Below are 72,089 nucleotides of genomic sequence, written 5' to 3' on the forward strand. Positions count from 1 at the left end.
TACCACCTGACTGATAAAATCGAAAATAAAATCTAAGGAATATTATGACAGACGGTTCAATAAAGAAAATTTCAAAATGATAGATTTGTTACATTTAACGAAAGAATTCAGTATGGGGAAATTTCAAACGAGTATACAGGAGCGCATAACGTTCCCAATATTTTCAAGTACCATAACGTTAAAATCAAAGGAAGGGAATGCCACGATCAGTGCATATAAATAAAATAAAATTAACGCGCGGTCGCAATAGATAGTGACGAGCCGACAAACGGGCGGCCCAAAGGCAACAAACAAAAGGAACACGTTAATAATGAAAATTTTTCTTATTATATACAGAATGGTCGTCGCTTTTTATGAACAAGAACAAGGAGAGAAATTCTACGGTCCTTGGGATGGAGAACTGTATGCTTATCATCCGGAGGTGTATGGAGAATTTTTCACTTATTGTTACTACCAATTACTTCAATCCACTTATCGAAATATCAATGTGTTACGACCGTTCGCAGAGAGACGCGGTCTTGAAGGAACGCGTCAGCGAGAGGCGTAAATTCTCGCTACGATTAGGCTAATCGACGCCGCGAACTGATCGCTCCCCGTGTTTCGTTTAGGATAAACGGGGTGATTCAATGAATGCACTTTATTCCACAGTTGTAGAATATAGATATATTTATATCTCAATAACACTATAACAACTTATACAGAACTTATAACAATAACTTATGCAGAAAGTATAGATTCTAATCGTGATTGAGGTTACGGATATTATGTTCTCGCGAGATCGTGTGAAATACGAATGAATTCTAAGACTATTCGAAATGCTACTGATGTGACTGATGTGTTTGATTGTCCGAATGCGACTGAAGAGTTTTACTGTTCTGGGGCGATTTCTTTGTCTTTCGAGGAGACAACCCCCACCACCCCAGGATCACGCCACCGCACGCGCCAACGAACACGTAAAATCAAACCGATCCGAATCGAAGTCTCCGGAACTCGCGGCCAGACGGCAACCGCACGCTCGTCGACGCCTTGTGTTGATATACGACACCGGATCACCTACCGCGGGCCGCCGGCGACGGTTAAAAACACGATATTAAAGGCGCGCCGCAACAATGTATAGACTTCTGCTTGCCAGCCTGCCCGCGACACGCGAGCCAGTGGAGGAGAGTGCTACTCGACGTAACACAATGACCGTATCATCTGTCAAAACTGTTATTACAATGTAGATGAAATGCCGAAAGCAAGAAGGATATTTTATTATCGAATCCACGATAAAAGTAAATATAATGTCCGGGCCCTTCTCGCGGGGTCATTCGATTGTTGCATATTCACTACCGTAATCCTCAGGTCGGAATATACATTGACAAATTTTGAACAGATGTTACGATAATAAAATGAGCCGCGACACTTTTACAATTGATGATTTTACAATCCGCGAAAAAATAACATACTCAATATTCTCATTTGTGACTCAACATAAATAAAAAACACAAATTTATACGTCCTTTGTACTGCACATCTCGTTGAACATGTGGAAAATCGCTAGTAGAACATAGATTATGAACATACATTTTACTTGTTATGATATATTAATTTTAGTTTTTCAGCTCTGTATCATATTTGGATCTAGGCTTGAACACTTCTTCTCTATTAGTATTGCTGTCTTTAAGATGTGTTTCTCGCAGTAGGCCTATAGCATTGTACTATATATTCAACGTCACTTCATGAATATATTATGAAAATTATGTAAGAAAATTTAAATAAAAGACAAATTTGAGGTAACAAATTGATGTAAAACGATTAAAGGAATGTTTTCATTTCGACGTACTCATTTTTGTATTATTTTTATGCAAAATTATGTTATTCTCGTAGAACATTATAATTTAATTCTCTCAAGTTAACTTACTGTTTGAAATTGACTTCGTTCTGCGCAAACATTTTTGACTAAATTTAGCCGAATATTTTTTGTATCCAACACTCCGATTCGATGAATATGCGGAGCAGTTCAAGGCTTGAATTTCGAAAGAGATCTCGTGTACCACTCTAGGCGTCAAGTAAACCATCGTGGGGTTTTAGTCGATAAGTCCGACATTACCCCGACACTGTCCTTGAGCATTTCCCCACGAAAGAAAAAGTTCAAGACTTGAATATTTTTAGAAAAGTAATAATATCACCGATCTTGGTATAAATTTCAATAATTTCAGTAAAGATAAAAGTAATTTTCAGCATTACTAACAATTCTATTCGCTGATAAAATTAACACGTTCTTCCGAAAATTGCACTTTGCTTTATCCTCTTCTTACCACATTTTGAAATACAAATTTTTAAATCTAAATTTCAATCTAACAACGAAGGTCATCATCCAGGTTGATACATGTTCCCGTTTCGAATACACGTCAAAAGAAGTGTCTCCTTTCAAAAGTTGGGATTACTGTAAGCATCTTCGATCAGCATTCTATTCTTCTGTCTTAAAATAATACAATATGCTCAAATATACTACAACCTGCTACAATATACTGCAAGAGCGATATAGGCAATTGTGACCGAACACAGAAGACCAGGAACGATAGCGTCATAAGCAGCTTGTTCCTTTTTGTTCCTTATTTGGATTTTTAGCTTTCCTCCTTTACATTAATCAGCTCTTTGTGTTCTATCTGTTTCATCTTCTTTTTCCACCTACTTAGGGCTCGTTAGGGCTCGTTAGCTCGTTTCTTGGAATCGGGAGACGAAGTACGTAATTGATCTTCATCGAGCAACCTTGCCAACACGCGTTTGCATCGTCGTTTGCCACTCGCTCATTTGAAGAGATTCGAGAGGCAACGATTCTGATTTATTTTCCTTTAAACGTCATCATCTTGATAGTATTCCTATTACAGCTGGTATATATTTCATGATATGGAGTAATATCATATGATGGTAATAAAAACATACATCGAGTTCAGCAGACGTTCATATAGATCAAATTTTTGATATCCAAATTTACTGCAGTGGTGCAGTGCGACATATGATTAAGTGATTTCACAAAACGACCTGAGTTAAAAATTTGGCAGCAGTCCCATTTCAGGAATAGGTTATCCAGAACAATGAATTCCATACATTTTAGGGCAGACCATATGAGACAGTTGTCCCAATAGACTCAAATGCCAACAAGAACATCTTACAGGATTTTCAGATTCAAGTCGACAATTAGCCGTTGCAATTTTCATACAGCGATGATGGATTAAAATCCATGTCTCGTGTGCAAGCACTAAATATGTTTTCGCTTGAAACCCTTGAAACTTCAGGTGTCCAGGTTTTTCTTTGCATATTATCTATCGACAGACTTGAATGCGGTGACGTTGGTTTGAAAATTTTGGGTGGGCTCGACACCTGTGCTTTGATGAGAAACGTAATCGTTGACAGTACGTCTGTTCGGTTGGAATGTACTACTACACTGATACATCGTATTGATTGTATTGTCACCTACACCGTGACTATAGTCAGTTTTCAATAATACGAGAAGTATTTTAACTCATACAAGGATGACTGCAACGACATAAAAGAAGAAATTACGGAGTACGTTGCCTGTAGCCAAAGCAGTGAAACTTTGTGCTCCTGTTTAGCAACTAGAGGTGCATATTTATATTTATATAATGTAATGCCGCATATTATCGAACAGTAGGTTGTTCGTAAGATTTTCGATTTTCAACTACTTTTTAGGTGTTCGTTAATTTTCTCCAAGAAGCTTTTGCATCTTACAAACTTTTCAACCGATTGCGATCTCACTGCATATAGTTTTGTTTGTAAGTATTACATAAGCAAACGTTTCATTTGTTCGTTTATCCAAATTGAAACTTGATATTATTTTATATTATTGTTGCTATATTTCATTGCACAATCCTTGTATTAAGAGAAACATTTTAAACTTTTGGATATAGTTTCCTTACAGATAAAGCATGATTCTACATTCCAAGTAAACAAATGTATTCGTTTGTGAAATAATGAAAATCTCGTCTTCGTCGATTAGAAAATTGACGCGTTGCATTGAGTAACGTATCCTTGAGTAACGTTGTTACAAAACTGCGCACTATTCACTCTATCATGTGATTTAAGTGCACAAACGAAAGATTGGAATCGTTATAGTTTTCTTCTTTTTATATATGTATCTGTACGTAATTTTGTACATTTTAAACGAATCACGTTCTTCATCTTCTTCCCGTTACTGTGTCAAACTTTAAAACGCAAATTTTTTTCTTTTATTTTTTGCTAATAATTATTTACAAATCTGCCAAATTATTGAAATTCCTCTTCACATAAATAGATATCACAAGTTCAAAACGTTGCCGTGTCATTGTCCAATCTGCATAATGTTTTCAACGATATGATGACCAATACTATATCTTTAGACTTGTTATAGATATCTCCAACATATGTTGTTATACGACAAATTACAATATAGTAGATAATACATTGTTGGCTAGGAATTTCCTGAATATTTTACAATTCCGTTCAACTAGACGGATTGCATTGGAGTCTGATTCTTTTTCATCGCCAAATACAACTTTTCTTTAATGTTTTCTACATTGTATACTGTACACGTATCTTTATGACATAAAAGATATAACTTAGAAAACACAAAGCTGGCACCCCGCTGGGAGCACCCACCCACATGCTATATTTATTTTATTTTTTTTTTTTTTTTATTTACCAATGAGATATAGCACTTTACCAAATGTCCTTCAGGACAAATTGTAAAAACCAAAATACACTAAAAATAAAAAGAACGTATCTTTATGAATTCTATACGTTTTTCTTTACACTGAGATGTGAAAGATATCTAACGTTGCAGTGTTGCACGTTGTAAATGCTAATATCGCTGCAAAATACATTGTACGGTTTATCGCAAGACCTACTATTTTAGCAAATCCATTTTTGCCAATGCGACTACTCTCTGCTCTTTTTTGTTTTATACTTTGCAGCACTTCTAAGCAATTATGTTGCTATCTTTCCATTTCTACTGACATATTTTCTAACTTCTATGACGGTGTAATTAATTGTTTACTGTAATAGCAGAATCCAGTCAATTTCATTATTATTTAAAATTTTCCCTTGAAGGGAGATTTACTTACTTCCAAAATTTAGTAAGAAATAAAAGAATGAAATTTTCGGTAGATTTGTACTCTATTAGTTTGTTTTCAAAATACCTCAACAGTAATTATTAAAAGATGTAATAAGATTTCTTCTATACCATTCATAATTTATTACAGCGATTCTCTGTATGCTTTCCGTGACATGCATAACTGGTAGAATATAAAATTTAGAAAATATAAACTTGTAACACATATAAATATTAAGTATGTTCTCGTTTCTCCTTGAATTCTGTATCAAATGTAGTGTCAGTTTATAACATAACCAATAAAAGTGTGTCAAAAATAGAAAGAAAAGAAAAAAAAGAAAAGAAAAAAGAATGGGAAATGCAAACGGATAATGGAAAAAGGTAGGATATCTCTTATAAAAACAGCACAACCCCTATACGTATTCTGCTGTTTCGGTGGTCGACGACAACACGATAATGCCAGTATTCGCCCTAAGTAACCCACCTCCTATCCAATCATAACAGAAAACGAAATAATTCGTCATTCGGCTTGCCGATATTTCTGACTCTGCGATTTATTTTCCGACTAGATTTAATACATTGTTACATTTCACTTTATAAAGTGTTCACGATCAAATACGAAATACAATCGAATAATTCCAACTGTTACGTCGCGTGGGATAGTCCGTGCGCCGTCCTTCATTGTCTGACTGTCAAAGGCCCACGCACCGTTATACAGACCCTCGATCAATGAACCTAAGGAACCACCATAACCAGAATCTTTTTAACGGAATCTTTAATCCTGCAAGTATTTCCGGTTTATGGTTGGTCCTTAGAACAGTCCTTATATTTATTATTCACTCTTAAAAATCACAGAGAAAGCGGATAGTTATCTAACGGGAAAAGCTAGCTTTTCCCATGAACAATGTCACCCACGAGCCACGTTGGTAGGAGGCTTCATCCTCCTGTTTTCATTCATTAACGTGGATCCTAACCAAGGGACATCGCGGATCGTTACCCTCACCTTTCTAACGAAAAGTGTGAGCAACGAATCCGCTTTCTTCGTATCTAAAACACACCCACACCGAGCTTTCCTCCGTAACGACATGAATAGTTAAAAAATAATTCGAGTAACATCAGGAGTAAGAAGTCAGCTCATCAGAGTCACCAAGTCGAAGACAGTCAGTCGACAGAGTAACAAACAGTCAATCGAGTCAAAATCATTTATAACAGTCGCCAACACGAAACGAGTCTCAGGCCGTACTCATTCGTAGTTTGGCATTCAACATACGCATTAATTGTACCAAATATTGAAGTTATTGGATTGTTGAAAAAAAAAAATATTTATTATAACCTATTAATATCAGCGCTATATTCATTAAACCATCCTTATTATCTTAATTGAAGTAGGGAATCGAAAAGTTCGTGGCGTCGATTATTTGAATCGTAACGAGAATTTGCGACTTCTGTTGAAGCGCTTCTTCGAGATCGCGTCTCTCCGCGAACGGTCGAAACATTTAATTCTTCGAGTCGGAGAAGACCACTCACCAGTGATCACACAGTGCCACGTAAACACATCAAACCCAGCAGCGGAAGTGTATCACTACAGCGAAGACAGTGACGTCAGGAGCGTCACCTTCGAAGAGGTATAACCCGTTGGTCGAAGAACGTAACCAGGCAGTGTACCGCCGTAGCTGGACAATCAACAACGACGAGTGCTACAGGGAAGCGCGACCGCAGGGGATTCGGACTCCGCGTTATTGCCCGGTAAGAAGAAGAAGGAAGGTGCGGGATGCGGGCTGGACACCGACACGGAGGCTGCCGCCACCGCCTCCGACACCGGTCTTGAGCCGCTGGAGACGGTGGTTGCGCTTTCTGGAAAGTAAGGTCAGTTGTCTCCAGGAGACGGTGGAACGGCTGACCAAGGAATGTACCAAGAGGGCAGGAACAGACGGAAGTAACAACGGTGAACGGCAAGCGGTGGGGATTAACACTACGAGGGGGACGAAAGGAAATGCTCCCGGGTACCCAAAGTGAGTGATGATGTCGCGTCGTCTCCGCTGTTCAGGTAGGACGGGGAGTAACAGAGCAAAATCGGGAAAGAAGTGAGGAGATTCGGTAGTCCTCGAGATCCGCTCGAGGATCGCAACACTCTGTTCCTTCGTAAGTTAGAGAAGTGGTGGCGGGATATAATGCCTAGAGGCGCGATCCCCCCCCCCCCCGGCCATGGACGCTGCCGCTGTTGCAAACACCGTGCAATCACGGTTGCTATTGGCGAGAGACACCTCGCGTTCACGTTATTTCGAAACTGCTAATCTTTGGGAGAGAGCTATTGTTCTAGAAGCTACCGTGACGGGTTACACCGTCTTTTTGATCGACTGGGGATAGAAACACACACAGCCTTCGGTTCGATTTTGTTACTGTTACGCAAGTTTGCAAAGTTATCATCATGGGCCAGAAAGATCCGCATGCCATGCATGCGCGACCAATCGGAGCAAACGTTAAGACTCTGTCTGACCCAGCTAACTCTGCTAAAATGGCGAGGATGCCTGTTAAGCATTGACCATGCATACCTCGAGGAGGTGGTGGCCGCTGTCGCCGAGACGGACGGTTGCCGCGCAGACAAGATGAGCGTCGGCGTGCCTCGAACCGCCCCGCGGAGCTTCGACTCGGTGTGTCTCCGTTGTCCGTTGTACGGCGGCGAGAATGACTACGAGCCTGTCCTATAAACAAACGACGAAAACGCTTCACGAAGCGTTCAAGATTCAGTGTATATACTATGAAGTTTGAGTATATTTTTATTAATCGAGCATATATCGTTTGTTGTGTATAAATTCTTGTATATAATATCGTAGAAGCTGAAATATGTCAAAGTAAGAGTCCCGACGTTTAACATTTGAAATAAAAGATAGTGGAGATACTAGACGTTGGTTTATACTGAAATTACAATCTTCTTCCGAAAAGTAGATACTTCGCAAATTATCAGGAAGAAATGATGCTGCTCTTCAATCCCCACGGACTTGCAACTTTCCGATGCAAAAAGAAATGAAAAATGCAAAAAGAAAACATTAAGAAGTTGCCATCACAAATGGCACCTAATTTGAAAATATACTAGGAAATAGTCACCGGTGTCAAAAATGTAAAAAACAGCTTTTTGTATAGTTTTATGAACAGCTTTTTCCTCGCGGCAGGCTGATCAATGAATAAATGTCACAAGAAATGCTGATAAAGGAAAAACACTTAACAATTGTGCCATTTGCGATAGGTAGAATTATTGTCGAAACGTGGTTATGTTTGTTCTCATCAACTGTTTATTGCCTACATTCCAGCTTCATTAGTTCTCGTCGAATTGTTGTCCAAGTTACCTGCGCGAATCAGTGTTCGTCGTAAAAGTATATACGATATATTCGTTTTAAAAGTATACACGTAATTATTTCTGTATCACATCGAAACCACACCAGACCCACTCGCCCACAGTAAACCCCGCCCCGCCTCGCACCAGATCGACTCAAACAGGTTAAGGCGGAGTCTGAAATGATGATCGAGCAAAGAGTGTTGCGGCCATCGAAAAGCCCATGGGCGTCCCCTCTGCACGTCGTATCAAAGAAGGACGGAGGCCTACGACCTTGCGGCCACTACTGTGCGTTGACCGCCCGCACCGTACCCGATAGATACTCATCGCGCAAGTCATATTGAAGACTTCGCGCAACAGCTGTGTGGTAAGCGCATTTTTCCTAAGATCGATCTCGTCCGCGTTTACCATCAAATACCAATCGCACCCGAGGACGTTAAAAAAACTGCGATGGCGACCACGTTTGGGTTATTCGAAGCAGTTATGACGTTTGGACCGCGGAATGCCGCGCAAACATGTCAGCGATTCGTGGACGAAATCACGAAAGGGCTCGATTTCGTCTACGCATATATCACAATAAAAAAAATCGAAGATGAAAATAAAAAAGAGAATTTATTGATTACAACAATGATAGTTTAGTTCCGAGCTCCAGCCGTGACTTTCCAAGACTGAAGCTCTAGCAACTCGACTTTCTATCGGATTCGATTCTTTTCCCTTTGTCGCCCCTCAATATTCCCGCTATTCACGTATGTGTTAGGCGTCCGCGACCGTTGCCACGCACGCCTTCTTTTCGAACATTCGGCGAAAGGATCGTTGGAATATCGATGGATCATTAGGCATTTCACTTCGGCCATATACATTGTTAACGAGTGCCGCCACATCTTTATCTCCGTCATCAGTCCATCGGTTTTCAAATGTGCCAGTCGTGACACATACATCGACGACTTTCTAATTGCTTCGAAATACGAGAAGCAACATCACGAACACTGGCGAACATTGTTTAATCGCCTAAACGACTATGGTGTCGTAATGAATCCCGCGAAATGCGAATAAGGCGCGCGCGAATCACTGATAGGGGGTGATGTAGCGGCACATACGTCATAGGACGTTCCGATTCGATGATGTCTCACGTAGTTGTTTTGCCACGCGATATTCAGCATAATTTCAGTAAAATTTGAAATACGAAGGTATTAAGGTCTAAACCTATCTATTTCACGGGAAGATTTAATACTGTAATTACTGTAAGTATTCATTAAGTGATCTATAAGTAATTGAACTCAATTTAACGTTATGTGTTCTTCTATGATTAACGTTAAATGTCAATTGGGAATCCAATCTTAACACAAAAAATTACAGAAGTGTGGTGTGAATCAGTGTCTTGCAGATGACATGCAGTCTTCAAATTCAAGGGATATAAGAGTTACCCAAAATCTTATTAGATTATTTTTTTTGTTGAAAGTTTTCGATACAAGTAATTATATAATGCGAGCAATATATGTTTCTTAACTTTTGTTGCAAAATTTCCCGATTCAGTATTAATCTTACACGAGTCTAATCGATAAAAAGACATATATGATTGTGATTTCATATACACACTGTTATCTTCTTACGCTATTTTTAATTTCGGCCAATGTATCTCAGAAAATAAAAAATACACAGCAATCTTTAAGCGATCGCAATGTTTCTCAACATTTGACAATAAGTGTATTTCATATTTATTTTTATTGCTCAGTTCTGGCCCATATATCAGTCTCTCAACAGTTTGAATTATCAAACAGATTTCGGATACGGGGAAAAATAATACATTTAAGTACTCCAGACACCGAACAGGAAAGATAAAGTTGCAGATTCCGCCGTTGCTATACCGTCGAACAAAAGGGGTCTACGAAAAGAGGGAAGTTCATCTACTTTTCATGACGTTGCAGGACCTGGACAGGCACCTTAACGAACATCATATAGAAACTTCCATTCAATGGGGATGTTTTAAACGCGGGAAAAGCTTTTCAAAGCTCCATGGGGTAAAACACCATATTCCAAAATGTAGCGACCCCACGCAATGCAGTGAGGGTCAATTTAAGTGCGATGCTTGCCCAAGGAGTTTCGTATCCCAAAGAGGTCTATCGACCCACGAACGACACGCGCATCCTGCCGTTAGAAATATAAAAAGAAGGGGAACGGACCCTCCTATAATTGTATCAAGTGGCAGAGTTTGTATAGCTGAACAGGTTATCCTCCAGAAGGAGCTTGGAAGTAGGAATAAAAAGAATAAAAGTACTACAAAAGTTAAGCCCCAATATAATCATAAATCAGCAAAGGACAATAAAAGGGAGGAAAGAAAAGAAAGAAAAGAGCAAGTAGACATAAGGGAAGAAGGTACTCCTACGCACGTTGTCAGGAGATATTTAAGGAACGCCGAAAGAAGTTGGCCGACGTAATATTATATAACGATATGGCCTACTTATAACCAGCCAGGCAACCGCCAGAGGCGAAGGAAGTGAAAAGTACTTTACAAAGTTCTGTGTGGTAGAACTGGACTCACAAATCTTATAATTCCAGGAAGCAGAACCTTAGAGTTGCCATTATGCGACTATTTTATGCCGATTACTGTCGAGGAAATAGATGGAGGGGGGGGGGGAGAGAAAGAAGAAAAAGAACAAAACAGCGGCAAGTCCAGATGGGCTTTTAAAGAAAAATCTTCAAATTCCTGGCCTGCCCATATATAATTATAAATAGCGAAGGTATTTAACATATTATGGTATAGCTCCTATTTTCCGACCGCATGGAAGGAAAATAGGACTACGTTAATACCCAAAGCCAATATGGATGGAAATAGAGTCGAGGATTGGCGGCCAGTCATAATTGGCCCAATTCTTGGCCGAATGTTCTCATTTATCCTCGCTGGACGACTAAGAAGAAATATCGTTCAAAACATCAGACAAAAGGGATTCACATCCGAAAGCAGATGTAAAGTTAATATTGAAATATTGAGTGCCACCTTGAACTACAGTAAGAGAAATCGGGAGGAAGTGTTCACAATTGTGGATCTACAGTGGATGCAATGGAACCATTAAAGAGACAAAAGACAATATAGGAGTCACCGCTGCCGTTCAATTTATGTCTCGAGCCGCTGCTAGGAGAAATGGGGAAAGAATCCCGGTGGCATTAATGTTAACGAAGGAAACAAGATTCCTGTGCTGGCCTTCGCGGATCATATCGTCTTGCTTGGTAAATACGAGAGGGAGGCACAAAGCCAGATAGACGAACTTCACAAATACCTGGAGAGCCTGGGCATGAACATGTCTGTTGAGAAAAGTCAAGCGTTCCAGGTGATAGCAAAGAAAGACACCTGGTTCATTAAAAACCCGGAAATAAAGATTAGAAACGTAAGAATACCGGGAATAGATCCGGATGAAGCCTTCAGGTATTTGGGCGCTAAAATTGAGCCTCGGAAAGGCGTCCATTGTGGCATAATAGCGCCTGAGATTCTGAGCATGGTAAACAGAGTAAGGAAGCTCTTCTTGATACCATGCCAGAAGATCGAATTATTGACAAAGTATATCTTCCCTCAATTCGTATACAATTTATTGATCAATTCACCAAGCGACGGTATCTTAAAGCTTACGGATAGTGAGGTCAGGCAGGAAATTAAAACAATTCTACACTTGGTACCATCTACAGCCACCGGGTTCTTGGCTGTAGATGTCGCTGCTGGGGGTCTATGGTATTTACTTCCTAATTATTGTATCGTGGAAGAAAAATATCGGATTACGGGCACCGGAGATTCAAACCTGGGTCCCGAATGTTCGTAACCAAAGGCGCTAACCACTGCGCTATCGTCGTCCGGTGCTAGATAATGTCTGGTGGCGGTATTTGTTGCCGAGTGCCGCCACATACGTCATAACGTATATAGTATGTCCATTTTAAGCGTATACGCGCTATTATTTCTATACGTATAAAAAAATAGGCAAAGAAGTTTCATATAGAAATTGAATGGTACCAAGGGGGCTTGTACTCCTGTTATTAAGTGCTCCAACCTATGAGCGGCAATCGGAATTTGAAATACATATATCGATAGGAAAGTAACAGCAAACACAAAGAAATTTGTTTCGAGAGCTTACTGTAGCGTTTTATTTCTTCGCTAGTAGTATACCACGTTATTTCCTAATGTAGCGCCACATGAGTCATAGGACGAGGCGAAGCGAGAGCGACTCATGTTGTTGTTATGCTTCGAAACACGGACACCGCCTCGACACACGAAATTATTCTGTTATAACTATTCTGTTCCGTTATAACATTCTGTATCGATACTTCGTCACTTTATACTAAATTTTGTAATAACTATCATAATTGGAGTAGGAATCTCTCACCTTACGTATGGATCGTGAAATAACCTCGAATCGACGCAACAAGGGCAACCGCCGTTCTAAGACAAATTCGAATCTTCCGACTCCCCCCGACCAATATAAATAAACGGACACGATCGCGAGGGGAATTATTATCCGAATTACACGAGCTACTTATCCGCGCTATTATCAGCGATTAACAGAGTATACGAGCTATCGAATTATCCGCGAGCGTTCCTAATCTATCTTTGCGAATACGTTGTACAAACAGCTATCGACGGTATTTATACACTTATATTTATTATATTTATTCTGAATATACTTGACGGTTGCAGCAGCAATCTCACTCGTTACTTCGTAATACGGATCCTCTCATCATCCGCCAAACTAACAAACCAACAAAGATAGAACACTAACGAAGATAGATCAATGAATGTATTAAAAAATATATGGTTCCATTTGCAAAAATGAAGTTGAGATGGGACCCTACTACTGGATTTACGAAAAAGTAATTTGCACCATATGTGATCTTCTTTTGAAGTAAATAATTTTTGTTAAAACTTTTGTTGATAACATCAATATCACGTGAGATATTCTACCGCTTATTATTTCGTCATTGGTTAAATATTGAGATAAGGTTTCTACGTATAATAAACTTCTGTGTGCAATAAGATATCTACATATAAAATATATAGAAAAATTGAAAGTTTCAGACGATTTTGTAGATACCAGACTCAGTATATTATTTAAATCATGCCCATATCTAATTGTAATGACTTGCAACATAATCTGAGATCTGAGATTTGCTTTTGTTTTCATTCATAATTTTTGGTTAATAAACAGGAAAGGTAACGAGTGAATATACTGTATCACGTTTCTTAAATGAAACAATGCATTTTGCGATTAAAATGCAGACATTATAGCAAATAATACAGTAATAGCAGATAATCAAAAAGAAGTAGGGAAAAGACTTACCATAACAGCATGGAAATGAATTTATGAAGAATTGTGTTACTGGAATAAGCTTCTTTGTGTGTCACGAGGTGGATCAAGGGAGGATTCTTAAACAAATTTCGTAGAAAATTATTAACTATTAAATAAATACAATACGAGATTCGAAAAATAATTAATATTAACAAAGACATAATTATTTTATAATAACGTAATATTCAATTGTACAAATAATTATACGTTAAGTTCTGTTATTAGTAACCATTATCGATGACCGACTTTATTTTTGGTTCTGAATAAGCATTATCTTTGACGAGAACATTTTTTAGCGGAGGAAAATAAAATAGGAAGAACGACTTAACTTTTATATAAAAAATATAATTACTATCTTTAATTAAAACTAGAACATAAATATGGTATAACATCACTCTTACATCAATATAAATATATAAATGCAAGTAGTACTTTAGAGACGAAAGATATAATAAAAATAAGAAAAAAGAAAAATAAATATGAGAACTGTATTGGTTTCTATGACTTACTTCCACATGTGGAATAATCTATTTGATTGCCGTATGACCCATCCTAGAGACAGAACAAAGTTATTAGATGAAAATAATTCACAGAAAGTTTTTAATTCATAAAATTTACAAGTATAAAGTATTTATCCTGAATAAATCCTTTTTATAGAAAATTGCAAATCAACTTTCGAATAACCAGATTTTATATTTTACCTAACATCTAGCACTTCTTACCAATCGCTCAAACAATTGCTAAACACAAAAATTGTAACGTTTAAATAGGTAACTATTCCGTAGCTCGTCCACACTATCGCCTTTCAAATAGGAAAGACTGTTGAACCACACCGTCCCTAATAAAGACTGATTCCTACTGCTTGTACATTGTCTACGCTTCTGGACTGTAAGCGAATCCTGTACGCTGCGCAAATGTCTCTGCGCCGTTTATATAAGGTTGTCCGAAAAGTGTCTTTCTTTTCCAGACACTTCTTTTACAACAACGCATCTTTATACAAACATGAAATCTAATGTCCCAAACGTTGTGATTTTTATCGTGATAAAACAAAACGGATCGTACGTAATTCGATAAAATAATATAAAACGAAAGATGTTGTGCATCCATTATTTCCTTATAAAACGAAACAAATTTTTCGGACGACCTAATATTTCAATTTTACTACAATACAATAACGATTTTACATCTCAAAAATTTTCACTATTACGCTGCTGATTTTTATATAGATATTCTATATCAAAATGGATAAAATATGTAAATGCAAAATATATTCAAGCTATGCAATAATTGTACAATATTTTACAGAAAATAGTTAATTTAATATTGTTATCCTCTGAAGCGTAAGTAATGCTAGAAATATTTGGCAAAAAATGGAGGCTATATCTGCAATCGCCACTGAAAATTGTGTAACTGCTATACACATACGTAAGTGTAATACATGGTATAAACCGCTGCAATGCTTATAGCTATATCGAAGAAGATACCCCATACGTAACAATTCTCTAACCTCCACATGACCAAACCATGACCCTAGGGAACAGTGTATACAAAGCCGTATTATACATGTACGACGTATATGTACATATTTTGCTCACTGTCAACAATATACAAGAAGAGTACGTTTACGTATCCCCACAACAATATTTTAAAAGCAATATTTGTATCTCGATACTTCAGATGGAGGAGGTAATACCAGAATTCTACGGAATATTTTGTTGTCCGTAACGAATATAGCAGGAACAGATTTAGCGAACAAGAAAAGAAGTTTATATAAATATACATATACGCGATGTGATCTTATTTTCGAGTTATTTATGGTTTATTTTCCTTTTATTCGTCTTTACCAAATGTAGAGCGATAAATTGAAATCAATTCATGAGAGAGAAGAATTTTGTATTGCATAAAGACGAGCAAAAAAAGGTTTCTTTATAATGTATAGAACATAATTATTTAGAAAAGAAACGGACGAATAAATTTTCTTTTTAAAGAAAAAATTAATGAATAATGAATAATAATTAGAATAGAATTTTATATAATAAATTATTTAAAAAGTTGCGAGCAGCTTGAACTTCCATGATATGCTGTAGAAATCAACGTTTTCAACAACTTCTTCACACTACATGTATGTCTTTAACAAAGTCGCAAGCATAGCTGATACGTTCGCTGCTTTGTTCGTCGTGTTGCTTGACGATTTGTTTATTTACAGCCATTAGATATTGATGTTTTTGTCTTCGAACTCTACTTTCCGAATCTAACAATAATTAATTATTTACAACTGCGTATTCGAGATCGTAAGAATCTGATATTGGCTGAAATGTATTTAACTTGAAAGATCATTAAAACACAAATGGTATTTAAAGAGGGCGACGCAATTCTTATACATAATGATCATAAAGCAAATGAATTGGACGATAAATGGTTAGGTCCTTACCACATCGAAAAAGCTATTATTACGAAATTTTATTTGCGGTATAAAATATTACGTTATAACGTATAACGATATATACTAGTACGTTACAACGTCTATCGTTACGTAGCATTACGTAATAACGTAGAAGGTTATATAGTGTTACCTTATAACGTATAACGTTATGTAGCATTACGAAATAACGTATAACATTATATAGTGTTACCTTAAAGCGTAGAAAGTTATGTAGCATTACGTAATAACGTATAACATTATATAGTGTTATCTTAAAGCGTATGACGTTATGTAGCATTACGTAATAACGTATAACGTTATGTAGTATTACGTTATAACGTATATCGTTATGTAGCATTACGTAATAACGTATATCGTTATGTAGCATTACGTAATAACTTATATCGTCATGTAGCATTACGCAATAACGTATAACGTTATATAGTATTGCCTTATAATGTATAACGTTATATACTATTTCGTTATTACGTATAACGTAACATTCCTACATTGCAAACATATATATATGTGTCGGAGATGAAAGGCTACCCCCCCCCCGTTGGAGTTACTTGGAAACCCCCAATAGTGTAGCATTTAGAAAGTATTCCAAACACAATCGTTCTAAACTTGAGATAATGATCTTAGGCTCGAGGGGACAACTGGTCGCCGAGCGTACCCGCGTTCACGGGATGAATTTTCCACCCAATAGAGTTATAGAGTTGCATAGCTCTCCTTTAAAGAATTAACCGTACCTACACTTAATAGTAAACATTCCAACGGCCCCGTGGCTCGCCACACACAGACCCCATTCTTTGGACAAGATGATTCGGAGATGTCGATTCATCATTCACAGTTTATGTTCAGCTAGCCTGAGGACCCGCTACAAATCTTAGGATTTAGTTTTCTAAAGTCCTTCAGATTGACAAACAGTCTTTACTCTATCAGCCCGTAAATCTGTCACCTATTGCGGGAAGATACGGGAGACCTGCTTTCCACACGTACGACGCTTCCTGCTAGGAACTCTCTCTCTCTCTCAAAGGCGGCTAACATTCTCTTCTAACCGCCAATATAGAAATTAATCAATTAATAGCAACGTCCATTTCCCTCACCCTCCGAGTAGAGGCTTTCCTCGACGAATCCGATGATTCCGTGTCCTTAGGCACACCTCATCATAGTTTTCCTCTGCAGCGTCATCGTGACGGGGAGGAACATTCACGTGCGATCTCATCAACGAGTGAAGAAACGTCTTTACGATCGGTGGATACTTCACGTTTCTAACAAAGAGTCAGGCACAATCTTTGGAGGAAAATACATTATGCTATCCTGTTGACCACGGATTCGTTATCGAACCTAAGACCACTGTCATTTGTGACTAACCACCGCGGTTAATTGTCATTTCTATAATACTCACACTTGTGCTAATCAACTTTACCTCGATTGTGTAACAATGATGGCTAATTCCAGTGAAGATTCATCAGACGCTAATCATAAGGATAACCCGACATATATTAACAATTATATCATATTTCTCACTTCTATAAAGTATAATTCATACTTATTTTTGCAATATAATTATTGCACAAGTATATCTTTAAAACTGCTATAAATAAATGATTGTGCTTCTTGCAATTTTTCAGGAATTAATAATTTGTTGCACTTGTTACAATATAAATACAATTGTATATAAATCTTAAAAATAACTACAAAATTCTGCATATAGTGCTATATATAAAATTATTGCTAATTGAAATTATTTAGAACTAGTTACAATTAATTTTATTGACATCGTGGGGATTCTGTGGTTCCTGTTACAGTTTTCTAATGTTGCAGTAGAAGAAATCCTGCAACACACAAACGAAAAATAAATTTCCCTTGTATTAGTATGTAATAATCTAAATGTAAGAATGTCACAATCATTTTCTTATAATATTAATTAAAAATAAACTTATTTGGAGATACAGAAATTACTAAAATCGAATTTTATATTATAAAAGTTTGTAACTTCTCGCAGAAACTTTTTAAGGCCCAGTGCAGACGCGCATAATCTTTTACATTTGAAAAATCAATGCTTAGGAAGCTCAAACTTTCGTGAATATGAACGAAAGAAAATCGACTTGTGACACCTAAAGCGCGGGACGCGGAACGGAAAGCATTAAATATCTCATCTATTCTGTATCTCGTTGGTAATATATCTTGTCGATGATATCAGTTTCTTACAAGAGTCTGAAGATGGCTTATCACTACATTTCCTTCTGTGCAGAAAACGAGCAAGTTTTCCTATGTATCAGGACTACTTATAGAACCATTCAATCGTCAAAAGTGATAAACAGGAATCTTACCATTTGACGGAACATTGTGTTATATGTTCTGCAATACCGACCATTGCAGGGCGGACGTTGCATACCGACGTGGAACTCTACTGTATATTCAATCCAAATGCGATAGTTGGTATAACTAGGAACAAAGACAAGATATTATACCCATCGATGAAATACAGGATAGACGTAACATGAAATATTTTTCCGTGTTCCACGATTTAGAGGTTTATATTATATAACCATGAAATTGGAAATTATTATTGTAGAGAAAATAAAGAATTCTACGCATACTTTAATGCATCATGAAGATAATATACATACTAATGTGTAGGTTTTATCGTTGCTCACATGTTCAAATTTAATTTTTGTGCTATACTATATATCGCCTATGCGCGTATGTGTTCCATGTCGCCTTGACAAGTAAATACAACAGGCGATAATCGAAGAGGTGCATGCGGCAAAATTCATTGAGTTGTTTTAAAAAGGCTTGCGAATATGTATCCGTGAACGCGCTCTCGGTATGTTTGCCTTTTTTCCTTCTTTTCTTGTGTTCATTTCGAATAAATATAATAGTGTAAATAAAACTAAAATATGTAAATCTTAGAAATTTATAGGGCACGAAATCCTAGAAAGCCATAGGTGCGTCTTGTTCTATGTTGTATCCCATCGAACTCATCGGAACGACAGTAGTAAGGATCAGAAAAACAGTCAACTAAACTTAATGAGCGAAAAGTAAGTAGAAACAGTATCGTTAGCGTCAGACTGCTTTCGTTTTATGTATTATTTGCCGACTCCTCGCGACATTTTCGTGGAGCAAATAGGGATTCGAGTTGCCGTGCGAATTTATCGCCGAGTACAAAACGTGCTGGTGGCTGAAGCTTGGGCACGATTATCGTTTCGAGCACTTTTATTAACACATAACGGTATCGCAGTAGACGACCTCACCGAGCTCAGCACGTAAACCGTCGCTTTTCGATCGGACTTCTCCGACGTCGAATGTGCCATTTGCTTTTTTACTGTTAGAGTAGAGTCAAGGGAAAGCTAAAGTGGAGGAGAGCCAGAGGAAAGCTTTACCGTAGAACCGTATAATACCTATGCGAACGACGCTATGCAAATAAATACAACGTAAACGGGAGCATAGAATAATAGAGGATAACAAATTATGGATGATATACGCTCGTATAATGCCCATTGCGGAGGGACTGCGAGCTATAAGCGGAGGTTAAAGGTATAATGCGGTGGCTATGATCGTGAAACTGAAATGAAACGAATTTCGGCGAACGACCGGAAGATAAGTAGTTAACAATGTCGTGCTCCCTCGAATCCTTAGACGGACTAATTTTACGTAACCGGTTGTACTAACAATTTCTAGAATTTCTGAGAATTACTTCCTCTAAACATTTTTGGTATATTCCTCGTTAAAGGAATTAGCGAGATGTTTGCCTTATTGGAAAGATCCTCCTTTCCTTTATCGTTGATTACGAAGAGGAAGGACCTTATGTGATAAATCACTTAATTCTGTCTTACATCGGTCCATTAGATAGATCCAATTTCATGTATTCAGCTGTAATAACTACTTCAGAAAAATGTCGATTCACTTTTCTAAATGCAGGGTTCAGGATACTCCACCGCATACGTAGTCCCTTTTAAATACGGGATTGAAAAAGACAGTCTTAGAAAAGTTAGTCGATCTAGCAAAATCGAAACTCTATTTAATTTTTTCCAATAAAAAAAAATCTTACATTCTACAAAGAAAATATCATCCTTTGGGGCATCTCAACAGTGTAGTATCTATCGTTTCTATGAACGTTAGGCATTCGAATAAACGTATCGCGATGTTCTTCGACGATTTTCTCATCGCTTACGTAGGTACACGAAAAGCGAAAACTGAGTTTGTACGTTCTTCCATTAAGTGAAATCTTTCGATACACATTCGTTACAAACGCGTCAGCTGCAGCATAACGGTCTGCGTGTTTACACCTCCTCGACACCGGAAATACAATCTGCATGGAACGCGATAAAAATATCACCGCATAAAACGAACGATCGCATCGTCGGTGACTGGAATGATTCGATAACAATGACCTAGGCTGTAAATCAAACGAACGTAGCCAGCGCGCGTTGAACCGACTGTTTCGAGTGCATCATGCGCTTCGACCTCGCCGCACCAGGGCTTTACGCGCTCGTGTAATATAATCACCCGTTGCCCAAACGTTTGAAACGGTAAGCTTAAAATGGTACACATATAGAGTTGTAGGACAACTATGGTCGTACATTAGTAGGACTATACTGACCCTGATGCAAGCTTACCAAGTTTACTCAATGGTGTCCTTTCTATCATAAGTGCTTCTCTGTTAATTTCATTTATTCTGACTTTGAATGGGCCAACTAGACATTACCACAATTTCACACGATTTAACGGTCAATTTATTCTTAACTATTGGTTGCCGACCTGGTTCAGGTCTGGAGCGAACAGACAGCTTTTCCCGCAGAACCACGCGAATATTTTACGATGGTTATTTAACCGATTCTACGCTGCTCATGAACGTTTCTCGTGGACTCGCTGCGTTGTTCGCTTTTCTTTCTTTCAACATGTTCATTGCTACAATGATCGCAAATATCTTCCGACCGGAATTGTCTTACGCTTGAATAGAATAGCGATAAAGTTATATGACCCTGCCACGTTTTTTCAGTTGTTCCATTTCGATCTAATCGCGTTCTTCTAACGTTAAAAAGTATCTCAAATTTAACCAAGATGCGAAACAATTGTCATTTACATGATTTCTCGTTCCAATTTTTTATAAATATTTATTGGAATAAGAGTAACATTGAGATATAAAAGTTCAAGCGAATAGAAAAAATTGATATTTTAAGGAAAGATCCTCTAGAATGATCGCGCAAGGTAAAGAATTAATCCCGTGTAACGTTGCGACGCGAGGAAAACGTTCGTGCGACAAACTCCCGTGATCTACATCAAGTTAGCACATACGAAGGTCAAGCACACGATCGCATTGCAATAAAGCCGTCTACGATATATCGACGCGGTGTATTCACAAAGCGTACTAGATGTCGCTTTTGTCGGCAATTTTACAACATTGTGAATAGCAATAACAACCACGCGGCTCCGATTTTTGTTCGTCTGCTCGCTTGTTTGCATGCCTGTTTATTTATTTGTTTGCTTGCTCAATCGCTCGCCCAGTCGCTTATTTGTTTATCGTCCTTTTTTCTTTTTGATTGGCCCCATTGAAATTGACCGATCGCCATGCTAAATTTGCTATGCGCAACTCAATATATCTCTGATGAACAAAATTTTACACTTCTATCGGTCGAACAATAATTGTTATCGACTGGTACCGCTTTGGTTATCCTTTTTCTTCGGTAGATGGTACCGCGATTGTATCTTGGAATATTCCTTTTGCAGAAAGAAAGAATCCGGTCTGACCGGATTACCGGAATTGTGAATCGAAGACTTTGTCTTCTTTTGTTTGTCGAACGACTTTCTGTGTCGATTGGGTTATCCGGGTTCTATTCGGCCCTTGTTCGCTGGATATAGATTTACTCGGAAGTAACCATGGTTTATAGAATTTGGTAATTTTTGTTTCGCGAGCGTAGCAAGAAATGTTAAAGCCAAGGCCAAGTCCTCTATTGTCACTCTGCCAGTTGTTGTTTCAAGTTGTTGGTTGTGTTGGGTTAAGTAAGAGAAGGTAGGATGTTACGCGATCAGAAACATTTTTTCTGTTTATCTTTACGGTAGAAAATGATCTTTTAAATCTTTAATCAAAAATAAGATTTATCTTTCTTATTAATAAATAGCTGGTGAGAGCGTATAGATTTATTTACAGATACAAAACAAAATCGCGTTAAAAATTGTCATTTTTCATTGATTTTCCGAGAAATCTTTTCGAAATTTCCATTTCGATATATTTTTATTATTTTACATGTATATTTTCATTTTATGTTGGAATTGGTAAACGGCGTATTGAATTTTAGAAATACTCTCCTATAAATCCTGTAATACCACAGGAAATGTGACTTATCATGTTTTTCATCTGCGGCCTTCAAATGAAAACAGCAAATTATACGTATTATACATTAATTTTATAATACATTTCATTTATAAAATAAATTACTACAACGAAAAGAACGTTATTTTACATATTTAACGCATTCTTACACTGTGAGAAATGTTAATTCCAGGCAGAAATTAAATAATGTATTATTTATCAAAAATTACTTAACATCGACGCTTTTTATAAAATCGCTTCTTTCTGTTGATACATTCTACGCAATTTTTTGCGCGCATAAATGAGATCCGATATAAATTGTTTGATACCGACCAAAGGAATTAATTCTGCTGATATTTACGAAAATATTACGCGTTTCACCTGCAGTAGCTGCATAATTCGTGAAATCTGTGAATTACCGGCTAGGTCTTTATAAATGATAAGCCACCTCTTTTGTTTACTAGGCAATCACCAACGGAGCAGAGATAGGGGATGTTTAATATTTGCTACCGGGCAAAGTAAGTTTGCAAATCGTCCCTTTTATCCGGAACTCGTAGAGCAGATTTCTTTACCTCTTCCACTCGGAATCTGTCTCTTTTCTCACGAGGCCATTGCGTACAGCATACGCGATTGGGAGATACGCGAGATCATTGTCCGTTTGCTCTGTTGGATATAAAACTCTTTTCTTTCTTTTTCCTGTATCTGCTATAAAATAGCACATCAGCTTTACCTTCGACGTTCTTTCATCTCGGAATTCAACTTTTGGAACATCAAACAGCCGCCACCGTTGTGCTGTCCTCCACCGTAAATCGTCTGGGAAATCATCCGCAACTATTACTGTGCTTTTAAAATCACAGCCACGTGAGATTGAGCTACCGCGTTCCAGTTAATCAACAGATTGTCCGCGTTACGCATGATTATTGGGAAGATGAGTAGTTTTTTGTGAAGTATTTAGGAAAAAGGAAGTGACTGGAACGATTAGTAATTCTGTGTTATTATTACTATTTATTGTGAAATTAAATTAAATTTTTCCTTTTATGTTTCTTTAGTCAATTTACATTTTCAATTAAGCATTGCATAATTTATTGTCTTTCTCTCGTAACAGATAAATTTACAAGATAATCGTTTTCTTCAAGTTTAACGTATGTACCTGTCTTCAAATCTTTTAAATTACAAACGCGATTCATTTTTCAAAGAAAAGGTCTTTAAATATTACACGCAAATATTGATGGATCTCAATTCAATATACACAGATGAAAGAAGTTAAACGATATCATGTATACTAAATGTATTGGAATATTGAAACAACTCTGACACTGTTCTGATATAAAATGTTTCATGAGGTTTATGTAGTATGTATTTTGTATTATTTCACTTCCTACAAAATTGAGCATCCTAAGTAAACAGTCGATTGAATTGTTAACGTTACGTATGCTCATCAACAAAACATTAATTCTTTCCACCAGTAACATTTTATCGTGCACATTCGTTTAATAGATTAAATATTTGTCATTGTTTGATTCGATCAAATAACGAGAGCAGTTATTTTATCGAAAAATACATTGGGTGGCTCTTATTGTAGTGATCGATTTAATGGAGAAGCACGTATTAAATAAAGAAAGCCTCAATTATATTCGCGAGTTAATTAATTTTAGTACCCTTAAATTATAGCATTTATTTATTCATTTATAATTATCGTTTCATGTAATAATGATCAGGATGATCCAGATTATCGATCGTTGTTTAAGCAGTTTATCACAATAATACCGGAAGAATATGATGCGCGCAAATACCAAACATTATCCTCAAAATTGTATTGCGTTGTATTTTTGAAATTATTGCGTTGCGATGTTTATGTCTTCACAATTGACAAAGTATTTGAAATTAAGCATAAAAGAATTCGTCAATCTTTATCTAATAACGTTTATCGAAATATTAATTTGCGTAAATGTGCAGTCTAATTATGAGACGTTCTTACACACTTTTATACATTTATGACCCAACTTTTACAATTTCCTCGAATTTCCCATTTTCCTTTGTGTTTCCCTTCCACTCTCAAAGCGTATTGACGTCGCAGCTTCGAACGTATCGCTTTAAAGCAACAGATTAACGGATCAGTTTCCTAAATACCACTTGTAAACCAGACAGAAACGGAAAGACTGCGATCAAATTCGTACGTACTAGCGGCACCACGCCGTTTTATCAGCGATAGATCGATCACATCGCTATGAACACAGCTGTCCAAATATTTCTGTCAGGCTTTTATCATACAATGCTGAACGCGCATGTCGACGATTGTTCATATATAGTTGAATAGCTCCCCAACTGTTTGACGTATCGATGTTAAAACAGGAATCCACGAAAAAGGGGAACGATCGATGTCAAATATACCCTTAAACACCTGTCGTTTAAACTCATAGCCGTAAGTCTCGCGTTATCGTTTCTATCGTATGCGAATCTCAAGCGAAATCGAAGCAGCAAAGGCAAAGCGTATTTCATCGTCGCGTCGCACAACGAATACGACGTTGGCCGCTCGCCGATGTCGTCTCACGAGACCCGAGACGTTTTATTTGCGGCTACGGTACTATGAAGTGTATTCAGAACCAACCTCTCGATAATAGCTTTTGTCGATTATCTTGATATCTGACGTTATATAGTTCTCTAATAGCGCGTAGCTGCGCAGACGATCGCGATTGTGAATCGAAGTTGGTGTCGAAGTTGACGGGGCATTCGTAATACGGTTTCGACCGCAAATATTTTGCTGATATTTTCGTACAATCACCATGACGGAAGCTAAAGAGTGGACATCCAAGGTGAGCATAGTGCGCGATTAGACTATTGATCATTCTCAAGCTTGTGAAAAAAGTGAACGCAACGCGAATATAATTCCAAACATCTTCGATTTGATGAGTTATAGTCGGACGAATATTCGTTTATACCTTCGTTTCAAAATTTTACTAAAGTGGAGTGGAGGAGGAGCAGTTTGATCCAAACGCACCTTACAGACCAAATAAAGCCTCATGGACGAAGATGATCGTTGTTTGGGATGCTTGGTATCCGTGACATACATACGCAATGAAAACGATGTATACACGTAAATATGTGTTTTGTCATAGGAAGATTTTCTAGAAGAATCAATCCTGTTCAACTTGTGAAAGTGATAACTCATTAATAAGCACGAATTATCTATTTTATAAGACATAGAATTATTGCAAATACGCTACGAGTATTAAGACGCCTTCCGATATTTAGTACAAAGTAGTACAAACCGGATGATTTTCACCGTTTTTATTTCCTAATTATTTTATTACAAACCTGTTATTTCGTTCGTGTTACACGCGTTTCACGATGTAAAATCTATTCGAATTTTTCGATAAATGTAACGAATAAGTGTTGTGATATTTGTGATCCCAGCAACGCATGTAAGGTGGAATTCTCGAAAGAGTAGAACCGTGATTCGTACAATCTTCGTCGTTTTCGAATTAACGTACACGAAGATTATAGGCGGAAACGGTATCTACGATGAAAGCTATAGTACCCGTTAAGTACATAGAGTTTCGTTCCAAAAATATTACACCGACGATCTCCTCGCGGCGGCGTAGTCTCGTTCGGAGAGGGGAATAATCGAGTTCGCGTGCGTCTCGATGCGCCGACGAAACAATGGGATCGGCCATGCGCGGAAAAGAACAGCGTTTCGTTGGATCTTATCTGTTGGTGGCTTACGGTGCGAGTAGATTAAACTACCGATGCTCGTGCCGTTAGACTTTGCAGATAAATTCACTCGATTCGAGCGTTCCCTTAATCTCGTTACGTAAATACCTTGGACGGTCCTCCAGTGGCAGCTCTTACCTTCCCGCTTCCCGCATTACCTTTCGCCCGAGTGTATTGTCTTCCACATTCTCCTCTGTTTCGTCCGACTCTATGTTCTACAGACTGATCCTTACACTTGACTATCAAGGAACTTGATTCCGCTGTTCGATATCGAAGAATGACAGGCAGGGGTGCCGTGGTTTCCCAGAACACCTTACGAGGAAGAGGTTTCTGCACGCACGAGCTCTGCGCGTTGTCTTTGTTAGGAGAAGCAACGAGGCGACCTTATGTTACGGCCAAACATCGTGAATTTCAGCTAGGCCATCGTTTAGTAATTTTTTAGCAGGCCTATAGCCAATACGCGACACTTAGAGAAATTCCATTTAGCTCGGTCATTAATTCATTATTCAGTTTAATTTCAGCAAGTATCGTAATGTACCCTAAATTGTCTTTTACAATCTAGCTTCTCGGCACTGAGCCTAACAGTTCTGGATATTTTGAACTTTTGACACATAACACTAATATCGTAAGAAAGAATTATTTCGTGTTTTGTCCTTATTATTAGTACGACACCATGCTGTGACCGGCCAGAGTGCTTGACCAAATTCCTACTGATTCGTACGATAGATCGTGCAGTGCACGGGTCCGCCTTAGATTGAACTGTTTACACGGGAAACGTGTTCGAACCACAGAATGTTCGGATAATAGAGAATTCGGATAATCGAAGTTCTATTGTTGTTAACTCGCATTTATTTCATAACCTACCTGTCCACACAACTACTACAGGAGGTTCTTCCGGTTGTTGGCCCCTTTTTTCCCTATTCGGTTGCCGGTTGTCGTGCGTTTCGCGGCGATGATTTATATGATGCAAATATAACGTAACCCGTGTTATTGGCAGACGAAGAGGGTTTCACTGGGAGTTGGCGGTGCCTTGGTGCAGCTAACGCAGGATCCTGAACGGGGTAGCTGGGCCAATCCCATCGAGTTTGTTCTATCCTGCATCGGGTATGCCGTTGGCATTGGCAATGTTTGGCGTTTCCCTTACCTTGTATATCGTAATGGCGGTGGTACGTATATATACATATGTTCGTAGCTGTGCGTATCCTGGCGTCGTGGTGAACGTACGGTATGTATGCTGCATGTGGATACGGGTAGCGTGTGCGCACGACTTTCCCATACGAGAAAAACGTCTAGTCGTATTCGCTAAACAGACGGTCACGGGCTAGCAAACGAACTACTGGATTACGCGGAATGATTTATTTTCGTGCGTCGACCGTTTTCGTAGAAAAAGGAGAAAACCGAAAGGGAGAAAAAGGGAAAAGAGGGGAAGCAGAGAAAGAGAAATAGGCGGATGAGCAGACGCGTGACACGGAGTGTACGTGCGTGGTCGACGTGACGAAGCGACTAATACGAATAATTAAGCGTAGTTTGGCAGCTCGTGACCGAGCGTTCGGGAAATTTAATAAATCTTTCCTGGCTGCGTGTGCGGTTGTGCCTGTTGATACAGCCGCTCCTCTCTTTCACCGGGTTTATTTGCGAAATTCCAAAAGGGAGGAAAAGAGAGAGAGAGAGGGAGAGAGAGAGAGAGAGATGCTGCCCGCGTATTCTGAACACTTGGCTTTTAATTATTCTATTTTACTTCCACTCTCGTCGTTTTGTTCTTTTCTGTTTACGTGGCCCCAGCTCTTCATTGTTCCCCGGTCGGCGCGGCGGCTCCTAATGAAAGACGACCAAAGAGAGAATAGTGGCTGGCCGTTTTTAACCTTTCTACTGTAACGCGGTGTTTCGTCGCGTTAATCAGACTCAGGGGCTCGATAACTTTTAATTAGTATCCATTCGAAGTGAATGATAAATCGGCTCGTATTCCTTGGGTATATTTATCTAGTTGTTCCGACGTAAGCGAACATGAACGGGACATTAATCGACAACAGAAATAGCCTTTTTAATCGAAGAGACCATTTTTTACTTACTTTTTAATAGTGCGGTTGTTTAATTTTTTCGTTTATTAATCAACTTTTTTTATCCACGATTTGCCGTTTATTATACGTTAGAATGAGAAGATTAGATAGAGTCTTCGGTATTTATTTGACCGAATAGAGATGTATATACGTATACATCGATTCACGAAAGTATTTGAACAATTACCATGGAAAGCTTTTATATCCGTACTGCATGTAGTATGCATGAATGATGGTATAGTATGGATAATCGACTGCTTAAATACTTTTATAATTTCTGCGAGGTATGTACTTGTAGCAAGCGTCTTGTAATTTCTATACGTATTTTCAGATTCTACCGATATAAACGTTACAAGTCCCATAACAGTGCTAATAAAATTTCATTGATTAATACGAATGCATCGTATAACATACATAATATATCCATAAAAGATGTCTTCCAGTGTTCGAATACTTTCGTGAACCTACGCATTATCGTATCTGTCGCCATCCTCGTTAAACTCTTTATAAATACGTTATAGCATATTTCCAGTCGTTGCTCTGTTTACAGGTGCTTTTTTAATTCCATTCGTTTTAATGCTGATAACCATGGGATTACCGATATTTTTTTTGGAACTCGCGATTGGACAATATTCAGGACTTGGCCCTAACGAAGCGTTCACACGTATGGCGCCGGCACTCGAGGGTCTCGGTTATTGCACCCTCGTCGTCATTTTGCTTGTAATGGTCTACTACATGGTGATCGTTGCCTGGACACTTTTCTACACGTTCGTCTCGTTCGTGCCAAAGCTCAGTTGGGCCTACTGCGACAACGATTTCAACACGAACGGTAAGCACACTGATAAAATAACAGACGTATTGCCGCGCCCCTTGTAAATTTTAGAGAACGCACCTCGCCTACGAACGATGGGTTCAACTTGTTATTTAGTGTAACGTAACGTAACCGTGCCACACGCGTATTTTATCGTTCCCATAAAGCCCGAAGAGGTCGTAGAACCGTTTTAAACGATCGAATGACGAACGGCTCGTTTCTTCGAAATTCAATTTCTCTACTCTGCAGAACGGAAGCGCATAACATGAGAAAAATATTCTCCTCTTCCTTCGTATCGTTACATGCTGCTTTATGTTTTTCCATACATTGTATAGCTGGCAATTTATGAGTATATACGTGTACTACGTATGCCTTTTGTGTTAACAATATGTAAATAATAACAATTTTCATATTGAAAATTTTTTGTTCAGCAAAATATAGCTTGCTTTATAAATATGGAATGATACATGCGAGTATTTTTCGGTTTTTCTAGAAACAAACTTTAATTAACTTGGATGGAACGAAATGCTATTTTTCTCTCAGTTTCAATGTCCTCTTCGGTTATTTAAAGTCGCATCTAATCGTTTGTGTGTGGTTAAAGCTTTAAAAGGGTATTGGTATTGGTGAGTGGTTCTCGTATATCTTATCTCCATAGGTAAAACTACTATTTTAATGTGTCGATCGTAATTTGCCAAATTATGTCATACATATTATCTTTTCTTATTTAATCTACAATCTCTCTAGTATAATCTATTCTAACATCTATTCTAATCTACATATCTACAAATTATCGGTAACAGGCACAAACCTACAACATTGTTCTTCATTCGTATTTCGTTTAAGATATAGAGTGTATTTCTAATTGTACGCTGCAATGAAGATATGATAAGAGTCCTTTCTTTATCGATTTAGTAGTTCTTTAAATGTTATTGCGCTTGTTCGTAGAATATAGTAAAGCAATTTACTTTTACAACTAAATGATTTTATTCGTTAAAAGAATTTATTTATATTTCATTCACCAACTTTTCCTCAATATTGAATCAAATCGTACATGTATGCCCCTTTTTGTGAGAGTTGGATGTTTTATTCAAAATATACGTTGTTACAAACATTTTTGTGCAAGATATTTCGAGTTATGTGCGATCTACAGTATCGAAATCAGAACATAAAATTAGCAAAAGAGACCGAGATAATATTCTCGTTCGAGGTATGACCTTATTTTCAAATTGCGATTTATTTCATCCTGTAATAGTTACTCGCCTGTCTTTAGAGAAATCGTTCAAAATAATACCGTAAATATCCACTGTGATTGTTCAGCGGCAAAGAGTTCAAAATAAATTACATCCTTTGTTGCTCGAAAAACGGTGACAAAAATCTTGTAATGGAAGTTCGGTTTAGCAACTTTACTTCTACTTTATTACAACTTTCATCGACAGAGCAATCATTGTAACCACTGACCGCTGACCGCCAACCGCTGACTGCCAATTGATATGACCAATATTGTTATAAAGAATTTATTTTGTTACAAGTGGTGATTCGACATTTTTCCAATTTCATGGAGACGATCGTTTGCTTTTATCTCTGCTATTCCTAGGTTACTTCGTTAAATCTATACGCTTTTGATGTGGATTTCTTTTAATATTCTCATGTAGATTGCATTGGTCATCTTTAACACAGTAGCATGTATCTTTTATGATTGATCAAATGAATTACAAGAACAAAATTTAACAGATATGAATATATATATATATATGTATGTATGTATGTATGTATGTATATATGTATACATTATTACACAGCGAAGGAACGAGTGCACTAAAAAAAAGAAATTGTGCATTTTTGACCGATTAGGAGGTTTGGGTTGAGATTTAAAAAGTGCAATTTCTCTTTTTTATATTTTTTTCTAATTTTTTGTCCGCCTAAGGATTGCTTGCTTATCTCATAATAAAAACCTTATCTAATTGTTTGTTACGTACGAGACAAAACGTGTGTATTTAGGTTAATGCACTTCGTGGAAAAGGTTGACTCACACCACGCAAATGCATGCCTCATACACATAACGTACTAGCTTGCTTCGCTATCAATTTCTGGTAGGCTTTAGGGTATTTGTATGCATAATATATGTATAAAAAGCTAAAAATTAGAGATCCTGGGTCTTAATCGCCATAACTTTGCTAAATTTGCTCGCTGTACAGATCGTAACAACTTTTATATTTATGTAATATTATACGAAAAATTTATTCTATCTCATTATAGATTTTAACTCATTTTCAGCTTATCTTATATAACTAAGTTATGAATCTTATATAACTAGATATGAATATATATATATTATTTTATATTATATTATTAATAATATATATTGCAATTCTAATGCTACATCCTACGTTTTTCATTCGATACGCTACAAAGCACGATCTAGGGTGTGCGAGAAAACAAGTGTTTTCATAAAAACGTGATTGTCTATTAGTACATAGATGTTACAAAAAATGTGTTAAAAATGGTTGTGCCTGTGTCTCATACAAACTTGTGCACTTTGGACGGTTATAGCTGTGCCCACGTTTTACGCGTTAACGGGTTAAGGACGCTCGTTCGTGCGATTTTTCTCAGGTTCAACAAACAAAGCAGTCTCTTCAGCTGCTTATTGCTGCCGCCGCCTTACGCGTGTCACTAAAACAAGCGCGCGCGTGCCCTCGTAGCCACGCCATAAGGGAACGCTTGAAACCGGAAATCCCTCGTAGAACGAAGTATCTCTCTGAAATAAATGCGGGGAGAACAACAAAGCGCTCGTGTAATTAGTGGCGGTCTCTCGACGATCGTAACAAAGTACCAGTGCGGATATACATACGTACATAGGCTACATAGGTATACGTGTATATGGCCAGCTATCGCATGTAATATCGAACTATACGCTGTCAGCTCTACGACGCATCGTATTCTGTAAACGACAGCTATTTCGTTTCAATCAGCGATAGCCTTTGGAAGCCTTTGGAAGCCTTTGATGTTGTTTCCTAATTATCGCGTAACCAGGGCAACGATATTGGATATGCGGGGATAAAGCCATAATGTTGACTTGTACAGATTGTTATAGTGGCCTGCAAGGGATCCAATGTCAAACGAATGATCCGGAAACAATATTTTACAACAAGACTTGCGTATCGGCCAGGCTTATCTGCAAGAACTTTGGTTTCGAGGATGGCAACGTCACGCATTGTTTCGATACGAACAGATTGGAACTTCTTCAACACCTGTATACTCGCATCCTTTCTTCGGAGGAATATTTCAAGTATGCCATGAACCAGTGTATGGTATAAACCATTTTCTTTTTTTTTCTTTCGATATATCGATCACGATAATCATTAGATCACGGATTTTTGTGCATTTACGAAAGATCACGAAAGAAACGAACAGAACGCATGCGATATGCAGAGTAATACATCTAAATATAGCAGTTTTTATAATACTTGGTGATTACTTTTCTTTTAATGAAATGAGTTCGAGTGAGTATTAGTTCCAAAATCGATATTCTAAATATATTAGGTCAGACGAGGAAAATAGACCAGTTTTTATATCGAGAATTAGGTCAGTGATACTGGAGAGTGCTACGAAGAAAAACATAATCACCTTTTCTTTCCACAACTTTTTCCCATTTCGCCGGCAAACACAATAATGCTGTCCACGTAAAATTGTCTGACTATCTTTGTACTAAAGTGTTCTTTCATAGAATCTTTTAATTAGCTATGACATGTCCCATTTTGCTATTTACCTTCTATCTTTATTTAGCTATCGTGTAGTTTGTTATTCATTTATAAATAAGAAAATCACGGAAAAAGCTGAAATATTTAATCGTTATCGGATATTATCGTTGATCGAATCTAGCGACCGTGTATTGGGTCTACGAGGTGCCACGTGGGAACATTTTGGAGGCATAAGATGGGAATTGTTAGGATGTCTCACCCTCGCTTGGACAGTCTGCTACCTATGCCTGATGCGCGGTGTCCACTCCATTGGGAAGGTCGTCTACTTTACTGCACTTTTCCCTTACGTCATGCTTACAGCGCTGCTGATACGAGGTAAGAAGAACACAAGAAAAACGCTTTTCGTGCAATAGAAATTTCTTCGTTGATGCGATTAAGGAATTATGTATTACGTTGAGAAACGAGCTCATTCACGTTTTCTTAAAAGAGAGAGTCAAGTGTGTTTATTTTCACGTAAAATCTATCTAAGCAAGGTGTAATTTATTTTACATAAATTCAAACACATGCATCTTTACATTCTTTAAATAAATTTTAGAACTAGGCTGGAGGCTTTTATGCAATTTCATATTTCTGTAAACAGAACTAAGTTTCATTCACTAAAAATTATAAAGAGCACTTCACTTTGAATATTTCATATATTTTTATATACTATTTGCAATCTGTAGATTTTTGCACCTTTGAAACTATCATAAATGCATGAAAATTTGCAATATACCGATAACATTTTCCGAAATGCTTATATTAATGAAAAGCGAAAGAACTTATTGCTCGAGTTAATATTTTTGCTATTACATAACTCTTACATAGTATCGTTAACTATTACATAAAAGCCGAAAAATTTGTTTTTGAAAAATTATATAATATACATTTTTATCTTGAAACTGTTTCTCCTTCGTATAAAAGAATGTTACGATACTGTGTGTATACAGGGAATTCGTTGATCGTCAGGATTTTTCAGATGATATAAAATTTTAATTATACGGCAGAATAAATGAACACTTTGCAACATATTATTAATTCAGAATTGCTGCAAAACAATTATTTTTCAATCATCGGACACGTTCATTAAGAACGCAATAAATAACTATCAACGAATCGGAAGAGAATATTACAATCGATGAATTGTCAACAAATTAAAAAATAAATTAATTGTTAACGGTCAGAGATGATAAAATGGCATCATGACCCGCGCGAGGTTTTCGCGTATATGAAGTTTCATAATTAAAATTCTTCGACAAGATAATTGATAATTTATGAATATTAAAATGATATTAAAATGATATTAAACGAGATATCTCTTTATGTGACATTAAACTTCAAATATGAATTAAAAATCTAAATTTAGGAATTTCGTGTATCATTGGATTGCATAAAAAATACGTTTTTTTAACGATATCGGTTATTTTAAAGAATTTGTCAATTTTTATTGGTTTATTGTACACGTGCAGGTGTTACACTGGACGGTGCTGGTGACGGTTCTCTTTGGTTTATTACGCCAAAATGGTCAACACTGGAATCAACTAGCGTATGGGCAGATGCTGCATCCCAAGTTTTCTATTCCCTTGGTATTGGTTGTGGATCTTTGACCACTCTTTCGAGCTACAGTAATTTCAATAACAATTGCCACAGGTAAGCGTATGCGTTCGATATTCGACCACGCAACTCCTTCTTTATAACACTACTACGAATTTTGTGTACTCTGAAATTGGTCGAAAGCGTATACTCATTCATCAGGAAATAAATTTATGGATGAGCAAATGTAGATCGTCGTAATCTATTCGTGTTCTTACCAAATCACCATTACGCTCTCAGCAATCCAATAAAATTACACGAATATCCAATTAAAATCTTCCGCTCAATTAATATGATTCATTCACTTAAAGTCAGCAGTAACGATAATGCATTTTACATTCGCGTGAATCTTTGGATACGTCCACCAACGATTTTGCACTCGTGCTTCGAATAAAAAAGCGTTCAAATGTCTGAATTCTGTCGTCGGAATCGACTGTAGTGATCTTCTAATGACGTGATTCGTCGTAAAATGATTAATCTTTTAGCTGTGGAATCTGTGTCCTATTAGTGCATCAAATACTATAAATCTTTACGATTTAAAATTCGTCGAGATATTTATTTTCACGACGATACATGAATCGTTACGTACACATTTCCTATGTCACTTAATAAAATTTACCATATGAGGGGTACATATTCGCCAATAGATTAATTTTAATCAATAAATGATTATATCCAAAATCCATATGAAGCAACTCCTTTTTAATTCTTCAACGTAGTTATTACAGCGCACTACCGACAGTTTAAATCGACAGTGAGAGGATTAAAGTTAGACTTATCAAGTCCAGAGTATATTTCAAAGAGTGAACCAATGAATGCGCGTGGCCACGATATTTGGACGTTGAAAACGTCTGCTTCATTTCGTACGATACTGATCGTAAGATGAATCATCCAAACCATGGTACCTCCGAAACGACGATACTCGCCGAGTCGGAGCGTTCACGTGCTCGAAATATTGCAGAAAGTCGTAATTAGCATGATTATCCGACGCTGAACTTCTCTCCCAACGGCAGATACAATTCGTTGCACGTTGCATCGCGTATATAAATTATATCAGTGCGACGCAAGTCGAATGAGCAAGTAGTGCAGCACCGGAATATAACTTGCCGCACCAGCTGGCCAACTTTTACCTGTGATTATTAATTGTTCTTCCTCTGTTCTGTCATTTAACTGCCGCGTCTCGTCTTTATCGCAGGATACGTTTTATACTTCTGAAAAGCCTTATATGGCGTCGCTCGCTGAATCATAAGGTTGTTTTCTCGTGACGATATGAAGGTAAGACACAATACCATCCACCCATTTTCGGTCACACTGATGCGTTTGATACGAGCTTTTATCGTCCGTCGTTTGCGAAATATTCATACACGATTCAGACGTCCTGCGGGAACGACTTGTAGATACAAATAATAAACGATCTTGGTCTCTTAATAATCGTGGAGGGTACGACAAATTGTCAGAATGTATGAAAATATAAAAACGTGATAGAACCTGCTGTATCCAAACTAATGACAAGGCAAACTTCCTGCTACCTGTCTTAAATATATTTTTCTCCTTTACTTCTCTTAGAGACGCAATTATCGTGACGTTTACGAATCTCGCAACGTCGATCTTCGCCGGATTCGTAATTTTCTCCATTATGGGATTTCTTGCCCGTCAAATGGGCATACCAATCGACGAAGTGATCAAAAGCGGAGCAGGGCTGGCTTTCATCGCGTATCCAGAAGCCGTGGCACGGATGCCGTTGCCCAATCTCTGGGCAGTGTTGTTTTTCATCATGCTGTTTATCCTAGGCATCGGTAGCCAAGTAAGTACTTACATTAAACAACAGGATAGTAGATTCGCGAAAAGTAACGATCGATTGAACGAGTTGAACCGTGCGCGCTCCTCGCGTTTTACAAGTTCGTTAAAAAATGGAGTAGGTACTTTTGAAGTTAAGGAGAGCAGTGTGCAAGTCGATTCGCGGTTGCCGAGCAAAGAGAAAGAAGGTTTAGCGAGAAGAAGCGAAAGAATAGATGAAGGTAAGAAAAGGGAGATAAAGTAAAAAAAGGGGGAAAGGAAAGGGCATGAGCAGAGAAGCGTGAAGACTTTTGAAAATGAAGAGCATCGTATTTCCATGTTGTTTAAAGTTTAAAGTACGGCCTTGTTATTTGCACGGTGTGAGTCTGCGCGCGTGAGAAGGAGAAGGCAAAAATTTTTCGTCCTACCGAGCCAACTAAGAAGGCGCTATTCAAGTGCCGCGAAAACCGGAACGCCAGCCGCCGTATTCGTCAAAAGAGCTGTGAGGGAAAATGTGCTCGCGAGTAGCCAGACGATCGTGCCGTGTTACTTTTGCATCACCTCCCGTCTCTCTGCCTCGAGGCTCGTATATCATGGAAAGAGTTATGGTTTGCCGTCCCACTGAAATCCACACCTTTCCTCCTGTCCTCGTCTTTCCACCCTTTTTTCCCTACGAATGAGAGAACCGTAGAAAGGTAAACGAGCGAGGCAAAAAGAAAGCTGGCGGAGAGAAAGGGAGAGCCGGGGAAAGAAAGCGAAAGGCTCTTTGTTTTCTACACGCGTCTCTGCCCCTCTACTGGCTCTGCAGCTTGCACGCTGAAGGGTAATTAAGACAGACGGCGTCAAGAAAGAAAAAAAGAAAAAAAATATATACGAGGGGGAAAAAAGGGGCGAGAAAGAAGAAAAGAATATAAAAACGGAGAAAGGGTAACGAGAATCCCCGACGGGCGAGCATCGAATCTCGAGTAACACAGTCGGTCGTTGCTTTTTACGATACGCAGTTCGCAGGCGTGCAGGCGATAAACACCGCCATATTGGACCTGCGACCAGATTTACGAAAACACGAGAGCTACGTGGTATTAGGGATATGCGTCACTTGCTGGCTCCTTGCTATACCGATGGTGTTCGATGGTGGTATTTACCTGTTCACGCTGATGGACTGGAACACCGCTTCTTGGGCAATACTATTGATCGGCATTGCAGAGGTCGGCGTGGTAGGCTGGTGTTACGGGTGCAACAAATTCCTGCGTAACATAGCTGAAATGCAAATGCGGTTCAGCCTTTTGCTCCGCAGATATTGGTGGCTCAGTTGGGTTGTGCTCGCGCCTATCACTTGTCTGGTAAGTGCATTGTAATCGCATCTCCTCCGTTCGTGTCTTGACGCGTTGCTACAGTTGTTTCCGTGCACCAGGGCCCTCGAAATACACCTGGCCAACTATGTCCAAGTTATTCTCCGATAATTAACTCGATCGATATCGAACTTGTTTTACAGATGTCGGACGGCGATGCCGCTCTGTGTAAATGAAACTCGATGGCGTAAAATGCCGAGAATATTTCCATTGAAAATCCCCTGATTTGTAATCTACAATATGCAATTATCGAAGATACTAAAGTATCGTTTGAATCAAAATTGATTAGGTTAAAATGTAAATGTTAATTGTAAATGTTATTAGCGATGGGAAATTTGACAAAACGTTATCGATCAATTAATTTGTTGTAATCGGTTAGGAGAATTGAACATCTCTGCGTAAATATAAACGAAGTATAAAACGTTAGAAACTTTGGCGACGGCTATAACAGTAACAGTTTTATCTTGGAAAGCAAAGCTTTTTATAATTCCAAATTTCTTCGATATTCAAAAGAAATATATTCTTCCAGTTCATAAAAATGTAAATGATTTTTAAATATACTAGAATGTAATTAATCTTTACATATAATATAAACAGAATTCGCATTCTAATGTTTCACGAAAAAAAGATTAACATATAATTTCGTATGTTCCTAGTGCACGAATACACTGTACGTCTTATCGGTGTAAGATAAGAAAGCGTTGAATAGATACGTATTGGATAAATGCAACTTATATGTAGATATTGGTTAAAAGTTTCCAGATAAACTATATCAATTATGAAATTTGTTTTAAAGTGTCATAAATATTTTATGTTCAACCAATTTTAATAGTAGTTTCGCTGGTTACTAATGATGCAGCCTCAAATTGAATTTCCTAATACAATAGATACAAGTTATATTGGGAAATTTCGAGCAACTTTGAAAACAATAACTTTCTGTCAGAGTTTCATAACTTTGACATACATGAATGTATAATGCTTAGTATCTGAATTGTATATTGTGCTCTTAGGTGAGGTCAGCAGCCAATTACGCATGTCCTTGTTGTGATTATATCGTTCCTCCTATCCATTATATAATACATTGATATAATTATATAATAGGGATAAAGCTAAATCGATTTCCGTGTTATTTCGGCACGATGAAGATTTGACGCTTTTAAACTAAAAGAAGCACTCGAAGCGCTACATATCTATGTCTAAGTGCAATCAAAAAAGTTAGTTTCCCAAAACTGAATTCGAATTATTTAAATTTACGATTCTTTTACGATATTTCTACAAAATTTCACATTAAGATTCTTCAAAATAAATATTACTTTGAAAAACAGGGTTTACTTCAAAATCATATTTACTTTTATTAAAAAATACTCTCCCACGAAGACATATATTTTGCGTTTGCTTTTGTGGCCTCTCCGTTAGCTACAAGATGAGTAACCGAACAAATATTATTTTTATTAAATTACATTAGGCATCTTAAATATTTCATATACTCCGATTACTTCTAAAACAATCAATGCTATCTACATTTTCAGAATCTTCAAATACATAAATCATCGTTCATTCTGGCCATTGTACATCTGAATCTGCCCAATATTCGCCCCCAAATATACTATGTAATCACACTTAGCTTCCGTAAAACTTGGTTGAAACCATGGCAATCATACGAATCATCCGAGCGATTAAACAAATCCTGTTCACGGACACGAGTTAGTTCGTTCGTTCCGTTCGTACCACTCTCTTTTTCCGGGCATGCACCTCATAGTTAAGACGTTAATCCTTTCTCCTTTCGAGGTGTTTTCACTGACGGTATTATCGCGGTTTTGCTTCTCGGTCCGCAAGCATTTAGCGCGACGCTTGTGCTCCATTATTGATTTTCCGTTTGTTTTAGACTCTTCCTCCGTCTGTCTGTCGTATATTTTTTTCTTATTCTTCCTTTTTTTTTTTTTTTTTTACTCTGCCTCCACTGCTTTTGCATCTTGTTTAGTAAATGACCTCGCGTTCGGTCCTCGTCACGCGCGCCCGAAGCCATTGAAAAAATCACAGCCTAAATAATTATGTTCCATTGCGCCCACTTCATCGTTAACAAACGCAAATCCACTGAAATATCTGGATCACTAATTCGAACAGGCGAAAGCACGCGCAGAGAGACACGGTAAAGAAGCAAGTAATGATCATTCTCTCGAGTCACCTTGGAGAATTTTCATCATTATCGCAGCAAGAGCAGAGTAGAGCCTCTCCGGTAAAGATTTCTCGGTTCTATTCTATCGTAACCTAGAGTGGCTCAGGAAAGTATTCGAAACTTATCACGGAATTTTTCTACGAACATATTATATATATTATATGAAACTTTTTGAAATTTTCTTAACATTATAACGAGACACGACTATCGTGCTTGTAACTGTAAAATATGAAATGTATATAGAAGTTATTCAATTAAAAAATGTCTATAGAGGTTAGAAGACATTTATTGCAAACATACACTTACAAATCGTTGCAATAAGATCATAACTTCTCAATCAATTTCTCGAAAACAGAACGTCATGCACACATATCCTTTTGGGGTTGTTTTACGTCAACCTGAAGCATGAAATGCACATATAGTTAATTCATTCGAGATTTCACAGTTTTCGCTATCGCTTTGTTAATGAAAAATTAGTATGCAACATGAATAGTAGTCTTAAACATATGATTAGTGCTAAAGATGTCTCACTACATGTTGTGGCTTATTAATATACCGAATAATTGTCTGTCCAAATACTTTGGTGATCTTTGCGATATATATGCCTTTAGTAAATATATTCTAACTTCTATATATATTTTTGGATCTGTTTCAAGTTTTACCGATCTAGTCACGATAGTCTTGGCTCTTATCTAATGAGATCTCAAAATATTTTGTATCATACGTATACCGTATATAAATATATAACAAGTTCCTAGAAGTGTTCGAATATTTTCACGAGTCATTGCACTTCACCGATGCCTATCGTGTTCTATATCTGTCTTTGTATCAAGAGTTCCAAAGAGATCTAAATCTGATCGATAGATTGCTTTATTAAATGCGATATACTCGGTGCCGGTTACCTCGATACGACAGTTTTCAATACACCATAGCTCGATTTAAGATTGACGCTCGATCAATCCTAATTTATTTCCGGAAATAATATTCCGCGATAGTTTGTCTTCCAAGAGTTCGTTTCGTAAACATTAATGTGGATTGTAGGATAGCTTCTTCCGATAAAGGCTTAAAATAGCTTAAAAGTTTCGCATCAGTCGCTGGCATTGGAAAGTATCTAAGGGCGTTTCTTGTAAACCTTTACATTGGTAAACTTTTGTAATGCTAATGTCCAGCCTTTTCTTGTGAGTTTTTGCTAGCCTGATTAATTTTAGAAAGTTCAGTGCTTCGTTGCAGTCATCTCTTCTTATTATTAACGGAGTAATTAGGATTAAAAATAAACAAAATTTTACTTCTATAATTTTTACTATGTTTATTTAATTGTTAATTATATTTCTTCTTAAAGCTCTTTTTTAAACCTCAGTTAGGTCTTCTATAGATCCCCCGCTTCGTTCATCATCTTTATAATACTTAATTATACAGGATGAACGGGGATAAATTCATTAAAAATTTTATGAATCTATTCCGAGTAATTTTTCGTCGTGTACTACACTTTCTCTTTTATTGATTAGCTCTCTCTATTTTTCTTTATAATAGAAATTGACATTTCTTGCGTTGCAAGAATTTTTATTAAACATGTAGGTAAACAAATATAAATTTTGATAGGTTTAAGCACAATAATTTGTACTTAATTTTCATACAGCTTGTTTTATGCTTTTCCGCTTTTTATTTTTCAAATTCAACTACCAGCGTAGAATCCAGTGGATTATAAAAGTATCTATTATTGATTAAGAACGAATGTGTATAGAGATATGTTTTATTGTTCGAGAAATTATTAATGATATAAAATTATGTTCACAAGCATCAAAATCTCGTTAAAATTCTGTTCGAAATAGTGCATATTTAATTACCACTGAAATAAATGTTGCACCAAATATTTAATGTATATAGATATTCGCATTATATTTTTCTGGTGTTCACGATAGCACAAAAAATGCATGATGTTTGTTTTCGCGTTTTTCCATATCTTGGCAACATAACCCGACTACATTTAACTGGCAACACTGTAGGCGGAGTCTTTTTATCTTCTTTCTGTTTTTTGTTAAATTCCTTTTGTCCATGATATTCCCTTTAAAAACGAGAAGGAGAAACCGCATCTTAATATATATTTCTAAATATACTTTTTACCGGTTTTATACATTTTAATTACAAAGTCTAACAGGTAATCGTAATCGATTACAGTCTACTAGCATGAACGTTACAAGACAGTAATCTTTACGTGTACCTTTTCCTTTTATTTCGTCGTAATTGTAAATGAACGAGCATGGCATGTACTGTTTGTACTAAGTTACGTATACTTTCATGTATACGCATGGAATGACGTTGCTCCAGGGGAAGTTCGCTTTAACGAGCAGCCACCCTTTATGTTTTCCTATATTTACTCTCTACATTTTTCTATATTTTTCTACAGAGTATCTCGTCTAACTTTATCACTTGAGATATCTATCTTACCTTTAGAATTTTAAGATGATGTTCTGTGCGAATATTGCGTGGCCTTACAAGTAAGATGAAAGTATTTTCATTTTAAACAGGGTCATCCATGGATTTTCATTAGCATATAATAATAGCTTTTTGAAAGAGATAAACAATATGAGATTCAAAACGTTTCTAGATATTTTGCAAGAAATTAAACACGACTTTCAGGCGTGTAGATTTTAGCAATTAGTTGGTTGAAGTAATTTTTGTAGGCTCTTAAAATATCCAACTTCTTTGAATTAAAACAATTCTGATACAGTGTAAAATAAATGATAATGAATTTGATGAGCGAGATATATAGAGTTTGATAATTTGCCTTATTGAAAAGCAACGCTTTTTTATTGATCAATCCAGGAATTTCTTTTAAATCGTTGCGTTTAATGTCATATCCACGTTAGTTTTGCGATTAATCTTCTTGCAATCTCATGAAATATACAATAAATATATAAAGACGCTATGAGCCTTCTCAATAATCTAGTATTACACTCTTCTGATGTTTACGTAATTTTATCCAAATGATACATTTATGTCGGTAATAACTCGTACGAGATTCTTCTAAGATATCGATAGATATTAAATAAAGAAACACGAATATACATACGCTTTGATTACGATGGCTGATAATATGGTTTCGATATTTGTATTATCATAGCACAGTCGATACACGTATAATACAACAAAGTTCTTTTTCTTTAATACGATTGTACGCGAACGAAAGTACGAGAAAATTTAATGGATGATTCGTTCTGTCAGATTCAAACTGCAGAAAAATCTATATTCGATATTTCATATGCACCAATCTAATACCACCTATACGCATTTGCACGCGCAAGAATATAAGCGGTGGCAGTTTTCCTCAATAACCATTCTTTTTCTACCTCTTCTCCTTTTTCGTGAAACGAGCCATATTGCTGGAAACCCCTGTCACGTTCCATTTTAGCGATCATGAATCGTATCGAAATAAATGATCACGGTACGCCGAATCGAGTGGCGGTTTTTCCTCCTCTTTCATCGATTACCGGCCTCGTCCGCAGGTTGATTTCGAGGCAACCAATCAAATCGACAACTTAACTTCTGTCTCAAAGCGCACAGACTCGAATTGATCGTCGAGAAAAGAGCGAAGCTTTCCTCGGTCGCACTCTCCTTTTTTTCTGGAAAAACAACAGAAACAACAAGCCTGTGAGCTTTGTTTCGCGATCAATCGAGTACGATCTCTGTTGATTTATCGCCGTTTTTCCGATAAATCGGCTTGCGTGTTTCGGTCATCAGTCACTTGATTTTCATATACAACGTGTCCTCCAGATAGGATGCAATGGCGGCTTTGAAACTTCCCACGCCATTCCGGAAACGTTTTAATACCTATCGGGAACTTTGGGCAATGTGTTCCTTTCGGTGTAGCTCGTATGTTTAATGTAAGTTACATAGCGAACTCGAAGGTATCGATCGTCAGTATTTATGGACTTGCTGGTTGTCGGAAAATGGAATATATTGATTTTTCCTACAGATTATGGTAGTTATACAATACATATTATATGTATATGATATATTTTATTATATAGAATCCGTTCTCTTTTTCTTTTATATTTTACGATGTTTCCAGTGGCGAATTATTACTCTCTCCTCCTCTTTTTAATCATATTTAACGAAAATTGATGATTTACAGAGGACTAGTGTAGAATTTAGGTTTATCAGTACGATGAGATCGTGGGTGTGTTATTAAAGCTTTGAAGCTGTTAGATCAATTTCATTTAATTTGAAATTATATCACTCCATCCTTCGCAATATTACTTCTTTCCCACTTTCTTCTTTTCATCTTCTTCTATTATGTTATTTCATTTTTCACTTTTATTACTTCTTTCTTACTCTTTTTCCCCTTATCTTCTATTATGCTTCCTCTTTTGATATCAAACGTACATTTGTCACTATGCTTTAATATATTTCTTTAGATTTCAAATAGTAGATACATTTAGGCTTTTACGAATATGATAAGTTGTTGTAAAAAATCAAAAAGAAGGAAATTAAATATCGAAAATTATATCTATTATTCTCAGAATTTTAGCGAAGACAGTGCTAATGATTTACGTGAATAGATTGGTCTTCCGTTCCTTAAGGGGAACTAATTTTATATTTCACGTTTAAATTTTGATGTCTTCTATAGATTTTACTTACCGCTTCGATCATTTTTGTGATATCAACTTCAGTTCCGATAAAATCTGTAAGTATCCAGTGTTCAATAAGATATTACTAGCAAGTAGTTTATCGATCTCGCTTCACACACGAAATGGAAGCAAACAAATAATTTCATAATCATTTAACATTAATGTCATTAATCACAAAAACAATTCGTATTCATGATTATTCAAGAATTTAATACATTCGCTGTCATGCAACATGTGGCAAATCAATCGCTATATTCCCTGTTTTGTTTTTGGTACTATGCAATATGTCGCATATTCACACTTACTTATATACATATAAAATGTACGAAATACGTATAAAATTTAAATATGACGTAGTCGTGCGATATTGGTTTTCAACTAAGATAGATAAAATAAATTTTATATATTTCTATGATCCTACGATGTTGTATATTTGCAATTTTATAACTAAATTACTTTCTGCCAAGAACAAACTAAGTGTCCATATAATCTTTAGCGACACTGTATACACCTACAACACAGTGCAACAAAGACTATAGTTAAGGAAACGAAAAATGACATTATTCACAACAGTACGGTATCTACGATACAACAGAGGCAATTTAATCGACGAGTAAATACTTATTGGAATCAGATTTCGCTAGGACGGAGTAAATTTTCATTTTAATCTAAAATTCTATGCACCGGAGTCGTAAAGATACCTGAGGGAGAGTGTGCCAAAGTCAGCCCCGATTAAAAATATCAAATTCTTAATTGGCCGTTGTACCATCAAGCTTACTGCTCCCCGGAGAAGTTTACACAAGAAATAAGAACTCCTTTTGTTTCCCTCCTCTTTTCCTCTATTCCTGGTTTTTCGTTCGCAGGTGGTGTTCGTGTATCAAATATGTACGTACGAGATGCCTCGTTATGGCGAGTACATATTCCCTAGCTGGGCGAATGCGATCGGAATACTGATCGGCCTGTCGACCCTCGCCCCGATGCCGTTCTTTTTCATCCGTCGCCTCTGGAAAGGTCCGGTAAGTACGTCACGAGAACGAGAGAGTAATAACAACGATCGGTAAATCTCATGGATTTCTATCGTAACGACTAGACTAATAAGCATTAATTTGCCGGTCGATTACCAGCAATTGCACGCTATCAAATCGCCGAGTTTATGTCGGAAGCGGACTGGTTATAAGCTAACTCTCGAGATATCAGTCGGCATAATGCTCAACAAACTAGAGATTATTATGCAAACTGCTCGCTTGTTTTTACGACACGCTACTGGCTGAAGCACCGCCACCTCCTGCTGTTTAGAGTTTACGGTGATTCTAACTATAATAATCCTACATCAAGGCCTTACTCCAGGTTGGCCAAACGGTCTCGATCGCGTTTAAGGGTTTTTGAAAACATTCGTGTCTCGAGACGGCAATAAAAGCGTTACCGTTAGCACATTTTGAACAGAGTGCCCCTATATCTTTACATAGCAGAAACCCCTAATTTTGGACCAAGGACTCAGAAACTTTTCGAAAAAGTGTCGTATCGCAAAAACCGTTTGACGGAGAGATATCGCGTGCTACCTCCTTGCACATTACACCCTCCTGATATAAATCTCAAATTTTGGGGAAACGAATACATACCATTATATCTCTTAATCATACTCGAACAATTCTGTATTTTTATAACAGCACATTTATAATCGAGTTATAAATCCATTTGACTCAGGACTGATATTTCAACATCGTAACACTACAAAGAGAAACGTTCACCAGAGGAACAGTTATCAATAATCCAATTTAACGATGTTTTTTTTTATTTTTTGAAGTTTCTATGTAGGCTCTCTACAAAGGTATGCTTATAATATACTAGTTTCAATGCTAACGAAAATTGTGTTAACTATGTTATAGGAAGAAAATCGAACAGCGACATAAAAGGTGACTCTTCGAGAAAGTGTCATCGTTTTAATCCTTGTAACATTTTGTCCTTGTTTACAGAGAAGAGAAGAATATTATGGTACTATCTTCAAGAATTTTTTATGATTAGTTATAGAGTTATTGTAGCGAGAAGATTGATAATTTTCAGTGTTCTTTCAATCTTTTTTCTGCAGGAACCGTAGTATTACTTTTACTTGAAGTTTGGAATAGCGCAGAAATTGACTATTTCTTTCTACTTACTTTTGTATTAAAAAAATAACATTTGAAAAAAATTAATATTTTATATGATAAAGGTAAAATACTAAACGTCTGTTTGAGGATTAACTTCTTTTGTTTAGTATTTCTTAGAAGAGATGTTTTATGGTTGAGTTTATATAGAATCATGGTATTACAAGAGTGTACAAGTTTCTGCGTAAATTTGAAGATTAAAGCAGTGCAGGGCTTATCGGTTTCCAGTATTTTTTCTTCCAATTTACTGTGGTATCCGGTTTACTTAAAGGCCAAGATAGTATACTGATTCAATATTTTACAAGGGAAGGAGAAGGTCTTGAATGGATGTGTACTTCAAACTGAAACTAATACATACTTTTCAGAATTGCGATATACTTCTTTTAAATTTTTACAGTTTCCAATCTTTAGCAAAATAAAAATTTTACCAGAGAATATTATGCCCAAATTAGATAAATGGAAATCGAAATAAACTGACGTCGTAATAACTAAATAAAATATACCGTCGCTCGTTAAAGACATAATCTGCCTTCAAAAGCGGTAAATTTCCATTGAATAATCAATTTGAAGCGATTTCGCGTTGCATTTCACATTTATCAACAGTAAAGGAGATGTCGAAAAACTGCATGACACTCGATGACAAAAATACAATATATGAATCAATTACTGCTAGAAGACACACTTGTAATTAGACTGCAGATTTTTTAAAATTTACAAGTAATTTGAAAATGCAATATTACACACAAAATTGCATATAATTTGAAGAAATACATAAAATAATATCCAAAGTGTAGTGTTTTCTATAATATATATTTGGTAAGTGAAACAATTTTCTATAGAGGCTTTAGTAACTATTTCTTGAATTATATTCTCAAAGATATGCATTTACATAAAAATCCACAGTCTCCTTGTAATAAATGTGATAACGTATTAACGTTAATTAACTTTTAATAACTGTGGTCATTTTTTATTGGGGTTCTAATTTTTTGTACTAAGCATTATTAAATATCGAACGTGGTCAAGGTTTCATTTAAAAATTACTTGCCAAAGCATCTGATCAAACACGTGACAAGGATATCTTTGAGGATTTCTTTTATTCATGAAGATCGCAATAAAACGATAAAAATCTGATGTGGGAATATAGCAGATTAAATTTCTTGTTTTAGCGGAACCAACTTTTTCAGTGCAATGCAAACAAACCGGAATATTCGCGGAACGTTGAAAGAAAATCAATATAGGATACTAGCTGGTATCGGAAGTTCATATGTATTAGCAATAACTACTGAAAGTTATCCGCAGTATTAGTTTTCTATTCATCTTCTCCGGTAATTGATATAGGAAGTAATTGTGCGAGTGTATTACTTCTTTTACTCATTAATAGATATGCTAGATCTGTACCATGCTCAATCCAAAGTATCACACGTTATCATTTCCTCAATTTTATATATTTAATTTAAAGCTATATTGATTGAAATTAAGTAAAGTTTATGGCATAATTTTTGCTCGTGTATTATTGAGCTTCAATTTGACGATTTTTAAACAAACAATTTATGTTTAATTTTTTGAAATAATAAAAACATGGAGGAAAAAGCATATTTTCTTGATATCTGAAATAAAATTCATATAAAATGTTTTACTAACTGTATTTATGATAAAAATTACAAAATATGTTATAATTTCTAACTTTAAATATTACGCGTAATTCTCTTTTCTCCAAAACGAGAATCCATCGTGATAATGTAGTCATAAACTTACATCTGTTTTCATTAAATAATGTAATTATAATGCTTCATACTGATATTACATTGTAGTTAAGACAAATATTTAAAAATCGTTAAATCGATGAAATATCAACCTGCAGTTTTATTTCTTTCATCTGATTCTTCGTTTCTTCGTAACGATGAGAAAATATTATAGATCCTAATTAATATTTTCCTATTTACTTTACCGTCTAATTTACTTTGATAGGGGTAAAAGCGCTTCTATTAAGCTATTTGTATATTGAATTATACAAGTGAATTTCTTTCTAGTTTCTTTATGAATTCATAAATTCGAGTAACCACACTTTTTGAATTATTTCGATGCCCTTCGTAATTACGTAATTGTACAAGAATTACAGTGTGTTTAGAAACGCCGTGATCGGTGTAGACACTGTAAATATCCAGGACAAAATGTGCCAACGAACGATAATTGTATAGTGTTTCGCGATATCGTGGCTATAATTCAAAGGCGAACGAATTGCAAATTTTTTAAGAGTCACGTGCTGTTCAACTGTGGTTAAGCCCTGCAGCAGGTATGCGCCGATTTAAAAGTTGCTTTCCCTTTACCGTAAAATCTCACCAACTTTGAAATGTCTTAATACAAGTTTTTCCACGGTACGTAGGTAATCGTACTTTGAAACGAAAAGTTTCGTTCCGTGCTCCATCGTACGGATCGAACCTATTTCAGCCGTACTTCTGACCTCTTCTTGACCGCTTCCGCTTTGTTTTACTCGATAAATTTACTATTACTCTTATCTCCTTTTCTCTTGTTTTCGACTCTCCGCACAGTTTCAAACTACTTGCGAGCTTCGGCAAGATATGAGCCCGCGTACCAGTCAGAAAATCTCTCCTTTTGCGATGCAGTGACCGCTACAGTTAGATGTTAATGCTTTGAACTTAATCAACAACTTTGCAAACTTTTTTAATAGACGCAACATCTTACTTTTAACTCTTACTCGCCACGAAAGATTATTTTCTTACTTTCGGCGAGTATTTTAATGAAATTATGTTTCATATCACAATTGAAAATCTTTACACGCAAAATGCAAGATAATTTTATGACAAATCCGAATATCATTTTTTCTTTAGAACATCTTTTAGATACGGTGCTATCGTTACGATTCTTGAGATAATCAAAATCGTTATCTAAGGAAGCGTAAGTTTGATTGCTATAGCTCTTGAAATTATCTTCTTCAAAGTGGATGATTAAAATCATTATCATCATCATTTAATGATATATACATACGGATATATTGTTATTTAGTTTTTGCGAGAGAAAGTATTCAAATAATACTGTTAAAACATACTCTTAATACTAAATACTTATTAAATTATTATTCTACCAGCAGTATTTTTTAAGGAACGTTCGAATGGTTTTAAGAGATCAGATTAAACGTTTACAAAAAACATACGCCCCTCGGATAACATCAGTGGAATCTTTTATTTGCCTAACAATGGCTAGCAGCGTGCAGTTGAAACGGCGAACTCGGAGAATGCCAACTTGAATTGTTTGCATAAAGCCCGGCGCTAGCGATTGTTCAAAGAATTTAACTTTCGTTTTAATTGTCCGCAGAGGGACTGGAGTTTGTTTCGACCAAAGAAGACGTGGGGACCAGCTGTGGAGAAAGGTGCAGGTAACGGCAATTCGTCCATGGCGACCATCAAGATCTCGCAACCGTATAGAAACGAACCGCAAGAGAATTACATTTAATGATTTTAACGAATTCATCTACTTTTTAGACGATTCTAGTCACGTTAACGCGAATGTTAATCACCCGATCCAAGCGTTCAAGAACGCTCTCTTCCCTACTAAGTTTTTTTCTGTTAGGAAAGTTTTACAAATAGAGTGCGGATTTTTATGCATTTCTGTGAAACTTGAAGATGCAAAAATACGCAGAATGCATGTAACTTTCAAAAACTTCTAATTAATTATAATAATTTCAAAAAATATCTAAAATATAGAAGTTTCGAAATATTCGAGCCATACACAGGTCGAAGTAACTAATACCACTTTTTGAAATTTTTGAAATTTTAGCGAAGGTTCGATCGAAGTTTATCTGATATAATCTCATCATTTTTCTCTGCTCTTTGTTTCGTGGAATTTTTTCATTTTTAGGCAAGTTGCGTTTTCTTAATTGTATTCGTAGAAATATGAATTCGCATAAATCTCCGCTGTCTGTTCATCAATGATCTTTGTTGTATTCTCTTTCATTCGCTTTTGTCTGATGTGAAGCGAATTAAGAGCTTTCATCAGATAAAAGTCAGACTGGAAGTTTTAAGGAACCCGGCAGATTTTTCGGCCGAGAACGAAGAGCTACGATATATCAACACTTTCATATTTTCCAATACTCGCTGTAAAACTTGGGAACTCTGTTTTCGTTGAAACTTTTAAATTAATGCTCACGAACAACCGCGGTGGTAGCATCAACTACAACGAGGTGCGTGTGTTATAGCATTTCGCTAGCTGTTTCAAAGCAATGTTTTAATTTCTATGCCCATGTGAACACGCTAACGCGTACGAACGATATTAATGAATTTGCAATTTTTACCTGAAAAGAACTCATCGGTTCGTTTTGATGTTTCGTTCTTTGCATTTCAAACAGGGAATGTATCGGCAATTCCACTGGAATACCAAGCGTATGCAAAATTCGATATGCGTTCCGATGTCAACTTATTTTTTGCAGAATCCGTAATTATTCCATAATTGGAATGTGTCATCTAATTGGTCTCGATTTAATAACGTTGTATATGATAGAATATGTTAAAAATACAGTACTTGGATTTACAATGCCTTAATAAATGTCAACTTATTCTTTATACTGAAAATTTTATAGTCTCTCTATGTTGTTATATCTTACAATTTGAATGAAAAATTCTGATGAACCTTTTTGTATGATATATGGCTGACAAGTTATTGATAGAATGTTCAATCTTAGAAGTATTAATGATTTCCCTCTTGTTAGATTTAATAGTGGCTTATATTTCATACACTATGAGACGCTACGATGCAAAGACATTAGTTAAGTTAAGGCATTTAAAGTAGAGAAGATTATTTCAATTGAGAGACATATTCAAATATATATATATATATATATATATATATATATATATATATATATATATATATATATATATATATATACTTATATTTATATACAATGTATACAAATATTTGCCAGGGAATATTGCGGAAATAACAAATGTTGTGAAAATTTAAAAAATTCGCAAAATGTAACAAAATTATTTCGATATAGGGTCTAGCGATAACTTGCCAATTTGAGAAAAATGATAGTTATTTGTTACTTGTTATTTATTTATTATACAGTTATGCCAAAAGAATTGTTGGTAACAAATACGTTACGCAGCGAAACGATAGAGATGGTTTGTGGGACTTCCATAGGAATATAACACAGAAATAAAAATGCTGTTGCATCTGCAATACACATATTGCTGTCATATTGAATATAATTCATACATAGAATCAACTAACTGATTGTCATTCCTACAAATCTTTTTACAAAATTAAACTAAATAAATATTTCCTCTATACGAATGAAACAGTTATCGATCCAAGGTTTGTCCAATAATGTATAGAGTGGGTTGAACAAAATTTGATACACGAATTTTACGTGTCCGAATAATTCATAATCGATTATTTCGTTTTTTAAATCTACGGTTCTAATTCGCATTCTTTGAAAAACTAAAGCAGAGAAAAGATTGTTTTTAATTTACACTTATTTGTTATTTGGCTTTGAAACGAGTAATTGAAACAAGTGTAATAACAGACACGCAAAGAGAAAAGAAATCTGACCAGTAACGTTACAAATCTAAAGATGGCAGACTTCGAATACAAAATTCGACCTTATCTTTTCCATTTTGATCTTTCTTCCAATAATGAGAATAAATACTGTTTATATAAATCAGGATGCGTGTGCATTAAGCGTTTAATTTAAAAAACAAATGGACAGCTCGAAAAACATAAGAATGCAAGAATTCTGGAAAATCGAAGTAGAAACGAAATAGATCATGAGTAAAAGCGTGAAGAAATCGAGAAACATATTTCTTTATCTTTATCTCATCTATTTGTACTTGGATATATATGCACAATTCTGTACAATCACTCATGCATAATTGTAGCATTTGTAGTATAATTATCGAAGATATTTATAGCGTGAATTACAGTTTACAACATCGTTTTTAAAATTATCACCACAATATCGACCGACCAAATATAAAATTATCAATCTTAGTTTATGTACTGTATCAAAATCACAGTTTTCTAGCCTCTTTTTCACTATACGTGATACTTTGAAAATTTACTTGTTTAGTCCCCGATACTCGAGTGAGCGGAATACGAGGTCGACTTCAATTGCATGATTCGGCTGATGTGATCGAAGCGGCGAAGTTACTCTATACTGTATACAACTATACGTGGTCTTGTAATAAAGCACGGTCTGCTACATCGGTTGCATCCGAGCGTGTGCGGTAGTGTGCACGAAGGGACGACGTACAATAGTGGTGTCGCGTTATGATCACCGGTCACGCCGGTGGAAAAGTGGCGAATGTCGCTCGCATTCGTCCCGTGTTCTCTCCTAATTAATGCGATGGAACATCTCCGGTACAAGGAATTCCGTGTCCTCCGCGCGGCGTGGCAATATCGTGTGGCCGTCTCGACCGCTTGTACTCCGTCTTATGGGGAATGTCGGGACGGCGAGAGTGTGCGGCTTGCAACGGTGCGTTAATGAGAATTTCGCTCGATCACCGCCTCGATTCACAACGCGTGCCTCACCGGTTCAGCCCCGCAGCAACGGCGACTTTTTGCCCACGAATATGAACCCCTAAAATTGCCTCTCGATCCCTGAATTATCCTTCCCATGAATTTTTATAAGCCCGACGCGTTTCGTCGGCTGCGCGTTTCACAGGATCTGTAGACGCTTCGTATATGCTAGACGCGGGTATTTGGGAGACAAATTTTGAAGGGATCGATTCTGTTATAAGAAATCTGTGTTCCTTGGTTCGTTGGAGTAAGAAAAGTAATGGCATTTTTATGAATATATAGGGAATTTAGAGATGAACAAATGTGTAAAATACCCAATATTATGTTTCCTTGGTTGTCTATTATTCGAAAAAGATATTACTAGTATTCAGGTAATTCCTGCAATAAAAGATATCCAAGGTACTAATCCGATTGAGGCTGTGTTAATTTTATACGCATTACATTAAGTACTATGGAACTAATGATAAGCATTATACGTGTACGTAAATCGATTGTCTTATCTAAGAGGAAGAAACGGAAATATCATCTTGATAGTAGACCGATATGTATCTTTATTTCTACATAATCTGTACATAATTATAATAATCTTAAATCAACATTGTATATATTAGTTTATATCTAGTGAATTATAATCATTGACTATATAATAATATAATTGGGGAATTGCTATCTATTACACTCATCATGCACAATCACTTTTCTATCGGTACAATAAGTACCTGCAAATTTCAGTAATAACCGGAAATGAACAATCGGAATTGACAGTTTATTGTTAATGTATTAATGTCAATCAGTCAAAAGCATTTCTAATTTGACATATTAATTAATATTTTAGCGTTATTGCGGTATACCTGTCTGTCCTAGATATTCTCTCATATCAATAATAGGTATAATAAATGATAAATCGTAAATTAAATTGTTTACTTATAAAGGAATATTTATCTTTATCTTAAAATGTTTAGTCTTATCTTAAACTTATCTTAAAATGTATAATCTAACTGTCAAAGCAAAAAAAAGAGTTATTTGTATTAAAATTGTATATAACAGCTTGACGCTTCAAATTTGGATGATATCGTCGGTTGAAATTTTTTTATGATTTCAGCTGGATTCTACTAAATTCAATCGTTACTTTAATTAGCTAGAAGAATAATGATTGCCACGTTTGCTCAACTATTCATCTGCGATGCAGGTTGTTTAAAATTGAGATAAAGATAGTAGAGAGAAACTAAATTCAAATAATCGTGTTCATCAATTGCGTATTTTGAAACTGTGATAAATTGAATACCATAAGCTGTCTCGATACTAGTGCATAATGCTTATCAAATTATTTGACTTCGAACGCAGCTGACACCTCTATCAAGACCATATATCTTTCTCGTTATCGCTTAATTCGAAGACGAGGACATCTCTCTTATTATATGAATGTTTCTTAAGAAAGTAGATACATAGAAATCTATCTGCACACGAGTTCCAATCTCTTTATTATTAATATTATTATTAGTAGTAGTATTAAAAATCAGCCACACTTGCAGAAAACCAGAGAGTCAAGAAGCAAGGACGAAGGTAGAACTTGGAAAGATTGTTGCTGATAATAATTGTAGATGTTCCAAGTCCTACTTCAAGACCGGAAGCCTGAGAAAAAAAAACTGTCCATCCATCTAAAATTCATTAATTTAACAATGTCACCAAAATTGTATTTTTCGGATTAAAAAGAAATTATCTGGACAGAGTTCTTATACAATTGATAGAAAAGTAGAGAAAGATCAAAACCATTTTTCATCTAATACACAAAACATCAAACGCGCGATTTTGCGCGTGATCATGTAGCGTGAGAAACGCATGCATCCAATATTGAAATATTGCACCTGTTCCTAATTTCGGGAAAACCAGACCACGCCTCTACTGCCTACCATATGTGTCCTACTTCAATGTTCGAATCATTCCGCAACGCTTCAATCGCTTTTCGATGTTCAAAAATAGAAATTTTTAATAATTCAACTTTCATCTAAAACGTATGAATCTATAAATGAAAAAAAAACATACGAACGTAATGAAGATTTTGAAATGCAAGAGGTAAGTAACACATATATTTTGTATATTTAAGAACGTAATAAAATTTGCTGTCAAAAAACTTTTAAAGAAAGATGATACACAACTTTAATCGTTCCAAGTACCTTGTAGGTGTATAAATCTTATAGAAGTAAAATTTGCAGATTAATTAGTTTTTAAAAGGGATCAAACTTATATAAAGCAAAATATTGCTTTACTTTGGAAACGGAAAAATGATTTGATTTTAATTGACTTTGAATTGATTTTTGACAGTTTACGCAAGTTATTGATGAAAATGGCAGCTGCTTTTACTTTTATTTCTAATCCCCTACCTTTATTTTCAAATTCAGAATTCTATTTTACACGATTGATTTGTTTCTTCAATATAAATGACATCCTATCAAAAAATACTTTGTATTACTAAATACGCTAAACAGAAGTAAAACAATATTCTATTAATTTCCCTAGTAAATTCGTTCAATTCCAACAAACGCGACATTGTACGATATAAACAAGATCGTGAAAGATATAAAGATAGAGGGAAAGAGTAGGAGGAAGGAGAAAAAAGAAGAATAGGAAGTGGAAGAAAAGAGGTATTAAACAAGGAACCGGAATAAGGACAATCGGATGACTGGAAGGTAAGAAAAGAAATGCCGCGGGGTATAATCTCTTCACGATAACGAAGCAATCACTGTGGCTAGTTTATAACGACTTAAAGGAAAATTTATACCGGAGGAAGTCGTCTGACGCAGGTATAACGCGGCGTACGCCACGAAATTAGGTAACAACACCGATAACGTTGGCCAGTCCGTGTTGCTGGTCGCGTTGTTGCTCCTAAAGTACGTGTGTAACGCACAGACTAAGTCGCTGGTTGTATAGTGTCTTAGATACACGCGTCGTTAATTAATTTCGTTCGTTGCCTGCAGTTATCTATGAACTAGCAGCTCTTTTATTCGATAATCACGAAAACGGATGTTCTTTGTTAAGACGAAGCTTTTTCGCTCTCTCTTTCTATCTGAAAGAGCAGCGTTTAAGTAACTCCTCCTCTCGTATCTATACCGTGCCACGTGTCTAAAGAAGTAAGCTGAAACACACAGCGGCTCACTAAAGTATTAGAACACTCTTAGAAATTTCTTTCTCTGCGCACATGCACAAAACATTTTAAGATATCATTAACACCGTAACAGGACACAGCATATGGTAAATCTTATTAAATGTTGGTAAAATATGAAACATAAAAGTATAGAAAGTACCAGAAATTTATCGGAAGCAATGTATGGAATTGTTGAAGTGGTGATCACTTCTAAGAAAACTTTATGCCGTCGACAGCGTATAGACAGAACACTGCGTCGAAGGCAAACCATAAACAGTAAATAAGCGACGTTGGCTTCAGGGTTTTTAGTCATAGGATAACACTGCTAGCGTGCGGATTTGGATCAGCTCAATGATATTCCGACTTGTATTTACATTTCAGTATTTAAAGTATATATTTTCTATCTTACAATTTATCCACGCGTTCCTTTGTATTCATACACATCTAATAACCTCAACAGGAATAAAGATTGGCGCCTATAATGCAAGATCTTTTAATTTTAATGTTTATTAAACTCGGTTCATCTGGTCCTGTTATAGATAAGACAGAAGAGGGTCTTTCGAATTGAGTTTAGGTTTTGAATTAATATAAAGTTTTGTATAAATTAATTATAATTGCTACAACTATAACTAATTATAACTATATATTAGTTAATTATAAAGGGTTAGGTTAATTTTTCTCGCTGAATATTACTCTGTCTTCGTGTAAATTTGTAGTAGTCCTTAGTAAAGTGTTGTTAATAAAAATCGACCAAAATGTCCATATACTTATGGAGGATAATGTACGTTCCACGGTAAAAGATATTGTACCTATAAAATGTCGACAGTGTTAAAGAAGGGGATTCAAGAAAAGAAAGGAAGACAAGACTGCAAAAAGAGAATAAAAAGAGGATATCTGTGCCACAGGACAAAGAGAAGCGGTTGCCCGCTGGAATCGAGAGAGTAAATGGCGGAGCTGGCCATAGGCAAAAATAATTAGAAAACGATTCATTTATTCGAGACATTTCTCAGGTGGGTTAGCGCTCGCAATTAGTCTTTAATTCTCGTTAGTTTCCTCGTGTACTCGTTCGTTCACTCTTTTCGCACTGCGTTCGCGGTGTGGATCGTAGTCGCGGTTTGCTGTTAATTGAACTTGAATCTACTTGCGTTGGTAAACGAAGGAAAACCGTCGGACGAGAATTACTCCGTCGAAATCAGGTGGTGATTTCACCTGACTCCATAAGATTGGTTTCGTCGCATGTCAAGAGAATTTGTCAAATTTTGATTGATAATTCGAAAGAGATGTCGCGTGGTTATATATATATATATATATATGTTAGAAATGGTTGGCATATTTGAGATTTGAGTTCATACGGACAAAAGGTTTGATTTCAATGAAAATTGTAATACTATCATATTTATCTTGATATATCCATGTTATTAATTATAGTATTTTAAGTTTTAAAACATTTTAATCATAATCTGATGATCTTAAACAATTCAAACTCGATCACACTCTCTACTTTGACCAGTATAGCGATATTTTTGCACGAGGAAATATCCAGATTCTGTAGTATTTATTATAACGGACGGCCCGATCGTCGTTTTGCCTGTGTCTTGTGCACGGTCATACGGTGAAGACAAAAATACGTTTGTTCTTAAAACGTAGGTTATTTCCGTTTTATGTATACATATATATACAAATAAGATACATAGGTATATGTATTATCTTCTGGGAGATTCTTCACGGAAGACTTGTTGTTTGTCCGTTGCACATTTATGAAGCCACAATATTTTTAAAGGAAGAGACGACTCTAGAGAAGTCGCAGAATTCCTAAAATTTTAGGTATTACGTGGCCGAAAACTTCTGTGAATTTCTATGGTTGCGGTTCGCAGAAGGTCGAAAACCTCGGCCTCGTTTTATATCGCAAACACGTTTCAAAAGCGAAAGAATAAAAATTACCGACTAGAAAAGCAGTTGCTCTGTGCGAGTAATATCGCGATTCGCGACGTAGACGCGAGATTTTTGTACGATGGAGCAACAGAAATGTAATGCAAGTATAATAAAAGCAAAATTATTTTGAACGTCAACGAAACTTTATCTGTACGGCTTGTACAATGGATCGAGTTCGTGCTTTGTAACATTTTGCGTCAGATTAATATAGTCTGAAATAATTTTGTAGCGCATATTTTGAAAAGCGTTGTAATGATGAATATGACGATAATAATAATAATAATAATAATAATAATAATAATAATAATAATGATGATGATAATAGTGGTAGTAGTAGTAGTAATAATAATAACAACAACAACGATAATGTCTTATTAAAGTGATATACAGTTTGATACACTGTTATGAAAATTATACCTAATTAGTACACGAATGATGCGATCAATGTAGGAAGAATTGTATTAAACGAATAAAATAAAAGATATTTTAAATAATTTGTTCGAAAAATGTAATGCATAAAATTAATTAGTTTTTAGTCGCTTGTGAATAAGGCAACATCAATTGGGGGAAAATTGAATGATTAGAAAAAATACTGTTTGTTACTAAGCGTTCGACTATTTTGAAAATTATTTTTGTGAATCATAAAAATCGTAAAATTATAAAATAGTAAAATATGTGAATCAGTCTTACAATTAGGAATAACCATGAATGTGAAAAGAAACGTTGAAGAAAACAATTATTACTGAAAGATCTTAATCATAAATTACAAAGAACCTTCATATCTCTTTTCTTCGTTAATTAATCAATGCATATATATATATATATATTATTGAAGTTATCCTTTCAATAAAATATATCAAACAAACGGTTTTACAACAATGTACATCTACTTCAGCTAAATTTACTTCAAACATATGAATTATGTAAAATATTTCGTTTTACTTCCTACAGACTCCACCAATTTGAATATTCGTGTCCGCAGCATTTGTGAATTTACGTCGTTTTAGAAAGTAACATGTATAAAATATGAATATAGGAGGGAATATACTTCGTCTGGCACAAAGTACACAATATTTTGCGGTTCTCCATCGAACAGGGGGTAGGTGGAATCACACGTTTCGCGCTCTTTAATTAAACGTAAATGGCGCGAGATGTTCGCTTCTCCCGTAGAATGTGGCTGTTGGCAAGGGCCGATGAAAATGGTCGCGTCGTCTGACATTAACGTTGGCTCCTTTGATCCGCGAAATACGGCATTTTAGTTCACAACGAAACCTCCCATTCTCTGCGTCATTTTCGAATCTGGGGCTAATTGTAGCTTAGCTGACGTTGTTCCAAGCCACTCTTCCATTAACCGACCAGTACAGCAATTAACCGAAATTTCTACGAAATTTCATGCGCCTGTCTCAAAGGACGATTCGAAATTTATTATTTCCATTTATTATGTACACTGCACACTCGTTACCGTGGCTTTCTCGAGGGAGATTTCCTTTTCTCTTCCTTCTTCTAACAACTCCCTCTCTGTTTATGTAATATAAAAATATATGAATTAATGGCAAACTAGCAACGAAAAGCGATATTTACTATACGTTTGTAGAATGAAAAGCTATATGTATATATAAAGCTATGTACACACCTCATCCACAGCATATTACAATTAAATAAACGGTTCGTCGAATCGTTAACATATTTTAAATATTATTATTAGAATCACTCACGATAGTCCCACATTAGCAATTCGGTAAAATCTTGTCTATTTTATCCATATATCGATGAGCTGCTCAAATGGAAAATCTACCCCATAATTTTACGTTTCATTTATAAATTTCAATTCTTTTACGCCGAGTAATTCTTAACGATATAACATTATCACATCGTAACATTCTAAATCTTCTTGAGTGTTTCCGCCTGTGTTTTTGTGACTAAATTACACTGTGTCAAAAAAGAGCATGTGTCCATATACTTTTAAGCGGTAGTGCAAGGTTTGCGAGTATTTGTCCGTGTATGTTGGCTCGCCACCTCTTTTAACTCTCCCATCGGGCAACAGTAACAAGCTTACCGTGCCTCTTTCGCCTGCGAACGCGGGCATAATGGAAGATTTAAATTTGCAACTGGGGTTACGCACGCGTGCGAATTTGAATTTGGATCTATTTTATAATCCGGGCTATTAAAGTTGTCGCTGAATTTGCATTCCCCTGGTCTCTCGCATCGCCTCTCCGGAAATTTTTGGCCGGAATGGGAGCCAGCAGCGTGACGGAGCGGCGAATGAAATTCATGAAAGCGTTGCCCGTGGCCCCGTACACGTACGTAGGTACGTTTCCACTGGTTATTGTGTAGACACTAGCTAGCCGCCAGGTACACTTCACTTCCAGCTTTTATTTCTCCTTTTCCTTTTCGTTTTACTTTGCCCGGTTTGGCTTGGTTTGGTTTAGTTAATGTCTTGTTTCTCTTTCCGAATAGAGGACAATATTTTTACTACAGTAATAAAAGTATACATACATGTACATTTACCCGTTGGTAATTTCGGCTAGATAAGAAATGAAAGATAATCAAGTGCACCGGTGAAAAATGTACTGTGTAAAGAAGCTGGAGGTAGCAATTTTGAACGCGATTCGTGGTGGAATTGAATATGGTCGCCCGGGGTATTTGTTGGAAATGTTTGAATAAGGCTGAGTACTTTCGGAAAAATGAATCGGACGGAGATCGATTGGAAATATTTGCGGTGTGTAGATTTCGAGATTTAAAGAAGACATAGTATTACATGCTGAGTTACAAAGGATCCGGTATCGTATATGTTGTTTCGTTAATAGAATGTAAAATGAACAGTTTACTCAATATGTATGTATGTTGCTCTTTATTTGTGAATTTATGCAAATAAAAATATGACTTTTACAAATTTATTTCTATCCACAAATGTACTTAAACATGCTGGAAAGCAATTATCATATGATTGTCAGTATTTTTGAATTAATTAAAAAATAGAGGATGTTTCGTAGAAATTTGCAGTTTTTCGAAGCTTTTTCAGTTTTATAGGAATTACGTGACAAAAAGTTAACAGAAATAGAAGTTGCCGGCATAAGGCGCGTTGTATCTGCCATTTCTTCGATTTGTCACACAATGTTACCTGTCATGCCGTGTTATTCGTATTCCGATCAAATTGTCCACTGGATACGATGAATTCAACAACGATCGTTATCTCTTTCATCATGAATTTTAATCTCAGCGAAAGCAAGTGGCGTTATTCGATAGTTGTGAATCTATCACAAATTGTTAGGTATCATTATTGCATATGATTTGAATTTAGTGACTTATAATTGCTTTTTCTGTGACAGCACACTAATTTAATTATTAATGGGTTTTAATAATCCCTATAAACTCGACTCCTCACGCTGCAAACAAGTTAATATATATGGCAATTAGAGTGAGCGATCATTAAACTACGAAACCATTTTGTTGCGTTGCATGTGATGGAAATACTAGTTGAATATTAAAATGCGGTTCCATTATAACGATATTTGTACAAGATTGTTTATTAATTAATGTGTCTAACAAAGCTAAATCAAACTTTGGCATTTAGCATTACATTTATTAACGTTCCACGGTATCAGAAATAAATGCAAATTTCGTTTCTCGTGACCACTATTTCGCTATAATTTCACTGTGTTAATTATATAAACGAATATGATATCCTCGTCGCGGTTTTATTTTAGGGACAAATCGGTAGCAGCTTTTCTAATGGACTAGATACCGAAATTAAGGTATCTTTATTGTATAAAGCAACAATAGGTTAGATACAAATCTTTTCAATGCGTCGCGTAAATAATTTTCGCATAAACAAGTACTCGAAGATAATTTGATTAATTAATTGTAAATATTTAACTGATTGAATGTGACGCATTAAAACGTACGCAATAATTGGTTGAGTTCTGTGTAAAATATATAGCTACGCTAAGAGCACTAAATTCTGATGTTAGAAAGTAATCGTTCATAATTTTAACATAAAACAGTGTTAAATTTCATTGCTCGAGTATTTTCAACTTTCTGTTAGTTACTGCTGAATGTTCTTTCTCTAAGTTTAAGTTTTATTGGTCAACTCAAATAAAATCGGTACGACCTTTAAAAAAATTATATCGTAAAATACGTATAAAAAAGTTTCGCGACTAATGAGTTATACGATTGAAAATCAATGACCAACTTTTTTCCAATTCTTGCGAATTTCTGTTAAAGATCCGTCTTCCTTATTCTTTCACGAAATTCGACGAATTAGCAAGCGGAAGTCGATAAATCGTCGTAAGCAAACTTCAGATAAAACTGTCAATTGTTATAGACGCTGAAAACTTTGATTGTATAAAATTTTCAATATCCGAATCTCAAGTTAATTTCCTTATTAACTTCTTCCTCGTTAAGGAAAAGTGGAATATACGCGCTATTTTTATAACAAAAATAACTGATTTACATTTGTGTACGCTTTATCGATTTTATGAAATAAAAATAACGTGTGAAGATTTTTATTATATTGGTTCTTCGATAAGTCTCGACCGATTTCAGAATCTATTTTTGGGAAAAAGATATAGTTTCTACTTTGAAAAAAAGATCTATCGATATTTTGATACAGATACGAATTATAGAAATTTTATATAAGATAGATATGAATCATAGTAAGTAACAACGTAGAAAACCTGGTTTCAACCAAGATGAGCGATCCAAAGGTTAAAGTCAAAGCCTTTATTGTGCGTCGAGGCAGGAGGTCCCACGAGTGCAAGACAAAACTTAGAATCCTCTTTATGTTAGGCACTCTTGAGAATAGATTTATGTACTACTTTGCAAGTATTTGCTTAATTTTATATATAAAAGTCGTAGCGAATGTCTCTATGATAATTCTATTCTAATAGAATTCTGTTTAATTCTAAATTCTCATCTCTTCTGATCGTTTGTTTATTATTCCACTCTCGGAATCTTATATGTATAATATATGAAATGAATATGTATAGTTGGTATGTTATTATAGTCCTCCAAATATTAGGTTTTGAGAAGTTCCATTCTTCCCCTTAAATGTTATCAATTTTCTATTATTCAGGTTTTTAAAATGCAAGTCTGCATATAGGGTAGATACAAGTGTTTTGGATAAACAAATTCGATAGATCGTAATTCTACATTACGATTATGTCCATTTCCTATTTTGACTCTTATAAAAGGTATAAGTAAAACAAAATAATAAAAAGAATAATAAATACTTTGTCATAAACGAATTTTAAGCAGTTGGTAATTTAATGCAAACAAAATAGTCCAATTTTCATTACAATGTAAGTACAAAATATTAAAAAACATTAAAATCTATTGATATATTTAAATGAAAAAATTTGAAAAGATACGCAATCACATTTCTTACATATTCAGTTAAAGAGCATCGCTTCATTTCCTTAATAATTCTTTTTAAAGGAAAAACAAGGCTCTACAAAATCGGTTAATAAACAATGAACGATGACATGAAAGGGCAACTGATACGTTAAATAGATTTACTTGTCACTGACTTCCTTCGATCAATTTTGAAACAATCCTCGGAGGTCTCGCCTCCATCCATCCTTCATGCGTAATTTGCCCCTCATTTTGACATCCGGCACTAGTTTCCTCCCTTCGAAGGGGTTAGTTTTGAAGATGTTTCAATCAAGACCTCCGACAGCCGGTTTAGGAGAGAAGGAGCCTTCAGAGAATGTCGACTCGTGAACAGAGACGAGAAGTTTCCCGTACTTCGAGAAGATGATCCCTAATGCTCATAAGTGTACTCTAATAGCGACATTAGCTCAAGTGATTTATTTACGTGCAAAGCAGGAGAATTTGATGCGCGCATTAATTTAGACGCTCCTCGAGTTCCGACTGTCTATGTTCCAAACATTTGCGGATATTTGTCTGCGTATTAACTAATTTAACAACAGTCTTCGTTCGAATATCTCACGAAGCAAAAGGATTTGCTCTGCTATTTTTATATCGCGTAAATTAATCGTTCTGTGGAATTCGTAGCGATTAAGAGGCGAACAATTTACAGTATTCTGTTACTAGTAGAATCATCGTAACTATAACTATCCTTTTCTCTAATTTTCATCAGAAATTTGATTTTGTTTTCATTATATTTTGTAATGACTTTAAATCAAGTGCAGATTGTCATATAATCTATTCATTAAATAATCGATGTACGATAGGTTAGAAAATCGGCTCGTAATAAACAGGTCGATGTATAATAGAGTGTCACAATGTTCGGTGCGTGAAATAAAATTAGACATGGAATACGAACCAGAAACTGCAGTAAGATCTCGTTTTACAACGAGCTACGTTCTATGCAAATCGCATCGTCGTAAAACGAGTAGCAGGATAGGTATTTATTGTTGGGTCGCGGTCGAACAACGTGAAATTCTTCTTCCTTGGGGTTGTAAATTCTGAGTTCACTACACTGGTGCGTGATTTTCGCACCGGTTGCCAGGCAAATTAATTTTGTACAACTTATTCACGACGGAGGCTAAATTTACGATGTCAGGCTAACTGTCATTTTTGGTCCTCTGTTATACGATTCCGAAATTTGATTCTTTCTTTTTATTACGCACCTAGAATACGATTCGATAGAATGCAAAAATATTTACATCAGAAACTTCGCAAACAAGCACGAACTTGGTCTTAAGCCAGCTTTGCCGTACAAAATTGAATTTTTGGACGCGTGTAGCAAATACGTTAGAGGTTCGTAACTTCCATATCTTCAACGTTAAATTAATTAATGTACAGCCGATTGTAGTGAGGTGAACATGGTAAGTAACTTATTAGTTAATATATTTAATGAAGTATCCGCGTAGAATAACTTAGACTAATCTTGAAGTAAGGGGTATATGATTATAACATTTGTAATTGTGGAAACGATAAAGAGGAAAAACTGTAATATGTTCAAAGAAGTATGAAACGATATTCTAATTTGTTTGAGACACGCAATTATAGATACGTTATCTAACGAGATGTTAAGCTTGTATTTAACTTAAGCAATTATATATAAAATTCGTATACAGCGTTTGAATATTTTTATAGTCATATATAAAATTCGTTGTACAATAAAATACAATTAATTACACTTGCAAAATAAATGATGTATAAATAGTTTGACATAATAAAGAACTACTGAACGGTCAGTCACACACATTTCAATGACTTGCGAAGACGAGTCAATAAACTCAAAAATACTACGATATCCAAATAATAAAGTACCGTTCCCATAGTACGTATATATTAATTTATACTAATAATATTTCTCTTAATAAAGGTTTAAGGTATCTTCAACTTTGTAGAAAATGAATGTATATTTTTCTGAACACGAAAAAGGACACGATGAACTTTTAAAAGTTACAATAAATGTAAAATGATTTCTTTCTTCGATGGTAGTTTTTAAAAATTATTTTAACAAATTAAAAATTAAATCTGAGACTCCTCCACATTTCACGGTAGTTGGGTGGACATGGCCCTTCACCTACCTTTCGCTGGAAACTGGAAGTAGTCGGCGGGTTGTCACATCACAATCCTATGGGAGCTGAAGATTTCGCACGGGATCTTAATCTGCGGTGGAGACAGTTGTAAGCTGACATACTACTTCTTCTGGCATAAGCTCCAGATCCTACGCTAGATAAAGAAACCTAGAGAAGGGATCAAAATAAAATATTCTCTCCGAAGAGACTATCTGGCACACAGATGGCTTCTTCTATTCTTATATTCTAAGACTCTCAAAACTGGAGCCGGAATGTAAGGCGAGAATCCAAGTTTAAGGCTAACACTTGGCCTGGATCGTCACGTATCAGTCTCTCAGATAAACATATTTGCAATTTGAATCTGTGTTAAGGTAAACTTGAACAGGAACTACGAGAGCAAACACACCTACGTTTGTTGCGTTAGTTGGGTCATGTTTACAGTTCTCCGCAATCTGATAGAATTCAAGTTAGTGAAAAACTGCATGCTTGTCTTCGAGTGGATATCTATTGGGAATCACTTCGAGCTATTGTATTATATGTTAGCCATGTTATTTTCAAATGTAGTCGGGTACCAGGTCATTCTTGAGAACGAAGTAGCAAGTTTATAGTTTCTAACGTACGAGACCAGGTCATTTTTGTATCGTTCAAGACGCTGGAACAAACTAACTGTCTCGAAAAGGAGCATTTAGGAGATCGTCGTTTTAACCAACGGGACATATCCTCGCTGAGTTCTGGAGTCTTGCGTCGGACACGAGGCATGTAAGAATCCTGTGGTGATATAGTAGTACCATAACAACTATGACGTATCGAGGCAAGATACAATTGCGTCTACTTGTGAAATTGGTGATGGGACATTTGAGCCTCCTTCTGATATAGTGATGCAATCGATGTAATTGATGCAATTGAGCATCAACAATGGACCCACATGAACCAGATACAGAGAGCAGCAGAGAATCCTCTCTACCTAATTCTACGGTGCCACCAACTGATAGCCGCAAGATCAAAGATCTTGGAGGTTTACTGGCTTGACTGGCACTCAGAACTATCTACAGTCAGAAAGCTTCATCGTTTCTCGTAGGTGGCCTCAATACCAAGGAAACCCAGCAACTAAGATCGTCTCTGGAGTGCAGATACGACGATTCAAAAGGATCGAGTGCCTGGGTATCTTATTTTTATTAGTAGTGGTATTAATACCATCAGGAGAACTTAATTTTGTCTCGTTTTTTATTATGGATCTTTTTATTGGCAAAGTTGGATTGAAACATTATAAAATTAAATTCCAAATACACGATTTTTTAATCAACCAATTCTGAATAAATCTTCGCGTACGATATGCGACAAAAATTTGAAATTTTTTGTGATTTAATAAATTGGACAGAGAGATTGAGGTTATCGTGGTTGACCTGTAACCTCCCACTTTGAAACAAAAGAAAAGAGTTGTTGTTTTTACCAAGGAAATCTTCTACGCGACGCAGATGCTTAATTTCCCTGCGGACAACGAGCTTTAATCGCGTCAGACGTTGAAGCACAACGTCCCGTTCTTTCCACGTTCTCATTACTAAGAAAATCAATAGTTAAAAAATAGGGGAGAAGAAGAAAACGAGTACAGACAGTGCAAAACATTTCAAGTATTTCCACCGGTTTTTATATTACGTTCGATGCTCAAAAATGGTAAATATTACTTTCATACTGAATCGCGAACATTTCAGCGATAATGAATGACATTCGGGGAAAAAACTGAATAGCCATAAATCGTAAAATCGACATAGAGCTCCAGCTCGACGTTTGCTTCGACTAATTTAAAACGTTTCAGTTAAACTATCGATCGATTTTGAAATGCGACTCTTTTCAAAGTGTCAGGCTCGCGCTTTGTTGATACGGGGCGTAAAATTTCGCGATAATATTTTTTTTTCTCTTGAAATATCTGAAATAATAAATACCGTTTTGCTCTAAACTATACATATATCACGTGATTTTTGTGTTTGGTTCGTTATTAACTTTCAATTAGTCGATAACGATAAAATTGATTTTTGAAGCGTTTCTAGCGTTTAATAATCTAAAAATAATGAATTTTATGAAAAAAGTTATAAAAATAAACGGAATTAACAATTTACCGTGTTGAAGCTACCAATAATAGCAAGATCATCGACATTTTATGCACGTGTATTATACTCTTATTGTGCTGTCATTTAAGACTTCACTTTAAATATCATTATTTCTTCATTCTGATTGAAAGTAGTCGAGAGTTCAACATTGGAGAAACGTACATTTTACATATAAATCTAAATTATATAATAGAACTACCGATGGCGAATAACTGATAATGTTTACTATTCATTCTTTTTACCCCCGTATGTTTTTTATCTCTTCGGCATAAGGGTGAAAAGTAAATTTCAAGTAAGTTAAATGAAATCAATGAGAAAAAGATATCGTTAGGATCGATAAAATATTCATTTATTCAAAAAGTAAAAATGATAATACGAAGAGACATGCAAATTCTAGATATACGAAAATCCTAGCGTTCTTAAAAATCCATTCGACATTGCTTCGCGCTGCAATGTCCGTGCAAGCGATTATATGCGTTTAATTAAATACTCGGTATTTATCGATTAATTACCGAGAGACAATGGGTTGCGACAATCCTATTTTCTACTAGGGTTGATTAAACCGCGGTCATGGGTCAAAGAAGGTGCTCCGTCTCGCAAGTCTGGTTTACGTCGGCTTCATTGTTTAAATGTCACGCGTATAATTTTAATTCTCGTCAACTGTAACGCCGGACGGTGAATCAATAACCGACGATTGCCCGTCCACCGGTGCTCTGCGTCCGTGAGAGCACGTCGCGGAGGACAAGCAGCAAGCAAGCACGGGCGACAGGGGCGGAATGAAGCGGAAAGGGGTTGGAAACGCCGAGGTAAATGCGGTTGCCATGAAGCGAACGGCCAAGGGAATCATAATTTGGGATATCGTGTTGAGTTTAGTTGCAACTTGCGTTCCCTTCAGAGCTTCGATGTGACATGAAATTCGTAACTGTACAAAAAAACGAAAAATACTGGAAAAGGACTAGAAAGGGCTTAAACTTAGTCCTCACTGAAGCAACAACGAAAAACTTTTTTTCTCGAAAATGTCGCTGGTTGTTATTTACAATAATATTTCTCCATATCCCTTCATACTTTTGTTGCCAATAACAAAATTTGCTGTTGTTTGTTTCCGATAAGGATAAAAGAAAAATAAGCAACACGCAGCGATACATCGCCACAGGAACAGATGTTCCTTCGGTGTATACATACTTGTATATTACGCTAGGAACAAATATCGCTTTAAAATCGCAATAGAAACCAAATATTTCTCTGAATATTGCGTTACTTCAATGTGGACAAAATGTTTCTACGAGTTGACATTTATTGGATACCGTTCGAAATATACAGCAACAATAGGTATCAAGAGGTTCCTCATTGTAGCTTCAATGAAGACTTCAGCTTTAGGTTCTGCGGCTTGGTAGATATTTTCTTTTGATACAGCCAAAATGAAAACGATGTCGCTCAATATTTCGTGAAAAAATAATAACAGTTCATCCACAACGATGCTTGGCGTTTTTAGGGAAGATAAACATCGTTCTGTCAAGAGAAGTTCAGGTTTTTTTTGAGGAACAAAATGAGGGACGGAAGTCGCGCTCCCCTATCCGTGGGTATCGGTAATTGAAAGAAAGCGTTGTTAACGACCAGATAAAAATTTGTTAAATGCAACCATTCGTCGAAATGAAACCATTCACTGACGATTAAGATGACGATGTGTTACGACATTTAAAGAAAGTTATCTAACACATAGTAGATTTAAAAACAGGAAATATTATATATAAATTCCTTCATCGTAGCAATTATTCTATGTCTTAATAATTTATATTTCCTCTACGACGTACGAGTTCAACAGTAGAAAGGTTAATAATCGTTTAGACTGCGATTCCCAAGATTTTCAATCGATTAGTCTATATCAGAGCTTTTAAAAAGCCAAGAGATGCTGAACATCGGAAACATTATCGTGAAACCGGCGAGTGTAATAATTCTTATAAAGCAGGATCGGACGGTCGGTAGATTTTCCGGTTGCTGAGTTTATCCGTCTCTATTTTTTTCCTTCCATTATTTCATAATATGGAAACCTCTGTCGAGAAACAGGTAGACTATATTAAATACGAATAAAAAGATACGAATAGGAGAAATATTCGGTAATCCAAATAGAATATGGTACGACAGATTGACCGGCGGTTCGGTAAATAGATTCGAACCGAAGCGACATCTATTACACAGCAAATTACAGTGACCGCAATTAAATAAACTGCGACGTTGCCTTGACGGTGTTGGAATACCTTAAATACCACTGGAAAATTGCGATCCGCTGGTGGGCATTAAATCAAACAGCCTGTTCATGGAAAATTCGTTTATTTAGCCACGTGGCGTGGACAGGAAAATCGCGGAACGTTTCCACGCGTCGTTAATCTCGGCTCGGCTCGAATCGCGTAGGAACAATATGGTGGTAGGCAATTGGAGGTAGTCGGAAGTTGGTAAATGTCGTTGAAGTTGGCGGTGTAGGAACGGAGCGCACGCGGTTAGCGGAGTTGCCACGGAGCGGAGGCCCGGATGGCCGGTGATACCCGGACCGGACTCGACCGCGTTGCGACTCTTGTATCAGAGATAATATCTCGCTCGATTCCGAGTGGCCGCACTCGCAGTCACGCGTTGTGCTACGACCGACACGCGCTAATTATGCAAATGAGTTTAGGACTGGCGCGGGCCGCTGTTAACGAGCGATGCACGTGCATTCACGTTCCATCGAGCGGAGAAACATCGGGTTTACGCGCAGACTACGACACGCGTCCACGATACGTGCACGCAACGTCGCGTCGTTGTCGTCGTCGTCGTCGTCGCCGTCGTCGCGAAATCAATTTTTCATCCGGACAGAAGTCAATTTTCAAGTTGAGGAAGAGAAACTTCCGGAACGTGACGGCGTGCTAAGAGAGAAATATCCCGGTCATTTCAGTAAACGAGAGTTGGGCATCGTTTAACATTTTAGATGTGAAACTTTTACAATGATTAGATGTATTTGTGGTTCTTTGCGATTCTATCGTGTTCTTCCTAGTTCGTTGAAGCTCGGTTTCCACGTTTTTCAGGTCTTCCCTGAACAAACGAACTGGGATGTTCGCAACGTTTAGTAATGATCACGTCAATCTAATAGTTGATTATTGATAAATGCAAAGCGTCTAAAACGAAAAAAATTTAACAGAAAATACATTTTGATTGTAAATGCAGAAAATTATTATAAAACTACAGTATAACGAAGGTTCTTCTACGGCTCGTTATCAAGAAGAGTACGAAGATTAAGCCGTTTACAACCACTTTACTTCAGGGTAACAAAATTTCTTCGCTGACTGTGTGCCGAGGTTCTTCGCGTATACACGACAAATCGATGTGTTAAATGAGAATGAACGACTTGGAAACCTTCGACTTCGAATCTACCGAACATTCTGCCTATTAAATTTTATTTCAAACTGAGATTAGGAGGATTTAAAAAGTAATTTGAAGGAATTTTATCTCGCAACTCGACATCCGCGAAAATTGACGTTCGTCGACTCGCAACTATAGTTTCTACGTAAAAATGATAAAAACTTGCCTTCTTCGCGTATCTTGTTCCGTCTTATTTTTTGCTTCAGAATTTATCTAAATATATTTCCCTTAATTTTCCACTATTCAGCTGATGAACGGTCCATCTTTTAGCGATAGTATTCGTATGGCGATCATTTTGAATATTAGACCTTGGACGATATTTACATAATTGATATCAATTTCGGGGTGAATATTTTAAGCCCAGTGCATAGTAATAAAGCGACTGATCAATTTAAAGTCGATGATACGCAATTTAACCGCTTCAGATTCAAGTTGGTATTTATTTGTTGTTAATTCCGCAACGTAAATATCTTTGATACGCTTTGAGTAGCTGCGTAGAGGATTTGTTCAAGAATATTATAGCACTAAACATATAAATTATTCCTTGCTCTCTGTTCTGTTAGATAACGTGTAATAGTAGCTTGTGTTTATTTACTAATACCCCGATACTAAGATGATATAACATTTAAATTGATTAAATTTTAAATTCATTATGTCCTCATTATACGTGTAATGTAAAATACTAATAAAATAAAGTTTATTAGAGTTTTTCGATACATATTGTTGAAGTGGTCGCCACTTCTAAGAAAACTCTACATCTGGTCTTTAATTTTCTCAAGCATTGAAGCCATCGACAGCGCATAAACGAAAGACTGCGTCGAAGGTAAACCATAAACGGTACACATGCAACGTTGACTTCAGGGTTTTTCAGTCATAGGGTAACACTGCTAGCGTGCGGATCTGCATCAGCTCAATTATATTTCGAACTTTGTACTTACACTTTAATGTTCAAAATATATATATTTCTTACCTTACAATTTATCCACGCGTTCCTTTGTATTCACATACATCCAATAA

The 72,089-nt window shown here is 36.2% G+C and overlaps 1 protein-coding gene across 1 annotated transcript; it reads left to right on the top strand.

Moving 5' to 3' along the window:
* The first annotated feature begins 24,702 nt into the window (after positions 1 to 24,702).
* LOC132912108 (sodium- and chloride-dependent betaine transporter-like) lies at positions 24,703 to 53,926 on the top strand. The gene is made up of 10 exons (XM_060969219.1): positions 24,703 to 25,307; positions 27,203 to 27,371; positions 28,813 to 29,091; positions 32,155 to 32,359; positions 32,953 to 33,146; positions 34,280 to 34,460; positions 35,970 to 36,207; positions 37,181 to 37,519; positions 45,196 to 45,348; positions 49,807 to 53,926. Exons 1-10 carry the CDS (start codon positions 25,278 to 25,280, stop codon positions 49,942 to 49,944), a joined length of 1,926 nt encoding a protein of 641 aa, XP_060825202.1. The 5' UTR covers positions 24,703 to 25,277; the 3' UTR covers positions 49,945 to 53,926.
* The last annotated feature ends 18,163 nt before the right edge of the window (positions 53,927 to 72,089 follow it).

Source organism: Bombus pascuorum, chromosome 11, assembly GCF_905332965.1.
Source record: "Bombus pascuorum chromosome 11, iyBomPasc1.1, whole genome shotgun sequence".
Classification (NCBI taxonomy): Eukaryota; Metazoa; Arthropoda; class Insecta; order Hymenoptera; family Apidae; genus Bombus; species Bombus pascuorum.

What these genes read in the sequence shown, in the direction of transcription:
- LOC132912108 (XM_060969219.1), top strand. Translation starts at nt 25,278, where the DNA reads ATGACGGAAGCTAAAGAGTGGACATCCAAG. An exon ending in TCGCGCCTATCACTTGTCTG is followed by an intron (nt 37,520 to 45,195) that starts GTAAGTGCATTG and finishes TTTCGTTCGCAG; the next exon opens with GTGGTGTTCGTGTATCAAAT. An exon ending in GTCGCCTCTGGAAAGGTCCG is followed by an intron (nt 45,349 to 49,806) that starts GTAAGTACGTCA and finishes AATTGTCCGCAG; the next exon opens with AGGGACTGGAGTTTGTTTCG.